The sequence below is a fragment of the Cetorhinus maximus genome, chromosome 5, assembly GCF_964194155.1.
Source record: "Cetorhinus maximus chromosome 5, sCetMax3.hap1.1, whole genome shotgun sequence".
Taxonomy (NCBI): Eukaryota; Metazoa; Chordata; class Chondrichthyes; order Lamniformes; family Cetorhinidae; genus Cetorhinus; species Cetorhinus maximus.
The window spans coordinates 128,003,081-128,073,048 of record NC_135883.1 but is presented as its reverse complement, the minus strand read 5'-3'; the positions used below and the strand labels follow the sequence as shown (position 1 = coordinate 128,073,048).

At 44.8% G+C, this 69,968-nt stretch overlaps 1 protein-coding gene across 2 annotated transcripts; it reads right to left on the bottom strand.

The window, feature by feature from the left end:
- Nucleotides 1-12,817: 12,817 nt before the first annotated feature.
- Nucleotides 12,818-45,290, bottom strand: LOC144680923 (uncharacterized). Of its 2 annotated transcripts, XM_078542475.1 has the most exons (8): nucleotides 44,832-45,290; nucleotides 40,544-40,673; nucleotides 39,254-39,444; nucleotides 24,208-24,297; nucleotides 19,660-19,742; nucleotides 18,061-18,224; nucleotides 16,806-16,916; nucleotides 12,818-13,159 (listed from the first exon to the last, which is right to left on the bottom strand). In XM_078542475.1, the coding sequence occupies exons 3-8, from the start codon at nucleotides 39,376-39,378 to the stop codon at nucleotides 13,064-13,066; spliced, it is 669 nt and encodes a 222-aa protein (XP_078398601.1). In that variant the 5' UTR covers nucleotides 39,379-39,444; nucleotides 40,544-40,673; nucleotides 44,832-45,290; the 3' UTR covers nucleotides 12,818-13,063. The 2 variants fall into 2 exon arrangements, with proteins under 2 accessions (XP_078398601.1, XP_078398600.1); XM_078542474.1 differs by lacking the exon at nucleotides 40,544-40,673.
- Nucleotides 45,291-69,968: the final 24,678 nt, after the last annotated feature.

The following is a 69,968-nucleotide window of genomic DNA, read 5'->3' as shown; positions in this document are numbered from 1 at the left end:
AAAATGAGAAAAATGTCAGAGCAATATACAAGTAGGAACAAGAATTAAAAGACAAATAGAAAAGTAAGAATTGATGATGAAGAAAGAACAAGGGATAGTTGCAGGATGAGTCAATATTGTTTTAATTTTTCATGTGAAATAGCACAGGAAATCAGCTGTATAGTATAACTATCAGCCATTCTGCCTATCGACTACGTTTTTTTATTCATTCAAGGTATGTGGACATCGCTGGCCAGGCCAGCATTTATTGCCCATCCCTGATTGCCCAAGATGATGGTGGTGAGCTGCCTTCTTGAACTGCTGCAGTCCATATGGTGTAGGTACACCCATAGTGCAGTTAGGGAGTGAGTTTGACCCAGCGATAGTAAAGAACCGGCGATATATTTCCAAGTCAGAATGGTGAGTGGTTTGGTGGGGAACTTGCAGGTGATGGTGTTCCCATGTATCTGCTGCCCTTGTCCTTCTAGGTGGTAGTGATGTGGGTTTGGAAGGTTCTGCCTAAGGGCATGGTATAGAACCTATCATTATGAAACATCATCACTCTGACTTGCTTCAAGTGGTGTTGTGAGAGATTTGCCGGTAATTTATTAAAGCTGCTGTGAGCTTAACTTCTTGAAGGAAGATTAAACTGCTTCATTCTTTCCCATTCTCCAATTTTACCCTGCTGATCTAAGACTGCAATTGGATGAACCCAGAAGGGGCCGTGCTCATAACATGTCCAGCTGTACCCCTGTCATTTCCTGATCCAGGCTCTCTGCAAGTGCCAACGTTTGCTTGGGGCACCTTGTTGCTGAACAAGTCATATTTTTCTGTCTTTCGAAGTTTTCCTTCTCTCTATGGCTGACTCTCCTAATTTTGACTTCTGCCCAATTGTGTATCAATTCTTTAAGCAATTCTAAGTTATAATATATTTTGATTTTGTTTCTAGATATGAAATAAGCAACTTTTCACTAAAACTGACGAATAAACCTTTATAAAACCTTATAAGCAATGTCATTCTCGAAGCTTAAAACTCAAATGGGCCTCAAGAAATACAAAAATCCATACCACACGCTGTTGTAACATATAACATGCTGCTACCCTGAACTAAAAGTCTCCTATTAAATCCTGCTGAAATGTTTTTATGTGGACATATATAGTGAATGCCATTCTATCATATAAACAGAGGACACACTAGGTTGGGCCTGTTTGGGTCCTGAAGTAATTCACTTGGTGAGCTGATGATTCATTTTAGGCAAAACATTGATCCTAATTACATCTGTGACTGCTTTTCACGGACATTATTCAAGATTACCAGGGGTTAGGTTCATGCAAAACAAGAAGGAACAAAAAACAAGTAGTAAACAAATTAAGGCCATAAAAAGCTAGTAATGACTTGATGGAAAGTATTGCGGTTGCAACAAATTTATAGCCAGTTCATTCCTCCTCACCTGGTCATAACACATGATGCAGATATATTTGTGATGGAACTGTGAACCACAGCACTGGTTTCCAGATAGCAATCAATCATCGAGCAGCAGCTACATAATAGATAATTGTTTAAGACCATAAGACATAGGAGCAGAAATTAGGCCATTCGGCCCATCGAGTCTGCTCCGCCATTCAATCATGGCTGATAAGTTTCTCAACCCCATTCTCCCGCCTTCTCCCCGTAACATTTGATCCCCTTACCAATCAAAAACCTATCTATCTTGGTCTTAAATACACTCAATGACCTGGCCTCCACAGCCTTCTGTGGCAATGAATTCCATAGATTCACCACTCTGGCTAAAGAAGTTTCTCCTCATCTCTGTTCTAAAAGGTCTTCCCTTTACTCTGAGGCTGTGCCCTCGGGTCCTAGTCTCTCCTACTAATGGAAACATCTTCCCCACGTCCACTCTATCCAGGCCTTTCATTATTCTGTAAGTTTCAATCAGATCCCCCATCATCCTTCTAAACTTCATCGGGTATAGACCCAGAGTCCTCAAACGTTCCTCAAAAACGTGACCATCTGCCAGCACAGATCTCCCAACCTACCTGACAGAATGACTCCAGAATTCCTACCAAGCTCCTCTCTATTCAATCTCCTCATTTGGCCACAACAAAGGTTTAAGTTTCTTTTTCATGAGGATATTCCTTTTCCAAATCCAAATGTATTTAACTATTTAAGCTGTGAGCACTAAAGATCCAATCAGCCAAGGTTTTCCTGAATCCAAGAAAGAGCAGATTTATTAACCACTAAACGCGAGAAAAAATAATAAAAACGCGACGTCAATCATTCAGCCCTCATGCAGACACACACACAGGTATCAGGGATAATGGAAAAAAATTAAACGAACATACAGTTACATGTCCTTTGACTGACCTTGGGGCGTTGATTTTTAAACATTGCAGCCAATCTGGATTTGTTAGTTTTGTGGATGCTGTCAGCTATAGAAGATATTGCAATTATTACGAGATCTCAGTACGCTGGTAGATTTCTAGTAAAGTTGGCTTCTGAACTGGGCAATACACTTATTCCGAGAGAGAGACAAAGCGACCAGCTTTCAGCCTGTTTCCTCTGCTGAAATTTTCCTTGCAATTGATCCACAGTGGCTGCAGCTTGGCCTGTTTTGTTTCACCCATTGTGTATTTCCAAGGGGTTTTGAATGGGTCTGTCAGTGGCAGCCATTGTTTCAATGTCCAGCACTTTGCGTTTTAATGTCTCTCCCTTCGCACTCCCCTGAGGGGGTTTGTTCATTTTTCACCTTCACCTTGGAAGCTGGTCTTGCATTTTTAAGTAGCTTACATAGAAACATAGAAAATAGGAGCAGGAATAGGCCATTCAGCCCTTCAAGCCTGCTCCACCATTCATTATGATCATGGCCGATCATCCAACTCAATAGCCTGCTCCCGCTTTCTCCCTTTATCCTCTGATACCTTTCGCCCCAAGAGCTATATCTAACTCCTTGGAAACATACAATGTTTTGGCCTCGACTACTTTCTGTGGTAATGAATTCCACAGGCTCACCACTCTCTGGGTAGAGAAATTTCTCCTCATCTCTGGCCTAAATGGTCTACCTGGCGTACCACAGGGATCTGTGCTGGGTCCCCTATTATTTGTCATTTATATGAACGACATAGATGACTATGTGGGGGGTAGGATTTGTAAGTTTGCGGATGACACAAAGATTGTCAGGGTGGTTAACAGTGAGGTTGAGTGTCTTGGGCTACAGGAAGATATAGATGGGATGGTCAAATGGGCAGATAAGTGGCAGATGGAATTTAACCCTGAAAAGTGTGAGGTGATACACTTTGGAAGGAGTAATTTGACAAGGAAGTATTCAATAAATGGCATGACTCTAGAAAGTTTCGAGGAACAAAGGGACCTTGGCGTGTGTGTCCATAGATCTCTGAAGGTGGAGGAGCATGTTAGTGGGGTGGTGAAAAAGGCATATGGGACACTTGCCTTTATCAATCGAGGCATAGATTACAAAAGTTGGGAGGTCATGTTGGAGTTGTATAGAACCTTGGTGAGGCCACAGCTGGAGTACTGTGTGCAGTTCTGGTCACCACATTATAGGACGGATGTGATTGCACTGGAGGAGATGCAGAGGAGATTCACCAGGATGTTGCCTGGGATGAAACATTTAAGTTATGAAGAGAGGTTGGATAGACTTGGGTTGTTTTTGTTGGAGCAGAGAAGACTGAGGGGCGACCTGATCGAGATGTACAAGATTATGAGGGGCATGGACAGGGTGGATAGGGAGCAGCTGTTCCCCTTAGTTGAAAGGTCAGTCACAAGGGGACATAAGTTCAAGGTGAGGGGCAGGAGGTTTAGGGGGGATGTGAGGAAAAACATTTTTACCCAGAGGGTGGTGACGGTCTGGAATGCACTGCCTGGGAGGGTGGTGGAGGTGGGTTGCCTCACATCCTTTAAAAAGTACCTGGATGAGCACTTGGCACGTCATAACATTCAAGGCTATGGGCCAAGTGCTGGTAAATGGGATTAGGTAGGTAGGTCAGGTGTTTCTCACGTGTCGGTGCAGACTCGACGGGCCGAAGGGCCTCTTCTGCACTGTGTGATTCTGTATCCTCAGACTGTGACGCCTGGTTCTGGACTCCCCCACCATCAAGAACATCCTTCCTGCATCTACCTTGTCTAATCCTGTAGAATTTTATAGGTTTCTATGAGATCCCCCCTCATTATTCTGAACTCCAGCGAATATAATCCTAACCGATTCAATCTCTCCTCATATGTCAGTCCCGCCATCCCAGGAATCAATCTGGTAAACCTTTGCTGCACTCCCTCCATAGCAAGAACATCCTTCCTCAGACGAGGAGACCAAAACTGCACACAATATTCCAGGTGTGGTCTCACCAAGGCCCTGTATAATTGCAACAAGACATCCCTGCTCCTGTACTCGAATCCTCTTGCTATGAAGGCCAACAAACATTTGCCTTCTTTACCCCCTGCTGCACCTGCATGCTTACCTTCAGCAACTGGTGTACGAGGACACCCAGGTCTCGTTGCACATTCCCCTCTCAATTTATAGCCATTCAGATAATAATCTGCCTTCCTGTTTTTGCTACCAAAGTGGATAACCTCAGTCGATTTGTCAAGCATGATTTCCCTTTCGTAAATCCATGCTGACTTTGTCCAATTCTGCCACTGTTTTCCACGTGCTCAGCTATTAAATCTTTTATAATGGACTCGAGAATTTTCCCCACTACCGACATCAGGCTGACTGGTCTATAATTCCCTGCTTTCTCTCTTCCTTTTTAAATAGTGGGGTTACATTAGCTACCCTCCAATCTGTACGAACTGTTCCAGAGTCTATAGAATCTCGGAAGATGACCACCAATGCATCCACTATTTCTGGGGCCACTTCCTTAAGTACTCTGGGATGTAGATTATCAGGCCCCGGGGATTTACCGGCCTTCAATCCCATCAATTTCCCCAACACCATTTCCCTTCTAATACTGATTTCTTTCAGTTCCTCCCTCTCACTAAACCCTGTGTTCCCAACATTTCTGGTATGTTATTTGTGTCCTCCTTTGTGAAGACAGAACCAAAGTATGTATTTCGTTGGTCAGCCATTTCTTTGTTCCCCATTATAAATTCCCTGTTTTTGACCTACATTTGTCTTTACCAATCTTTTTCTCTTCACATACCTATAGAAACTTGTACTGTCAGTTTTTATGTTCCCCGCAAGCTTACTCTCGTACTCTATTTTCCCCTTCTTAATCAATCCCTTGGTCCTGCTTTGCTGAATTGTAAAGTGCTCCCAATCCTCAGGTCTGTTGTTTTTTCTGGCCAATTTGTATGCCTCTACCTTGGATCTAATACTATCTCTAATTTCCCTTATAAGCCATGGTTTGGCCACCTTTCCTATTTTACTTTGCGCCAGACAGGAATAAACAATTGTTGGAGTTCGCCCATGCGCTCTTTGAACGTTTGCCATTGCCTATCCACCATCATCCCTTTAAATAACGTTTCCCAATCCATCATAGCCAACTCGCGCCTCATACCATTGTTGTTTCCTTTAATAAGATTCAGGACCCTGGTCTCAGAGTCAACTACGTCACTCTCCATCCAGCTTGTTCTGTGTCATATTAAATTGCAAAATTTCCAGTCGGTTGAAAGTTTGAAAATCATATTTTCAAAATTAAAAGGGCATAGCCTCCTGACACATACATAAGCACTTGTGTTTGGGAGGAAGAACGGGTGGAATTTTATGGAGTGACGCAGCCCAACAGTAACTTTTCCCCTTCTGAGGTCAGCAGGGAGAGGTGGACAGAAAAATCACCCCTTCCCCATTGGAATTTTTCATTAGACACAGTAAAGGATTGAGATCCAGTGAAACTATTTTCGATTTTAATTCCACCCAACCTGTGCACTCCCCAGCAGTGCTTCCATAAGCCCATGAATTTCAGGCCACAGGTATTTAATTTTATTTCTTGTTATCAAAAGAAACAAATTCAAGGATAAGGCTGGAATGCAACTTTATCAGATTGTTTAACTTAACCAATCCAATTTGTTCTTTAAAAACCTTAAATAAAGTCATCTAATTTTCATCATAAAGTCATTCTTTTGTGCTTTAATTGCTGTGACTGGAATTGTTTCTGTTCAGAGGGACCAATGTCCATTAGCCAAGGCCTGTTGTGTGGGTTGGATAGATTTTATTCAGTTACAAATGGTGGATGAGTGATGGCATCCTTTGACTCCAATCCAATGTTCAGCTCAGTTTCGAGTGCATCCTAGTTTGAATAATTTAGGATTATGGTCAGTGGATCCAATGTTGCAGAATTTATGCAAATTTCTTGGAAGAATATGGCATGGTAGTTTCTGATGGTTTGCATTAGTGAGCACAGGGTTGTTCTGACCCAAGAAAAAGCAGCTCAGAAAAACTCAAGATTGACGAAATGGAGTTAAGGATGAATGACATAATGAGAGCAAAGACTTCAGGTTTATAGCTCATTTCCAGCAAGAAAGACTACTTGATGAAACCCATCAGCATGAGACATGTAAAATATTCTACCACCAAAACTATTTAGCCATCTCATCCCTCACAAAATCGATTGAATATGGAAAATAGATCACACCTTAATAGCTAGCTTTGATGTTTCTTTTATTCACAGTAATTCATAAAGGGAACAAAACATTCTCAAACAATGCTTATTGTAACAAACCTACATGTTTGTCAAACTTTTTTAAATGAGGGCGATGTGCAGCAATTTATACCAAGTTTGTTTTAAATAAACTACAATACTGTTACGTGTTCTGTTCCAATGGACAAGTTAAGAGGAAAGAATGCATATTCCTCAACATTTGTATATGAAGCATCAAGGATGCATTTGATCAGCTCTCTGACAAAAAATGCAGAATTGCATGTTTTGAACATACAAGTTGGAACAGCTACAATTTGGATTTCCTATTTTGCCTGCATCTATTATACATGATACTTGAAAATGCAAACTAAACTAGAGTTCTGTCAAGCAATGTTGCTAACAACATATCACTTTAACTGTAGTGATAATGGATGAGTGCTTAATTACCCAAGTTTACTCACCTCCCACTCTTGGGTGTATAGTGTTGGGGGAGATACCAGATATCAATCACCATGGCCTGTAACTTCCAATGGGGTGGCAATTGAGTTGGATTGCCACTCCGCTTATAATTACTTACCTTGAAATCAAGTAATCAAGGGGGATTGGGTTGAGCCTTGGAGTTGTGACAGAGGGGTAGGTGGGAAATGGGGAACCGGGTCTGGCCTTGTGGGGGTTCAGGTCGGGTCAGCAGGGGGACATCGGTTGGGCCGGGGTGGGGGTGGTGTGGTTTGGGTGGGGTCGGATTGGGCCTGGGGTGATGGGGAATTGGGCCTGGGGGAGGTGGAGCTGAGGGGTGGTTAGTACAATGTTACCCAGAAGCTAGAAGTGGTTTTAAGTCTTCCAACTTTTTCTGGGTGGCTATTACTGTAAGACAGTCGGAACCATCCAAAGTTTGCAATTTAAATTGCATTTTCAGATGGCTCCCAGCGCAGGGCAATTGCCCAAAGGAAGTTTGAACTTCCCGGGCAATTGCCGTACAATCCTTACCTGGGAACTTATGGCAGGGTATCCCTGCACATCTTGGGGTACCCTCCAGATATACTGCCTTGGAGCTTGAAAGTTACGGTCCATGCATTACAGAGAAGGGGAAAAAAAATCAATACATCTGGAAGAGAACTCTCCTGCTTGCATTCTTGCACAGTCCCTGGCAGCCAGGTCACAATGATACTAACAGAAGGTCACCCATTTATACTCACGTGCAAAGGTGCTGCTGGGTATTGGGGAACTACAGGGAACATCCTCTCTTAAGGCTGAGCAGTTTACACAGACGAGGTGAGCTATGTAGACCAGGAAGATCCTAGGTTTGAACCACACTCAGTTGCTGAGTTTAGCTGATTGGGCCAAGATAGCAACAGCTTGCATTTACATTGCAACCTTAAGACCAAAAAAGGTTCCAGTGGTAAGGGGAAACAGAACCAAGCAAGAGTCAGAAAAAGTAATGGCAGGTGATCAAAGCTATCGTCAAAGAAGTACATTTTCAAGAGTCTTTTGAAGTTGAGAAAGATGTAGCAATCAAAAGAGGTTTAGGAAGAGAATTCTCAAGCACAAAGGCCCATAAGTAAAAACATTTATAGCACCAGTGGAGTGGAGAGACAGGAGTTCATATTTGAAAATCACTAATGGCAAAGAATCACTAATAGGGTATCACAGGAATTGCTGCTGGGGTAATTTTTTGTGTACAGTTTATGTAAATGATTTGGAACCAGTAACAGAAACAAAATTGCTTAAGTTTGCAGATGACAGCAAGTGGGAGGTAGGAGGATTATAAAAGGGAACAAACTAAATATAAAGCTAAAAGCAAAGTACTGCAGATGCTAGAAATCTGAAATAAAAACAGAAAATGCTGGAAAAACTCATCAGCAAGTCTGGCAACATTTGTGGAGAGAGAAACAGAGTTAACAGACTTGAAACGTTAACTCTATTTCTGTCTCCACAGATGCTGTCAGACCTGCTGAGTTTTTCCAGCATTTTCTGTTTTAAAATACAAAGCTATCTGGAAAGATTGAGCGAGAAAGTGGGCTGATGAGTAGCAAATGGCATCTTATGTTGATAAATACGCATTAGTGAGACAAGGTGAAGGGAAATAAAACAAGAAGAATATAAAGTAAATGGTCACATGGGTGAAGTATCTAATTTTTATTCTTTCTTGGGATGTGAGCATCACTGGAAAGGCCAGCATTTGTTGCCCATCCCTAATTGTCCTTGAGAAAATGGTGGTGAGCTGCCTTCTTGAATTGCTGCAGTCCATCTGGTGTAAGGACACCTATGGTGCTATTTGGAAAGGAGATCCAGGTTTTTGACCCACTGACAGTCACGGAACAGCGATACAATTTCTAGGCAGGGTGGTGTGTGTCTTGGAGGGGAGCTTGCAGATGGTGTTGTTCCCATTCGTCTGTTGCCCTTGTCTAGCTAGCTGGTAGAGGTCACAGGTTTGGAAGATGGTGTCGAAGAAACCTTGGTGCAGTGTATCTTGCAGATGGTACATACTGCTGTCAATTTGCACCAGTGGTGGAGGGATTGAATGTTTAATGTGGTGGATGAGGCGTTGATCAAGTGGACTGCCTTTTTCTGGATGGTATTGAGCTTCTTGGGCGGAACTCAGATGGGCAAGTGGAGAGTATTCCACCACACTCCTGACTTACGCCTTGAAGTTGGTGGACAGGTTTTGGGGAGTCAGGAAATGAGTTACTCGCCATGGAACGCCTAGCCTCTGACCTGTTCTTACTGCCACAGTATTTATATGGCTGGACCAGTTAAGTTTCAGTCATTGGCAACCCCCAGGATGTTAATGGTAGGGGAAAACAACAATGGTAATGCTGGTGAATATCAGAGGGAGATGGTTAGATTTTCTCTTGATCATTGCCTGGCACCTGTGTGGTGCGAATGTCATTTGCCACTTATCAGCCCAAGTCTTAATGTTGTCCAAGCCTTGCTGCATGCAGGCACAGTCTGTTTCAGTATCTGAGGAGTCACAATTGATACTGAACACTGCAATCATCAGTGTACATCCTCACTTCTAACCTTACGATGCAGGGAAGATCATTGATGAAGCAGCTGAAGATGGTTGGGCCTAGGACACTACCCTGAGGATCTCCTGCAGTGATGTCCTGGGGCTGAAATGATTGGCCTTCAACAACCACAACCATCTTCCATTCTGCTAGATATGACTCCCAGCCAGTAGAGAGTTTTTCCTCTGATTCTCATTGACTTCAATTTTGTTAGGGTTTCTTGATGCCACACTTGGTCAAATGCTGCTTTGATATCAAAGGCAGTCACTCTCACCCCACAGCTTGAGTTCAGCTCTTTCGTCCATGGTTGGATCAAAACTGTCTTGAGGCCTGGAGCTTAATTGCCTGGCGGAACCCAACCTGAGCATCAATAAGCAGATTATTGCTGAGCAAATGCTGCTTGACAGCACTGTCACTGACACCTTCCATCACCTTGCCAATAACTGAGTAGACTGATGGGATGGTAATTGGCTGGATTAAATTTGTCCTGTTTCTTGTGAACAGGACATACGTGTTTTTCTACATTGCCAGTGTTGTAGCTGTACTGAAATAGCTTGGCTAGGGATGCACTCGTTCTGGAGCACATCTTCAGTACTACAGCCAAGGTGTTGTCAGGGCCCATGCCTTTGGTGTATCCATGTTTTCGACTGTTTCTTGATATCACATGGAGTGAATCGAATTAGCACATGAGATCCCTGTGATGATGGGGACCTCCAGAGGAGACTGAGATGGATCATCCACTTGGCACTTCTGGCTGAACATGGTTGCAAGTGCTTCAGCTGTGTCTTTCAAACTGATGAGCTGGGCTCTGCCATCATTGGGGATGGGATGTTTGTGGAGAGCACTGAAGAATAGGTAATGTCAAAATGATGAAACTAACACCATAGTGCATAACAACAGTAAGTAAAGAGAGCTGTATCATTGGATGTATAGCTAGAACAAGAACACAAATACCAAGAGATGAAAATGAAATTATACAATTATTGGCACAGCCACACCTAGAATGCTGTGTACAGTTCCGGCCACAATATTTACTGAAGCAATATGTAGGAATTGAAAGCAGTGCAAAACAGGATACAAACTGGGACCCAGCCTAAGACATCTGATCTACAAAGAGTTGTTAATGAGACTGAGATTGCTTATACAGAAAAAAAGGATGCTCAGGGGGAACTAGTAGCAAGGTTCTTAAGGGAAGAGATCAATTAAACCCTGCTGATGTGTTTAAGGTTTCCAAGAATACTAGAACAAATGGACATAGGATCAAGCTTAAAAGTGAGAAGGTTTACATTTAGTTTGATTTTAACTGCTTTCACATAAAGGGTGATGCCAATGGGCTCACTAGGAAGGCAGCTAGTATGGAAAAAAATGAGGAAGACTTGATAAACATTTGTGCAATGTGTGACTGGGAATAATTCATTTTTGGTCCAGATGAATTTAGAGTCTTTTCTGTTCTTGGGTTTTTTTTATGTTCCTATGAAATTAATTCACTGGGATAGGGAGCCAGAGAAAGTTGGTGAGGATGGGATAATAGGTGATAGGATAGAACTCAAGGAGTAAAGTTTAAGTTGACTTGGAGATTCTGCAGTTGGAGCTCAGACCACCTTTGAGGAGTATATTGGCAAGGAAAGGCCTGGAAGTGAAAAAGGTGTCCAGAACTTTCAACAGTAGTAGTAGCCAAGTATGGTTAGAAGTGACAATATTACCAAAGTGGAAATACTTGTGATGGACTCGATGTGGGGTTTGCAGCCCTTCACAGGGTCAAAAATAGTATAAAATTAGGTTTAGCCTGAGGAAGTGGCCAGGTAGAAGATGGAATCAAGAGGAGGGGGGGGTCTCTAGACATTTGGCCAGAACTGCTTCAATGTTACGAACATCACCTGTCATTAATTTTAAATAGGCCTCACCATGGCAGCCAGTCTTCATTTACAAGCATCGTCAGTGAATGTCAGTCAGGCTGGAGAACTGAGCCTGACTTGTCCATGCCCAGTTTCCATTACTATGCACTTTCCAGCAGTCAAGAACAGGAACCTGGCTGACATTTCCCCTTCCCAGCCTGGAAAACCAATTGAAGCACTCCAACTGGTACTAATCTTTCCCAGACCTGTATCAAACGTGGATCTTTCCAGTACTCAGCCATGCACAATTGTCATCAAAAGTTTGTGAACTAGGCTTTTTTTAAGCAAAAGAAACTCCAGGGGCAGAATTTTTCTGTCAGCGAGCAGGGGGAAGGGCCTGCTCGCCAACGAGACGTCATTCCGCTCCATTTAAATTTTCAGGAAGGCGGGGGAACAGCAAAATCAGCTGTGTGCCCGCCCACCTGTCAATGGCCAATAGAGGCCATTGACAGGACCATTTAAACAATTAAAGGACCTGCCCGTCCAACCTTAAGGTTGGTGGACAGGCCAGGATCTCCAGCAGCAAATAGAAAAACATGAAACCTCATCCAGTGGTGGGATGAGATTTCATGCAGGGTTTTAAAAATTTTAATAAAGTTATTATGTAATTTATGAACATGTCCCATCTCATGTGACATTGTCACATGAGGGGGACATGTTAGGGATTTTTTTTTTTTCCTCTATTTTTAATGTTTTTCAACATGCAAGCGGTCTCCCTGAGGCAGCACTTAGCCTCAGGGAGATGTGCGATGTTTCGTACGCATGCGCGAAAGAGCGCACTCTCGCTTTTTGGGAATCCACCCGCCCCCCCCACCCGTCCGCACAGGAAGCACATAGCGGTTCCTGCTGGACGTCACACTGGGCAGGACTTAATTGGCCCGCCCATGTAAAATGGCGGCACGGCCCGCTCCTCCAGCGAGAATCAGCTCCCCGCCCACCAGAGATTGGGTCAGGCCCGCCCGCCCGCCCGCCCGACAGGCAGAAAATTCTGCTCCAGGGGTATAACTCATGTACTTAGAGGTGTCAATACAACCACTCATGGTTTTCAATGTGTTACAGCATAAAGTCAAAGACCTATTTATGTTCAGGCACAACAGAAGCTTCAACATTTTTTTTTCTTATTTTATGACACCATACTATTATTGGTATAGAAAGGACATGCTGCAAATTACTATGGATGAAATATTGCTTTGATTTTTCTCTCATTCTAAAATCTAACAGAATGTCAGTGAATGATTAACAAGGTTTGGTAACAGGAGTCTTGTGTATTGTACAGGCTAGAAACCTGTGATATGCTGTGCCACTGTTAAAGGAAGATATGAATTGAACAATTTTCTCAAATAATATGTAGAAAACATACATTTTATTTTGATATAGTGATCGAATCATCCTGCAATTATTTCATATTTCAAAAGGAAATATCAATAAATGCAAGTCTGTGCTAGTAATATTTTATAAACTTTCCTGAAAGAATTTTGACATGATATTTTAAATACATTATATATTCAAGGCCTTCGTGAATTTAAAGTCTTCATATTAATTCTCCTGGTGCAAAATATAATTTGTGCATCATTTGGCAATTAACATCATTCAGTCATGGGGGTAGACTTGCAACAGCCATGGCATCATTATGTACTGGTCTCCATCAAACATTCTGAAATAATATACTGACAGAGGGTGGTACACCTAAAAATGACAAAATGCAAAATTGGTCAGAACTCAGTGAACACATATAGTGTGGATAACAAATCTGAAACCTCAGCCTGGGAAGCGGTAAAGGTTCTATAAACAGCCTTAAAGTCCTGGAGTAGGAGGGCAAAAAAATCTGCCTTAGCTTCCATTCTCAATTACTATCCAATAGCCTCTATGTGTATGTGGATGTTGGGTGAAGGCAAGATTGGGTCCTGACTGTGACGCCGCATCCAGTTACATGGATGAATAACACATTCTATCAAAGCCCATATGTGACTGATTGTGTCCCAGGAAATTAGGTCAATGCTTCCAGGGAAGGAATGGAAGGAAGCTAGTGGAGAAGAGAAAAAAACCTGTCGTCCATAACCAGCAGTAAGTTGAAGGAGAAGAATGGTTAGAAGGTGTCCAATCCTTGAAGTTCACCATTTCAAGATCTCAACTGACACTGAGGCATCTCTAACGATGGTGATTACAAGACTTGCCCGTTTCACCTTGGTTTAGCTCCATTTCCTTGTACTTTAATAAAGTCAGATATCTGGACTAGTCCTGAATCACTCATTTCTATAAGTAATTTACATTGTTCAGTTGCGTTTTTATAACAAATGAGTATTACTATGCGCTCAAATTTTTGGACCTGGATTTTCCTTCTCCTTTACTGGGAGACTAAGATACAGCTCTTTTTGTGGTGGGTTAACAGCTTATTTTATTTCCATCCCAAATTCATACAAGAAATTTTTGTAAACTATCTTCAATATGGGAACACAGTTGTCTGAATAAACATTAAAGTAGTCTGTCAAGACCACGATCAAATTGACAATTAAATTTTGATGCATTTCCTGACATCACTTTGAAATAATTGGTGGGGGGGGTGGCTAAGTGGTATTTTGAACTATGGTCCGATTACATTGCAGAATAAAACATAATTTCACCTCAGCTTTTACACAGATCCTCATATTATCACAGCACCTCCCTTAGGGGAAGTTGTGGTGCAGTGGTATTGTCACTGGACTAATAATACAGAGACTCAGAGTAATGTTCTGGGAACCAGGTTTCGATAATTCATTAAAAACCTGGAATTAAAAGTCTAATTACGACCATGAAACCATTGTCAATTGTCGTGAAAACGCATCTGATTCATTAATGCCCTTTAGGGAAGGAAATCTGTCATCCTTAACTGGTCTAGCCTACAATGTGGTTGACACCAAAATGGCCTCAAGCCACTCAGTTGTGTCAAACCACTAGAAAGTCAATAAAAAGGAATGAAACCAGAAGGATCACTCAGCATCGACTTAGGCACAGGAAACGACAATAGCAAACAGCCCTGTTGACTCTGCAAAGTCCTCCTTACTAATATCTAGGAGCTTGTGCAAAAATTGGGAGAGCTCTCTCACAGACTAGTCAAGAACCAGCATCATCATCCATCAACAGAGGTGGCGGCAGTGGTGTACAGTATATACCATGAATCCTCAACATGTACCCCATGAAGTCACATGGCATCAGGTCAAACATGGGCAAGGAAACCGTGCTAAGTGGGATAGATTTTGAACAGGTCTAGCCACTCAAGACTGGGCATCCATGATGCTCTGTGGGTGATCAGCAGCAGCAGAATTGTACTTGAGCATAATCTGTAACCTCATGGCCCGGCATAGCCTCCACTCTACCATTACCACGAAGCCAGGGGATCAACCCAGGTTCAATGAAGAGTGCAGGAGGAAATGCCAGGAGCAGAACCAGGCAGACCTAAAAATGAGGTGTCAACCTGGTGAAGCTACAACACAGGACTACTTGCGTGCCAAACAGCATAAGCAGCAAGTGACAGACAGAGCTAAGTGATCCCACAACCAACGAATCAGATCTAAGCTCTGCAGTCCTGCCACAACCAATCATGAATAATGGTGGACAATTAAACAACTCACTAGAGGAGGAGGCTGAATGGGCTGGGCTCCCCCTCAATGATGAGAGAGCCCAGCACATCAGTGCAAAAGTAAAGCTGAAGCATTTGCAACTATCTTCAGCCAGAAGTGGATGATCCATCTTGGCCTCCTGTGGAGTTCCCCAGCTTCACAGTTGCCAGTCTTCAGCCAATTCGATTCATTCTGTGTGATATCAAGAAATGGCTGAATGCACTGGATTCTGCAAAGGTTATGGGCCATGACAATATTTCGGCAATAGTACTGAAGACTTGTGCTCCAGAACTTGCCAGTCGCTAGCCAAGCTGTTCCAGTACAGCTACAACACTGGTATCTAGCCGGCTATGTGGGAAATTGCCCAGGTTTGTCCAATTCACAAAATCAGGACAAATCCAACCCGGCCAATTACCGCCCCATCCGTCTGCTCTCCATCATCAGTAAAGTGATGGAAGGGGTCATCAACAGTGCTATCAGCGGCACTTTGGGTTCCAGCAGGATCACTCAGCTCCTGACCTCACTACAGCCTTGATTGAAACATGGACAAAAGGGCTGAACTCCAGAGGTGAGGTGTCAGTGGCTGCTCTTGACATCAAGGCAACATTTGATCGAATGTGGCATCAAGGAGCCCTTGCAAAACTGGAGTCAATGGGAATCAGGGGGAAAACTCTCCACTGGCACAAAGGAAGATGGTTATGCTTGTTGGAGGTCAATCATCTCAGTTCATCGCTGCAGGAGTTCCTCAGGGTTGTGTCCTAGGCCCAACCATCTTCAGCTGCTTCATCAATGACCTTCCTTCCATCATAAGGTCAGAAGTGGGGATGTTCGCTGATGATTGTACAATGTTCAGCACCATTCGCAACTCCTCAGATACTGAAACAGTCCATGTCAAAATGCATCAAGACCTGGCCAATATCCAGGCTTGGGCTGACAAGTGGCAAGTAACATTCGCATCACACAAGTGCCAGGCAATGACCACCCCCAACAAGAGAGAATCTAACCATCGCCCCTTAACACTTAATGGCATTACCATCATTGAATCCCCCACTATCAACATCCTGGAGGTTAGCATTGACTAGAAACTGAATTGGACTAGCCATATTAATACTGTGGCTACAAGAGCAAGTCAGAGACTACGAATCCTGTGATGAGTAACTCACCTCCTGACTCCCCAAAGTCTGTCCACAATCTACATGGCGCAAGTCAGGAGTGTGATGTAATACTCTCCACTTGCCTGGAGCTCCCACAACACTCTAGAAGCTTGACACCATCCAGGACAAAGCTTGATCAGCGCCCCATCCACAAACGTTCACTCCTCCACCACCGAAGCACAGTGGCAGCAGTGTGTACCATCTACAAGATGCACTGCAGGAACTCACCAAGGGTCCTTCGACAGCACCTTCCAAACCCAGGACCACTACCATCTAGAAGGACAAGGGCTGCAGATGCATGGGAACGCCACCACCTCCAAGCCACACATCATCCTGACTTGGAAATATGTCACTGTTCCCTCACTGTTGCTGGGTCAAAATCATGGAATTCCCTCCCTAACCACTGTGGACGTACCTACACCACATGGACTGCAACAGTTCAAGAAGGCAGCTCATCTCCACCTTCTCAAGGGCAATTAGAGATTGACATTAAATGGTGGCCTAGCCAGCGACTCCCACATCCCATGAATGAAGTTTTTAAAATCCCCAAATCCACCCTCAGCCCCACACTCAAACACATACCTGTATACCAGTTACTATGACCATATCACTCTCTGGAATATAGGCTGTTTCTGAATTTCTTCCATCAAATGTGTGAACCAGAACCTTATAATGGGGAGTATTTTTCAAATTCTAAAGATAAAAATATAGTGATGAGTGGTTATGTGTCTGTGCAAATAAAAATAAAGCACTGTCCACTTGCATAATTGAAAATGTTCTGGTAGAATTTTATCCCATGGTTCTTAACGGCCAGTTCCAAAGTGATACAGAGAAACAAAAAAAGTAAAGATTATACCTTAAACTATTACTTCCACCCGCCAAAATACTAAAGCAAAATGTACATCAGGGTTACTTTCCCTTGCTTTACAAAATATCCCTAATTTCTGGCATAATGTGATGTCAGAAACGTACTTTCCATCTGCCTTTAGCACCATGGACTAAATTTTATGCTGCCCCCGCAGAGACATATGAGTCGGTGAGAAGTCCACCTCTGCTTGGCCAGCTTGTCCCACAGCCAATTTATGGTTGTTTTTAGATCGAGGCAGGCTTCCGCCCCATTGGAGAGGCAGTCCCACCTCTGAGTGCTGCCAGCCAATCAGGGGGCTGACAGCTCCCTTGTCCCAGCAGCGCCATCGGGAGCAGTGGCCCACTGCTGGGACTGCAGTTGCTGATGAAGTCTGGACTTAAAGGTAAGCCCAGTTTCTCGCCGGAGCCAAGGGAGGGTGGGAGAACTACCGTGGAGAGTGATGCCTCTGTTGAGCATAGGGTGTCTGAAAAGGGACCCATCCCCTTGACCAGCCACCGATCCGTCAGGTTTCATGTGGTGGCCTGGACACTTGGTGCCAACCTCCTCTGCCACAGGTAAAATTCCATCGGCGGCAGGAAACTGGCCACTTATGGCCTCAATTGGTCCATGATACTTTCCCCGCCGCTGGTAAAATCGCAGTGGGGGCGGGCAGGGCAGTGGCACGATACCACTGTCATGGTGCTCAATTTTACACTTCCCCTCCCCTGCTCCCACCTGCCATCCCAACTTCAGGGGTCTATAAAATTCTGACCCCTGAGTGTAATGGACATCATTGGCAGGCTAGATCAAACTCAACTTTAGGGAGATAATTCATTGAGTTTGATATAGAACACAGATAAACCAGAAGAGTTATTTTTTTTATTTTCTTGCAAAGCTTTTCTGCTGTTAATTTGTATTGTCTTAGCAATGAGAAATAAATAGTATGCAAACAGATCTCTCAACAGTTTCCTTTGTGCATCACTCTCATACCTGCATGTTTGAAGGATATCTTTGGTCAAGCCATTCTTCAGGGGCTTTTGCTTTCTCATCCCAGCCTACAATCGCACCGTAGTATCCATCCTGCTTGTGTCTGAAGACCTGTCCTACTCTGTATTTGACAGTTGATGGCCTTGGAGAGCGAGGCTCCGGTGAGTCTGATAAAACAAGTAGAAAAAGGCATCTTTAACAAGTGCGCACTGAAATTAAATTTGGAGTGTTTGAGGAAAACTTGTGCAAATCATGCACAAGTTTACATTTCAAATTGTTGTTTCAAATTATTTTGAAGCGGTTGTATTAAAGCTTATAGTTTGTGCACATGGGGTAGCACATTAAAGTTGATAGGCAACCTTCCTCCTAACAATTTAGGACGGATTCAATTCCTAGACTTGGAAAGAACACTCGCTATCACTCAGTTCCCCAAATTCTAAATAGTCTTGTTAATGAAATCGATATTTTAATCCAAACATGATGCACATTTGTCCTTGTGCATTTAAGGGTGAAAACTATCGTATTCAGCTAAACAGAAAGTTTCCTGAAGCACTAAAAGCTGATCAGAGAGCAGCACTGAGATAGCACAGCCCAAGACCAACAAATTAAGATCTTAGAGTGTATAGATCTTAAGAGTGGTCACCATACTACACTTGAGTTTTGGAGAGAACTCAGAGAAGGGCAACACAACTGATATCAGAGATCAGATACCCAAGTTTGGGGTACAAGAAGAATCTAAGAAAACTTAGAAATTCGAGTTCAGTTTAGGCTAAGTTGTTTGTGTACCAGAAGTCATGGACTCATATTCACAACAGTATGAGTCACTTTGGCCTGAATTTTTGCAAAGGTGGAGAGCCGCTCCATTGTTACGAAAAGGACAGCGGAAGCCCAAATCTGCAAGTCCTGCCCCTGAACACGATAAATACTTTTTGCAGCATTTTTGCGGTGGGGCGAGGGGGGTGGGGTGGGGGGGGGGTGGGGGGTGAGGTGGTGTGGGGGCGGGGGCTGGAAATAGGGGCAGCTTTTAAGTTGCACATCTGTGATTCACAGAGACAACTGCACATGTTAAAGTGCAACTGCCTCAGGCTGATTAATTATTGTTAGTGGGATGTCCAAAGCACAACTTGTGCACTTTAGACATGGTAGGAGGAGGTCTAGAGCTGCCATAATTCTTTAGAGGGGTGGGGAACCCTTTGGGAGCAGTAAGGCACCCTTTTGGATATGGTCCCAGGATACCTTTAGGAGAGCATCTACACTCTTTCTGGAGTCACCCACCACGATTCCCATAAATCCCAGCAACCCCCAAGAATGAAAGTCCAAAATTCTGGGGCACTTTTTCCCCGGTTTGGGTTTGGGGAGCCAGGAATTGTCCTGACTTTGTGCTCCTGCCTCAGGAGCGAAAGTTCAGGCCAATTCAACCCTTACACACAAATAGTGATGGACAGATGGAGAAAATAGAGAAGAATTATTGAATTCACAAAGGAGCTGCATTTTAATTTTGGGAAAAAGAAGTGACTAAGTTGTGCAACAGATACGAGTAAAATATGTACATTTGGAACTCTTGAGACCAAACAGTGGTGGCCTTTTCTGTTCCCAAGGTACCTGCAAAGTATCCTTGATTCTCGTTCAATCGAAAGACTTCCACAGCTGGGGACTCTCCTGGAGGATCTTCTTGCTGGATAGATCTGCAGAAGGTCAGAGAATATGTAACATTTCCTGGAAAACCCTTGACCCATTCAATAAAACCGCATGCACAGAGTAGAGCTGAATAATTAATATTCCCTAACTCATAAGGAGGAAGCAACTTCCAAGCTTTGGGGAGAGGAAGCAAAAAGACACAAGAGCTTCAGGCCCCGCCAACTTGCTGGGAACGTTTGTTCTTTTCTTCTTGGGATGCATTTCATTCCATTTGAGGAGTAACTGCTCTTCAGTTGGAATTTGCAAGTGAATTAATTTATGAGTAAAATTAGAAGGTTAACCTGGCAAGCAGCAACTAATTCGTAAAACATTATGTAAATAGCTGGTCAGGTTTTGCGATAACATCACAGAATCACACAGTGCAGAAGAGGCCCTCGGCCCATCGAGTCTGCACTGACACGTGAGAAACACCTGACGACCTACCTAATCCCATTTACCAGCATTTGGCCCATAGCCTTGAATGTTATGATGTACCAAGTGCTCATCCAGGTACTTTTTAAAGGATGTGAGGCAACCCACCTCCACCACCCTCCCAGGCAGTGCATTCCAGACCGTCACCACCCTCTGGGTAAAAAAGTTTTTCCTCACATCCCCCCCTAAACCTCCTGCCCCTCACCTTGAACTTATGTCCCCTTGTGACTGGCCCTTCAACTAAGGGGAACAGCTGCTCCCTATCTACCCTGTCCATACCCCTCATAATCTTGTACATCTCGATCAGGTCGCCCCTCAGTCTTCTCCGCTCCAACGAAAACAACCCAAGTCTATTCAACCTCTCTTCATAACTTAAATGTTTCATCCCAGGCAACATCCTGGTGAATCTCCTCTGCACCCCCTCCAGTGCAATCACATCCTTCCTATAATGTGGTGACCAGAACTGCACACAGTACTCCAGCTGTGGCCTCACCAAGGTTCTATACAACTCCAACATGACCTCCCTATTTCTGTATTCTATCCCTCGATTGATAAAGGCAAGTGTCTCATATGCCTTTTTCACCATCCTACTAACATGCCTCTACACTTTCAGAGATCTATGGACACACACGCCAAGGTCCCTTTGTTCCTCAGAACTTCCTAGTGTCATGCCGTTCATTGAATACTTCCTTGTCAGATTACTCCTTCCAAAGTGTATCACCTCACACTTTTCAGGGTTAAATTCCATCTGCCACTTATCTGCCCATTTGACCATTCCATCTATATCTTCCTGTAGCCCAAGACACTCAGCCTCACTATTAACCACCCGGCCAATCTTTGTGTCATCCACAAACCTACTAATCCTACCCCCCCACATAGTCATCTATGTCGTTTATATAAATTACAAATAATAGGGGACCTCGCACAGATCCCTGTGGTACGCCACAGGACACTGGCTTCCAGTCACCAAAGCATCCTTCTGTCATCACCCTCTGTCTCTTACTAAGCCAGTTTTGAATCCACCTTATCAAATTATCCTGTATCCCATGTGCATTTGCCTTCTTTATAAGTCTCCCATGTGGGACCTTGTCAAAGGTTTTGCTGAAATCCATATAAACTACATCAACTGCACTACCCTCATCTACACACCTGGTCACCTCCTCAAAAAATTCAATCAAATTTGTTAGGCATGACCTCCCTCTGACAAAGCTATGCTGACTATCCCTGATCAAACCTTGCCTCTCCAAGTGGAGATAGATTCTCTCCTTCAGAATTTTCTCCAATAGTTTCCCTACCACTGACATGAGACTTACTGGCCTGTAGTTCCCTGGCTTATCTCTACAACCCTTCTTAAATAGCGGAACCACATTAGCTGTTCTCCAGTCCTCTGGCACCTCCCCCGTGGCCAGAGAGGAATTAAAAATTTGGGTCAGAGCCCCTGCGATCTCCTCCCTTGCCTCCCTCAGCAGTCTGGGACACAAATCATCTGGACCTGGAGATTTGTCTACTTTTAAGCCTGCCAACACCTCCAATACCTTATCACTCCCTATATCAATTTGCTTAAGAACCTCACAGTCTCACTCCCTGAGTTCGATACCTTCATCCTCATTCTCTTGGGTGAAGACGGATGTGAAGTATTTATTCAATACTCTAGCGATGTCCTCTGGCTCCACCCATAGGTTGCCCCTTTGGTTCCTTATGGGCCCTACTATTTCCTTGGTTATCCTCTTCCCATTGATATACTTATAGAATATCTTGGGATTTCCCTTTTACCAGCCAGAGCTTTCTCATATCCCCTCTTTGCTCTCCTTAAAGCTTTCTTAACCTCCACCCTGCACTTTCTGTACTCCACTAATGCCTCCGCTGATTTGCTTCCCTTGTACCTGCTAAAAACCTCTCTTTTCCTTCTCAACGTAACCTGAATATCTCCGGTCATCCATGGTTCTCTGGGTTTGTTACTCCTTCCTATCCCCCTAGAGGGAACCTGTTGAGCCTGTACCCTCCTGTTTCCTTTTTGAACGTCCCCCACTGCTCCTCTATAGATTTCCCCACAAGTAGCTGTTCCCAGTCTACCTTGACCAGATCCTGCCTTATTTTATGAAAATCCAAAACATTTTTTTGCAACTTGTCTATTTCTTTGTCCATAACAAACTTAAACTGTACCATATGGCGGTCGCTATCACTAAAATGCTCCCCCACCACCACCTCAGCCACCTGTCCGGCTTCATTCCCCAGAATTAGGTCCAGCACTGTGGCATCCCTTGTTGGACCCTCTACATATTGACCTAAAATGTTCTCCTGTACACATTTCAAGAAATCCATTCCATCCAAGCCCTTAACACTATGTCTATCCCAATTAATGTTGGGAAAGTTGAAATCACCTAATATAATTACCCTATTGTTATTGTTTTTACACAACTCCGCAAATTGTGCACATATTTGCTCCTCAATTTCCTGCTGACTATCTGGGGGCCTATAATAAACACCTAACAATGTGGCTGCCCCTTTTTTATTCCTAAGCTCTACCCATAAAGCTTCATCTGATGCCCCCTCCAAGATATCATCTCTTCTTACTGCAGTAACTGACTCCTTAACTAATAACGCAATGCCTCCTTCTCTTTTACCCCCTCCCCTGTCTCGCCTGAAGATTCTATATCCTGGAATGTTGAGCTGCCAATCCTGCCCCTCCCTCAACCACGTCTCAGTGATGGCCACTATATCACAATTCCACGTGTCAATCCTCACCCTGTGGTTGCAACATGTGGTTGAATATTTAGTAAAGCTAAGGACTATCTGACCACTGAAAACATGTTCCGTACTCTATAAGATGCGGATCAAAACTGTGGCACATCTATCTGATTCCGTAGCAAGTCATGTTTCACCCCTTCCTCACTGATCCACATTGGTTTTAAATTGCTATTGAACTTAATAATCCTTTTTCTTATCTTTACATCTGATACTCCCTCCAAGAAGCAACCTGGAAACATAAAATAGAGCAAGCTGAATGACCAAACAGATAACCAGTAAAGGTCACATTTATTTCCACTTGTAACATGAAGAATTTTCAATTCCCGCCTGAAATTAACAGACCTTTGGTTGATCTGTCAAATTTTCCATCCTGCCCACGATGATTCCTGCCACAGTCGGAAGCGGAAAATCCTCGTCTCCAAGATGCTTCAGATAAGGGCAAGGCAAATTGGCCTTGCTCCAGAAAGAGAAAGGTTAGGGGGTGTAGGATGGGTCAACAAGATAAGGCTTTCAAAGGAAGACGGGAAAATGGAGATGCAGAGAGATTTAGAGAGGGAATTGCAGAGTGGGACTCAAGCAGGTGGAGTGTGCGACAAATGAAGGAATTATCAAGGGTTGGGGAGGGGTTCACTAAAGTCCAGATTCAGATGCAAGGAGTGTTGGGTTGGGATGTGGGGCTGTCATCGGATGCAGAGAAAGGGTGAGGTGAGGTCATGAATGGATTTAAGAGAAGAGAATAAGGATTTTAAATTGAAAGTACTGGGGAATAAGGGGATAATTTAGATCAGGAGAAAAGGGTAACATCTGACTAAGCATGAGATTATGATGCATGTGCCAGAGTTTTAAACTTGGAGTTGAAGACAGGTCGTGAAAGGAGATCCGTGGAATAGTCGAGTTTGGAGGTGATAAAGATATTGTTTTAGTGGCAGAAGTAGGAAATATTGTAAAGATAGAAGTAAGCAGTTGAGAGGATTATGGGGTCCAAATCTTCGCTCAGGTGCCTAGAAATTTCACGGTTTTAGGGATAGAAATCTAGCATCCTGGGAATGGACGGGCAGGTAATTGGTGTGGAACCGGTTTCCACCCCTTTGAACATCAGAATTAAAATTGCAACAGGGGCACCTCTTTGACCTTTCGTGCTGATGTATAGCATGTAAATGAGGAGACACCATAGATAGGTGTAAGGATACATAATTGCATAACATCTTCCTTTATGATTTTAGGATTATTATGCAGATGTTGTCAATAATAGTATTTAAATGCTAATGTCAGTTGAATTGTACAAAATCCTACCTCTCTTTTAAACTCCATTCTTTTAGCCAGTCCTTCCATGCTTGTAAATTCAAGTAAGATCTTCTGAGTCGGTTCCAGCTATTGATTAACCTTTTGAAAAAGGAATTAGAAACATTCAATATATTAGGGTGCTGTGGACAGAGAGAGAGGGAGAAACATAAACAAGATCATAGGATCGTAATAGGAGCAGTTGGCCATTTGGCCCTTCGAGCCAGCTCCGCCATTCAGTAAGATCATGGCTGAGCTGAGCTGATTGTGTCCTTAACTCCGCTTTCCCACCAGCCCCCCAATGACTCCTTTGTAGATCAGACAAGCTGCATATTTGTGATCAGGCATTGATACATGAAACTCATATAATCTTGCAAAGGTGCGGGGTAGAGGGGGTGGGGGCGGGTATGCTCAGAAATGATCTTCCGTGTATTGTGTAAAAACTCAATTCTTCATTTCTAGAAATCATCAGGTTCCATAGTGACATGATGCTCTAAATCTCACCTATGCCTTGGAGGACCAGGGCTAAGAGAGGACTGTACTTCTCCACGCAGGAAGAAAATTATTGCAGCCCACTACCACAGCTGCAAGGTAGCATTACAGTCCTATCAACTAGGAAATTGTGTGCGATATGAAGAGAACAATAAGAATTTTATGCAGCAAGCCTGGTTAGCAAATGGCACAGATCTTTTGGACACTGTTGATGCAGTTACCTCGCTCACAAATCAGTAAAATAATGAATCTAGCAAAGGAATGGTTTAAGATGTTTGCTTCATAATCTTGTAGATTTTCAGCCAATTAGATTGCAACCTGGATATCATAAGTAGATATCTAAACTTATTAAATGTGAATCAATACAGAACCAGCAACCATATTCAAAATTACAAAATACACCATTTCCATAAACATTTGAATTTTTACATTTTTCAAGCTATCTAGTGTGCTCAAAGCTATCAAATGCACTCAGCAATCAGCATTAAAAAGTAAAAGGAAATTGCTTAAATAATATCTGAATTTATTCAGTTTTTCAGTTAGTCCAAAAAAATTGTTCCGCTATACAGTACATGCTTGAGAGCACCACTGGATCCCCAGCAGATCTTCACCCATTTTAATCTCAGAATCTATACTTTCCACCCACCCAATGCCCCCAGGTCTCAGGGTCTAAACTCTCCCCAATTTCAGAGTCTAAACTCTCTTCCTCACCGCCGCCCCAATCCCACGGCCTCCAGCATCCGGGTGTAAACTCTCCCCTCTCACTCCGTTCAGTCTCAACGCTCTCCCCACTCTCTTCATCCAGCCTCCAAAATCTTCCCTCTATCCCTCCAGTGACCAAACTCTCCCTCTCCCTCCAGCCTCCAAAATCTCCCCCCTCCCTCCAAACTCTCCCCTCTAACCTTCCCATGTCCAACCCCTCCCCCCACCCCTCCCTCTAGTCTCCAGGCCTTGGGCCTCATGATCTTCCGGGCCTCGGGCCGCCCAAACTCTCGACCCCCCACCACCCTGACCTCTCTCTACAACCCCCTCCTTGACCTCTCTCTCCCTCCCCACCCCCCTCCCCCTGTCAACATTTCTCGACTACTCCCACCCCTGGACTTCCCTAATACTTACCTCCTTGCCACGGTCCTCACTGCTCCCCAGTCAACTTCAAATCTGAAGCAGGGCCAGCTAGAAAACTTCACTTCTGGTTTCCAGCTGACCCTGTGAAGAGATCTCTGGTTGGTGGGAAGTGTAGAGGGGGGAGGGAAAAATGTGGGGGAGGGAAAAGAGGGGAAGGGGAGGGAAAAGGGGGAGGGGCAGGAAATAAGGGTGTGGAAGTGGTAGGGAATAAGGGGGTGTAGAGAGAGGGAGAGAGAGAGAGAGCAGGGGAGAGTGTGGGAGGAAGAGAACTGCTGCGATCTGGGGGGGTAGGGAATGGGGCGTTTTATCTGGAAGAAACCTCTGAAGAGGAATCTGGAGGCACCCTCCTTGAAGTCCTGTCACAGCGCTCACCCACACCCTCCACCAGTGCACAGACACACACCTCAGTGAGACCTAGCTTTAGAATAGCCTCAGGATCGCAATCTGGTGAGCACATCGCGCTGTCTGATCCACAGCAGGCAGCGGCAGGGACTTCCCAGGTGTCTGGCACTCGGAGGACTGTTGGAGGCCAGAAATTTACTGAGTCCGAGTCAGATGATGATTCTCTGGACTCGGTCATGTCACAGTTGCTGGAGCTGCAAAGGAAGGCTTGGGAACTTCAGGAAGGGATGTCCGCTTTACTCCTGAGATTGCAAGGCATGTTGGAAGAGTCAGTCTGCCTTCAGGCTGAGGTAATAGCGCCTGTAGGCCAAATGCACTGAGGTCAACACTGGTAGGATGGCAGCTGCCATGGAGACCTTGGTCCAGGACGTCGCTCCTGCACTGCTGTGTGGGCTCTACTCCATTGCTGGCGCCACAGTTGGCCTCCAACAGTGTGTAGGGAGTGCAGGGCAGCTCGGTCTCACTCTTGCTACCCCTTCTCCTCACGGAGTCAGCCTAGGGCCCTTGGGTACCCAGAAGGAGGAGGATGAGCAGGTTCATCCATCTGGATGGCCATCCATCCAGGTCACTCCAACCCATCCGAATCCTCCCTGCCTGTGACTTCAGCAGCTCCAGAGGCCAAGGAGGGTGCCACTGCCACACAGCAGTGCCCTGAAAGCAGGCCGGGTCCCTTCAGGTCTCAGCCCTCTAGAGGACACCCGCCAAGGTCATCACACACAGGGCGCCACTGTCAGCAGGCTGCCTCCACTTCCGTTGTGGATGTCCGGGGAGCACCAAGACGTAGCGGCAGGGTTAGGAAAGTTAAGAATTAGTTGCACAGCCTGGGCACGGGTGCTAATCACTTGTACAAAATGTTCATTATTGTAAATAAACTCCCAAGAATGTCTCCCTGCCAGTGGCTCCTTGTTCTGATGAGCAGTGTTCGTGTCACTCAGATTTGAAACCTTTCTGTCCAAGATAAAAGCAGGTGTGTCAGTCCAGAGCCTCTTCCCTGTGCATAATGCAGCCTTCAGACCAAAGGGATGTTCCAGCCTCACGCTCCCTGGACACATTACTGATGCCTGCACCTCGATGGTGCTTGTCATTGCTGCCAGAATGTCGTGGGCAGGCATCACAGAGTTCCGTCATTCTCTCTGTGTGCTCTCAGCACCTTTAAGGGAGGGCTGGCCCCCATCTCTTCAGCATCTCTGACCAGTGACGCTATGCTCCTGAAGGGGTCAGGTACTGAAGGCAGGCAAAGGAGCAGATGCATTTACATCTCTATATGACCCTGATCATAGAGCGCAAGCGAGTTACCCTCGGCCAGACAGGAGTCAGACATTCCCAGAGTCTATGTGAAGATCTAATGAGTGTCCTCATTGTATGTCGTCATCATCCTCCAGCAATCGAGCAACTATTAGGGTCTCCACTGCATCTTCATGACAGGAGCATTATCATAGAGGGTATGTGCATTGCCATAAGCCAGACTTGGAGTTAAACATTCACAGGTGCAATGCGAGGATCTATGGTGTCTCCTCACTATGTTGTCATCATCCTCCACAAATCTAGCAGCTATGAGGGCCTCCTGAGCGCCTGCCTCGTCTAGCCAATGTGAGGGGTTCATCGTCATCATCATCCCCGAGGACCTCCACACCCTCATCCCCGTCAGCATCCTCCTCATTGGAGGAGACTTCCAGCTCCTGAATCTCCTCCTCAGCCAGCTCCTCTCCCCGTTGCAGCGCCAGGTTGTAAAGGGCGCAGCAGACGACAGCGATGCGTGCCACCCTCTGTGGACTATATTGCTGGGCTTCACCAGACCGGTCCAGGCACCAGAACCTCATTTTCAGCATCCCGATAGTTTGCTCCACCACGTGGTGAGTTGCAGCTTGAGCCTTGTTATACCCTCGCTCTGCTGCACTCTGAGGCCACCCACGGGTGTCATCAGCCACATTCTCTGTGGGTAGCCCTTGTCCCCGAGGAGCCATACTGGCAGCTTCTGTGGATCCTAGGATATGTCAGGGATCTGTGACTAACAGAGAATGTAGGAGTCGTGCACACTCCCTGGAAACTGCACAGACCGTTTGTGGTGGTCGCACACTAGCTGCACATTCAGCAAATGGAATCCCTTGTAGTTGACATAGTTGACCATGTGTTACAACAGAGATCTGAGTGCAGTCGATGGCACCCTGCACCTGTGGAGAAACCCGAGATATGGATAAATCCAATCGCTCTTGCATCTTGGGTGTCCTGGTCCCTGGTGAAATGCACAAAGATGTGTGCCCTCATGAAGATGGCATCCATGACCTCATGGTCGCATTTGTGGGTGGAGGCTTGTGATATCTGTCATGAAACTATAATAAGTTTCATAATATTATTGTAGTTTATTGTAAAGTAGGTTTATGGGTGTGAGTGTAGATGGTTCTGTCTGTGAGATTTAAATAAATTATCAGATAGGCTACAAGCTTGAAATTATCAAAGGAAGTTAGGGGTAAAAGGCATTTGACATGCAAATGAGTAAACATGGATGAGGTTTTAGCATGTAGGGTGTGAAGGAAATTTGCATTTTTAGATAAGTGAAGGAATTGTTTGGGTTTCAAAGGGATGGTAGGATGTTTACAACTAACAAATAAATAGGGCACGGTTATTATGTTTAATTTTCCCAAAACGTACTGACTATATTGGCAACATGAAAGATTTTTATATTATGGAAAAAGTACATTTCAAAAGACATATAGAACAATGGAATTTATAGATTAAAGAGACAGAAACATATAAAGAATGAAGGAAGTTGTGGGACCATGTAAGATCTAACAGGAGTGTGTGAAACAGCTTTGGGGAAGCTTCAAGCCACTTTTGCAAAAATCTGCTGTGTCCAGTAACTAAAGTTGGAGAAAAGCCTTTGGAATTCTACTGTCAAGTGAGTGCTGTGATAGATTTTCTGGCTTGCTCTTTAAATTGAAAACCTATTTTGGACTGTTGCCTTAAATGGGGTGTGTGTTGGGGTCAGTTTAATTAGGAATTTTGGAATTTGTTATAATATTAAGTACCTGTAATCTTGTGTATGTGCCTGAAATCTTTTCTTCTGTTCATAAATATTTTAATTTAGTTTTTCAAATCTCTAAAGATATTAATATACTCATTACTTCTGAATTCAGTGCCGTAATCTTCTCATAATAAATACAAATTGCAAAACTGTTGTGATGGTCTGGCCAAGTTTCCCTTATGGATTTGGTTTATCTGGCACACATCACCTGCCACGTCATAATATATCCCACAGAGGTCAATGTGGAGCCCTGAAAGGAGCCACTGGTGTAGAAATTGAATGCCGCGGTCACTTTCACAGCTAGTGGCAGTGGATGCCCTGCATGTCCCTGTGGCACTAAATCCAGCAGTAGCTGGCAGGTGTGACTGACCAGTTCCCTAGGCATGCATAGTCTTCAGCAACACTGGTTCTCAGTCCTCTGCAGGAATGAAAGGCGGCATCTATAGATTCTGAGTCTAGCTAGTGCCAACCAGCAACGGCTCGCTGAGGCTCTTCAGTGGGGTGTGTGGCAGCCCCAGCAACCCCTTCTTCCAGGGTGCTGCTCCTCCGTCTGCGCAGCCAGGTGCCTCAGTCGCTCTCTTCTCAGTCACCTTCGCTCTTTGTACGCCACATGGCATACAGCTAGTTCACCAGGCTCCATGATCCTGATGTAGTCCTCCTGCAGGATGAGAGAGATGCATGAGTTAGCATGGGTGTACTAAGAACCTGTCTTGGTTAAGTCTGAATGACCCTTAACGCATCCTAGAGAGTGTTGACCACCACTTGGATGGCCAGAGATTAGTGTGCTTCATGGCTGCCCAAAACCGTACCCACCTCCATCCCACTCCACCTGACCGATTGGCAGCAGCTTTGCCATTGGACTGTGTGCTGTGCTCTCAGCTCAGGCACAGGCATTCTCCTACCCGCATTGCAAGGCTGCACTGTTAGTTTGAACCATGGAGGAGACTGGTCAAACCGGGATGGTGACATTGCAAGGGGCTGTGAGCACCTCCAGCAGTGACTGCTCCATGGCCAGCTTTAGCAAGGAGATTGTACAACGTGCCCGGTTGTCCAACTGTTCTGCAGTCCACTAAAATGCTCATTGCTTTGAAGTCTGTGCCCAGGAGGGTGAAAAGCTCTGGAGCACTTGGTGGTATTTTGATGCCTCTGTGTTGCTAGAGGCCCGACTCCAAAAATATCAATGTGGCTGCACCTGAACTGTCTCAGCTACAGAGGAATTATCACTTTATAAGATTTCCCTAATGTATGGCCGCTTCCCTCACCCCGGATCCCCCCCCCCCCCCCCCACCCACCATCCCGCACGTGTTTGTGTGCTACCTTCAACCACAGGGCATCCTTTCACCTCCCTCCCCCACAATGTGCCTCAACCTTGAAGTCCAACGGGCGACCCGGATGAGCGCTCCGCAACATTACTGCATACTCACCTCCAAGTCTCCCTCAAAGTGCAGCCCACCAACTGCACGCCTTTACATCTGTTGTGAAACACGTTGGCGTGACGTGGGTGGATGATCCAGCGGGGTGGGGATGATTCCGGTGGACTGGGTTTATAATGATGTGCAGATGTATTACAATGAGGTGCCCGATGTCCGATGGCGGGAAACACGGCCCACCGTCGGCGGGCAGTACAGACGATTGCAAACTAGTTTCCCAACGTTGTGTAACTAATTTTTGGCCTCATCACCATATTGTCTGCTGACGCCACCAAACACACCTGACACCAGTGGGCACAGACGATTCCGCCCATGGTTTTATAAAAAGGAAATCATGTTTAACCAATTTATTGGAGTTCCTTGAAGGACTGACATGTGCTGTGGATAAAGGGTAACTGGTGGATGTACTGTACTTAGATTTCCAGAAGGTTTTTGTAAAAGTGCCACATCAAAGTTTATTGCAGAACATGAAAGTTCATGGTAAGATATTGACATGGATAAAAGATTGGCTAGCTAACAGGCAGCAGAGAGTTGGCAGAAATGGGTCTTTTTCTGGTTGGCAGGATGTGATGAGTGGTGTGCCACAGGGATCAGTGCTGCGGCCTCAGCTTTTTCCAATTTATATAAATGACTTAGATGAAAGGACTGAAGGAATGGTTGCTAAATTTGCTGACAACACAAAGATAGGTAGGAAGTGGACGTAAGGAGGCTACAAAGTGACATAGATAGATTAAGTGAGCTAGCAAAGATCTGGCAAATGTGAAATTATTCATTTTAGGAGGAAGAATAAAAAAAGCTTATTATCTAAATGGTGAGAGATTGTAGAGCTCAGAGATTCAGAGGGATCTGGGTGTCCTGGTGCATGAATCACAAAAGGTTAGTTTGCAGATACAGCAGGTAATTAGGAAAGCTAATAGAATGTTATCATTTATTGTGAGGGGAATTGATTACAAAAGTAGAGAGGTTATGCTTCAGTTGTACAGGGCATTGGTGAGACCACATCTGGAGTATTGTGTACAGTACTGGCCTCCTTATTTAAAGAAAGATGTAAATGTGTTAGATGCAGTTCAGAGAAGGTTTACTAGACTAATACCAGGAATGGGCGGGTTGTCATATTAGGAAAGGCTGGACAGGTTAGGCTTGTATCCACTGGAATTTAGAAGACTAAGAGGTGACTTAATTGAAACCTTTAAGATCCTGAGGGGTCTTGACAGGGTGGATGTGGAGAGGATGTTTTCTCTTGTGGGAGAATCTAGAACTAGAGGTCACTGTTTAAAAATAAGGGGTTGCTCATTTAAGACAGAGATGAGGAGAATTTTTTTCTCTCAGAGAGCTGAGTCTTTGAAACTCTCTTCCTCAAAAAGTGGTGGAAGCAGAATCTTTGAATATTTTTAAGGCAGAGCTAGATAGATTCTTGATTAGCAAGGGGGTGAAAGGTTATCCGGGGTAGGCAGGAATGTGGGGTTGAGGTTACATTCAGATCGGCCATGATCTTACTGAATGGCAGAGCGGTCTCAAGGAGACCAGTGGCCTACTCCTGCTCCTAATTTATATGTCTGTATGTAATATATACTTAAGTGTAAAGGACAGAGGGGGAGAAGAGTTTCTGGTGTATGTGCAGGAGAATTTTCTACATCAGTACGCTTCTGACTCAACAAGGAAGGAGGTATTGCTGGATCTGGTCCAGGGTAATGAGGAGGGCCATGTGGACCAAGTGTCAATAGGGAAACATCTAGGGGACAGTGATCATTAGAACATGACTTTTAGGTTGGCTACGGGATAGAACAATGAACAATCCAGAGTAAAAATAATTAACTGGGAGAGGGTCAATCTCATTGGTGTGAAAAAAAATCTGACCCAGGTGAATTGGGATCAAAGATTGGCAGATAAAACTGTAATGGAACATTGGATTGCCTTTAAAGAGGAGATGGTTCAGGTACAGTCAAGGTACATTCTCATGAGGGGAAAATGCAGAACAGCAAAGCCAGAGCTCCCTGGATGATGCAAGAGATCGAGAGTAAAATGAAACCTAAGAAGGATTACGGGTCATAATTTTCCAATCCCCCTTTGATACAGAGGTGACCCCCCCAGAGAACTGGAGAATTGCAAGTGTTATATCCGTCTTCAAAAAAGGGTAAAAATGGAGGTTAGAGTACAAAAGCAAGGGTGTTATGATAAAACTGTGATAAATGCTGGTTCGCCCTCAAGTGGAGTATTTTATCCAGTTCCGGGCATCAACACTTTAGGAAGGATGTGAAGGTATTGAAGGAGGTACAGAAAAAATTCATGAGCACGGTTCCAGGGATAACGGACTTCTGTTACGTGGATGGATTGAAGAAGTGGGGCTGTTCTCCTTGCAGAAGAAATTATTAAGAGCAGATTGAATAAAGGTGTTCAAACTCATGAAGGGCGTAGACAGAGAGGTGGGGAGAAACTGTTCCCATTTCCAGAGAGGTCCAGAATCAGAGGATACCGATTTAAGGTGATTGGCAAAAGAAGCAACAGTGACATGAGGGATAACTTTATGCAGCAAGTGGTTAGGATCTGGAATGCACTGTCTGAGTGTGTGGTAGAGGTAGATTCAATTGAGCCTTTCAAAAGAGATATTTAGGTTGGCTACAGGAAAGAACAATGAACAATCCAGGGAACAATGCATCATCCAGGAAGCTCTGGCTTTGCTGTCCTACCTTTTCCCCTCATGAGAATGTACCTTGACAGTACCTGAACCATCTCCTCTTTAAAGGCAATCCAATGTTCCATCACAGTTTTATCTGCAAATCTTTGATCCCAATATCAAATGGATATTTATTTGAAGAGAAAAAAATGTAATAATACAGGGCAAAAGCGGGGGCCTCCTTCTGTCCTGTCCCAACCATTCTATGATGCTATGAATAACAGGTGCCGTGTTGATAATACAAGTTAGAACCAGGCGGAGTATAGAAAGTTCAAAGGGGAAGTGAAAGAGGAAATAAGGCAGGCAAAGAGAGGATATGAGAAGAGACTTGCAGCTAACTAAAGAGAAAACTCTTTTATAGCCATATAAAAGCGTAATAAGAGGTGGGGTGAGGCTAGTTTGGGACCAAAAGAGAATATACTTATGGAGACTCATTTAACTAACTTGATTCAGTTTTTTGATGAGCTAACAGAGAGGGTTGATGAGTGTAATGCGGCTGATGAGGAGTACATGGACTTCTAAAGGATGTTTGAAAAGTACCATATAATAGGTTTGCCAGCAAAGCTGAAGACCATTAAATAAAAGGGAAAATAGCAGTATGGATACAAAGTTGGGTGAGTGACAGGAAACAGAGAGTAGTGGTGGACAGTTATTTTTCAGGCTGGAAGAAAATATACAGTGGGGTTTCCCACGGATCGGTACTAGGACGACTGCTTTTCTTGATATATATTATTGACCTGGACTTGGGTATACAAGGATCAGCTAATTTGCTCTTGCAGAGAGCAGTATGGACAGGACAGGTCAAATTACCTCCTTCTGCACTGCAACCATTTGATGCTACTATTATTATTGCTCGCTACCAGATATTTAGGAAAGATAGGGAAAGGGAAAAAAGATGAGGATGGGTAGCAGTATTGATCAGAAACTGTTATAGTGCTGGAAGGAGATGGTATAGTTGAGGCGTCAAAGACAGATTTTAACTGAGTATATGCTATAGAGCCTAAAGTATAGGTCACCATACAATGGGAAGGATTTGGCATAGCGTGTTTACAGGAAAATTACAAAAAGATGTAAGAACTACAGAAGTGATAATAGGGGATTTCAATTATCCTAATATAGACTAGGGAGTCTATGCAAAAGGGAGAGGAATTCCAGGAATTGCTCTCCCTTTCTCTATCAGTGTTTCCGGCCCAATGAGAAAGGAAAGAGGGCAGAATTTTGCCGTCGGTGAGCAGGGGGCGGGGCCCTCTCACCGACGCATAAAATGACGCAGGATGACGTCGGGAGGAACCCCCGACGTCACCCCACCCCATTTAAATTTTCAGGAAGGCCTAAGGTTGGCGGGCAGGCCAGGAGCCCCGGCGGCAAATAGAGAAAACATGAAACCTCATCTAGTGGCGGGATGAGGTTTCATGCAGGGTTTTAAAAATTATAATAAAGTTATTCTGTAAATTATGAACATGTCCCAACTCATGTGACATTGTCACAAGAGGGGACATGTAAGGGATTTTTCTATTCTCAATCTTTAATAGTTTTAAAAGTCGAAGTGATCTCCCTGAGGCTGCACTTAGCCCCAGGTAGATGTGCGCTCTTTCGTGCGCATGCGCGAAAGAGCACACTCTCACTTTTAGGGATTCCCCTCCCACCCGCACAGGAAACGCATAGTGATTCCCGGTGGACGTCACGCTGGGCGGGCCTTAATTGGCCCGCCCACGTAAAATGGCAGTGTGGCCTGCTTCGCTGGTGGCGATCGGCTCCGCGCCAGCTGGAGATTGGGTCGGGCCCGCCCGCCCGACAGGCAGAAAATTCTGCCCAGAAATCCAAAAGCAAAAACTGCGATGCTGGAAATCTGAAATAAAAACAGAAAATGCTGGAAATACTCAGCAGGCCTGGCAGCATCTGCGGAGAGAGAAACAGAGTTAAAATTTCAGGTCGTGAGAAAGGAAACAGTGCTGGGTCTATTTCTGGGGAATGAAGTAGGGGAAATTGAGCAGGTTGCAATGGAAGAGCATTTAGAGAACCATGATCATAATATCAGGTTTAGAATAACTATGGAAAATATACAATGAAGTGTTTGTCTGGAGGAAAGCTAACTTCCGTGAGTTGAAAAGGGATCTGGCCTACGTGGACAGGAGCCAAACTTTGGTAGTCAAAGCAATAACTGAACAATGAGAGGTCAGAGCACAAAAATCTAGGCTGACATTCCAGTGCAGTACTGAGGGAGTGCTGTATTGTCAGAGGTGCTGTCTTTCAGATGATGCATTACACCAAAGCTGTCTGTTCTCTGAGGTGGACATAAAAGATCCCATGACTCTAATTTGAAAAAGAGCAGGGGAGTTAGTCCTGGGGCTGATTGAACTGGTGGGGGGTGGGGGGGGCGGGGGGGGGGGCGCGGAACCATTGGAGAGCATGCCCCACCCCACCCCTCAAAGCCACATGGGCGTGGAGATGACACACTCCGTGCCAAAGTGCCCCACAGCCACAAAGTGCTGTGGGATGATGAATGAGGGCTAAGTGGGACTTCCGCACGTGTGGGGCTGCCAGCCAATCCGATTGGCCAGCAGCTCCATCAGTCCCGGCAATGCCAGGAAGATGTCAATGGCAGCTGAAGCTAAAGGAGAAGAGGAAGATCAAGGCCCATGGATCCCAGAAGCAGGTAAGCCTGGGGTCTTGGGCCGGCAGGGTTTGGGTAAGTTAGGGAGAGGGGCAGGCTTAAGGGAGGAAGCAAACAGGAAGGAAGGCGGGTGGGGCGGGGTTCAACCTAAGGTCGGGTCCACCCCGCATTTAGCAAAGAACAGCCCTGGAGGAGTGACCCCCACCTTCCTTCCTTCCAGCCCTTTAACAACTTGATGTGAAGAATCGGCTTTCCACTCCCACCCTGCTGCCCACTCCAAACATTTTATGGCCTGGGCAGTGTATTATCAGGGTCAGTTGGCTTGATAACAAACCTAATTGACCCTCAATTGTTCATTTAAACATGGTGGGTGGGCTGCTGATTTCAGCACCCCCCCCCAATCCCCCACACCATATTATGGGGGTGAGCTCAGGGGTGGGCAGGAAGGGGGTGGGATGGGTGCCCACCCCATTTTATGGACCCCCCTCCTGTGGCAGACACGGCTGCCAGGGGCACATAAAATTTAGCCCATGGTGTTCCAGCACATGTTTATTCCTCAATCAACATCATTAAAAAAAATCTGGATGTTACCACTTTGCTGGTTGTGGAAGCCCATTGTGTACATTTTGACTGCTGTCGTTCCTACAGTCTAACAGTGACTATACTTCAAAAGTATTTCATTGGCTGTAAAGTCATCTTAATGTCAGTGGTCGGTTAACTTTTAGAGACAGTAATCTGGGGAAAGGATTTGGAAAGTGAGGGCTTACAAAGAAAAGTCAGCATGGATTTGTTAAAAGCAAATCGTATTTTACTTCAACAAAGAACTCAAACAAATTAGTAAGAGAGGTTTGATGATCTAGTAAAATTGATGCTATGTAACTGGACTTTCAGAAGGCATTTGATAAACCACCACATAATAAAATTGTTAGCAAAATTAAAGTCCATGGAATTAAAGGGACAGTGGCAGAATGAATACAAAATTGGTTAATGGACAGAAAGCATACAGTAATGGTGAAATGCTTTTGAGGTTGGAGGGAGGTTTTACAGTGATGGTCACAGGGGTCAGTATTAAGAACACTGAACTTTTTGATATAATTAATGACCTGATATTTGGGACATAATTTCAAAGTTTACAGGTGATATGAAACTCAGAAATGCAGTAAACAATGTGGGGGATAGTAACAGACTTCAGGGGGACATAGACAGACTGGTGAAATGGATTGAGACGTGGCAGATGACATAAATGCAGAGAATTGTGAGGTGGTGCATGTTGGTAGGAAGAATGAGGAGGGACAAGTAAGTACTAAATAGGACAATTTTAAAGGGGGTGCAAGAACAGAGACCTGGGGGTCTCTATATACACAAATCTCTAAAAGTTGCAGGACTCATTGGGAAGGCTTTTAAAAAGCATATAGGATCCTTCCTAATGGAGGAATGGGGTACAAAAGAAAGGAATTCATGCTAAATGCTTATAAAACACTTGTCAGGCCTCAGCTGGAGTGTTGGCGTGGATTTTGCTCTCAAAGGTGAAGGAACTGCTTTCACCATTCACCTCGCATATAACTGCCCACAGCCATTTTGCCCCCTCGTCAGTGGAAATTCCCACTGATCCAGCAGCCTCTACAGGGGATCTGTGAACAGGGCAAGCAACAGCGAGTTTCTTCAGCCATTCTTCACTGAGACACACACAAAGCTCACACGAGGAGTTATAAAGCAGAAATATAAATTAAATTTAAATGTTATAGAGAAAGTAAAATAAAAACAGAGATCAAGGAAGTGGGATGAAGGACAGAATCAAAAGAAATATTATTTTTAAAATCTGAAATATTAATTTTCTTCTGCGGGATTGAGATTACTTTTATGAATTAATTTTTCAAGGCCAGATAGGTTGTTCCACAGTAATGCTCACTTATTATGTTATTAAAAACTCATTTACTCTGAAATGTACCAGCCCTAACATTTCCAGCTGTTGCTAATGCAGAACTAATGGGTAAGTAACCCAAATTCACGGCATTTCAGTGATTTTAGTGCTGAGTCTACCGGTGAAGACTGCGACACCACGCCCTGTGGAAGAGCAGATTATTTCTGATAGCAGCTTCTAGATTTAACTGCACGTGTGCAGAAGCCCGAAGTTGCTGCCATAGATTTACCCTGTAGGACTGGTATGTGAAGATAACCTTGCTGTTATTAATATAGCCAAATCTGGATCACTGGGTTCAATTCTGGGCACCACACTGCAGGAAGGATGGAAAATCCTTTGAGAGAGATGGAAAAGTAATTTACTAGAATGTAGCCAGGGATTGAGGGATTTCATTTATGTGGTGACACTGAATTAGCTGGGGTTGTTCTGTTTAGAGCAGAGAAGGTTAAGACATTTGATACGAATGTTCAAAATCATGAATGGTGTCAATAGAGTAAATAAGGAGAAATGGTTTCCAGTAGCAGTAGGTAACCAGGGGGCACAAATTTAACGTGTTTGGTGAAAGACATGAAGAAGCAAATTTTTTTTAAAAAACAGCAAGTTCTTGTGATCTGGAATGCAATGCCTGAAAGGGTGGCAATAGTCGATTGAATTGTTGCATTTTTTAAAAATTGGATAAATACTTGAAAGGGAAATAAAATTACAGGGATATGGGGAAAGAACAAGGTAGTGAGAGTAATTGGCATCTCTACCAAAGAGCTGGCCAGGCATGATGGGTCAAATGGCCTCATTACATCTGCTGCCTCATTCTATGTGAATGGGTTAAGAAATGTAGACAGTGTTGAACATTTTCAGTCCATTGTGTCGCTGTGGTGAATGCTGTTTTTGATCACTTATTTTGTTGTTAACCCATTGACCCATAGTCTGAAAACAAAAGCTGTGCAACATGTGATAAAATTATAGGATTATTGGGTTGGCGGTAAATTGCTGCATCCCACTATAGCCAGGATTCTCCAAATAAAGTCCAACAGTACAATACACTACATTTTGCTTTTCTCCTGTATGTTGGGCAGACCAAGTTATTTAAGCACCATTAAATCCTGAGTACTGAGCATTGCATCAGTGAATAGCAGTGACAAGGCGAAAGCCTACCAGCATAAATTTTGATTGAAAGCACATTTTGGAAGCTATAAAATTCAACTGGAGTTTATCCCAAGGACCAACATGGGCACACTGCTTTCTCATCATACTATGCTTAATTTGGGAGTGCTTGATGCTGACGCTGGCTATACAAAGTCTGTGAGGATTTCTCTTTCCCAGCAGTGACACAGTGTTACAAACGCCAACAGATGTTCAGAAAAAGAGCATGTTACAGTACCTTCTTGATGCCTGAATGCGTTGGGTCGAATCACTGCCAGACCACCGAGATAAAATATACTGTAGAGGAAGTGCAGATATTAATAAACCAATCTGCAAAACAGCAGCTGCAGTTAGCTGAGGCATCCCAGTTGTCACCACCTTCTGCTTTCACTAACAATACGAGGACTTGAAGATAACCAACTTGCACTGCTGTTGATTGAAAGTACAAGAATATTAAATACATGGCAATTTTTTTTTGAAAGTCACATAATATAGAGGTTTCAAGTTTGACACTATTTTAAGCAATTGAGTGGACTCAACTACAAAATACATGGTATTGCGTTCCCAGGTATCTTGTATTCAGTCTGATATTCATTTTGTTTAAACATCATTTTGCATGGGAATTTACTAAGTGTTCTAATTATGCAAAAGGATCATAAACAAGTGTTGTGAAAATGAACAAAATAAATACATGTTAAAAGAAATGTAACAAAATGAAGAGTCTTATATTAAAATGCAACATAGCATATTGACAAAGTGTGTTATGATTGCTTTTTTCCCCCTAAGTATTTGAATGTGACTTGCAACCGATGAGTTTTAATATTCCCAATGTTAAGGCACTGATACTTGATCACAACACAGAGATCAATACAATTGTGTGGAGCAGTCATTAAAAACAGTTTAGTAATATGTTGGCAACAATGCAACGAATATTCCACCACACTCCACCCCAATGTCAATTTTCTTTTTCTTAACTGCAGCAGGATACATTTCCAGGAGTGTTGGTAGCCCTGCACAATCTAGCCATACTACGTAAGTAAACCTAGACAATGAATACCATTCAACTATATATGGCATTGAGAACAAATTCAATATAACAATGGCTTGCATTTACATTGTATCCTTAATGTGGAAAAGGTGCTTCCTAGAGCTCAATATATGTCCAAAACTACAAGCTTTCTAGCACTTTGGAGTAAGAACTATGCATGAAACTTTGCAACCCACCCCCACCCCAGCTCAGGGACACTAAGGCTAACCACACTGTTCCCGCCATAACCCCAACTAAAAAAAAACTTGCCTAACCCAGTACTACTAGGTATTTGTGTCTTCTTGATCTTGACATCTCAGAGCTACACTAACAGTATGCATCTACCCACTGATGCAGCAGGAGAGCAGAAATAAAAACTCAGAAATTTAATAAAACAAGAAATAAGAAAGGACTCGCCTTTACATATTTTCTTTCATGTTCTCAGGACATCGAAAAACACTTCACTGTAAATTAAGTAATTTTGAAGTCTATTACACCTACCATTATTTAAATGAGACCCGAATGTTGAAATTTCCTGGGTCTCTCACTGCCCTTCATTAATATCACGTCTTGGGTGTTAAGGGCAGTTTCTCAGACTGGTTAGAAGTTGGTAGCGGAGCGCCATCAGGTTCTGTTTTAGGAACGCTTCTGTTTACTGTGAGAAATGATTTGCATTTGGGTCTGGCAGAAATGCTACCCAAATTTGCATACTATATAAATATATTTATTATACATTTACAGAAAACAAGAAAGTGTAAATAATTTGCAGAAAGAAAGCAAGTGGCGATAGTGATAAGATGGTGGAAATGGTAAATAAAAGTACACAATTTCAAAGTTAATAAATGGGAGGTGGTAAAAGAAATAAAAATGCTAATTATATTTGAATGAAGGAAAGCTGGGTGAGGGGGAAGAGGAGGAGTTTGAAATTCTGGTTCACACCAGTTGCACCAAATAGCTATAAAAATAATTAATGGATACCAGATTTTAAATAATCAATTCAGATACTGTACTTAATGAGAACTTTTAAAAATAAGAATGGGGAAATGTTTGTTCCATGCTGGACTCTAAAATATTAATGCGATTGTGGCTTGCGCCAATTCTATGATCTCGCTTTGTAGTTTGCAACAATTCAGTAATTTTCAAACTTAAAATGTAAACACTCTCTATTCCCCATTTTTTTTCTCCTAAGTATCTCAGGTGACATAATAAGTATAGCCCAGACAACCTACTGGTAGGGAGCCTGCTGGTAAGGCTCCAATAGTACTGATATGAAGTAACAGACAAGTGTAGAAAAGTAATCCAAGAAATAAACCATAATAACTTACCCATTTGGAGGAATACATAGCTACAGCTTTCTGAGCACCTCCCCAGAACTTAGGAACTCAAGTGCGTGGGAAGAAACTGAATCTGTGCCCACCCAGACAGGGGTACATTTGAGCTTCATAGTGCATCACTGCACTTTCTCAATTCAACAGAGTTAGCTGGAGCCATACTTAGCACAAATGATGATAGTTGTAGTTGTTGGAAGTCGATCATGTCTGCCCCAGAACATCGCTGCTGGAGTTTCTTCGGGTAGTGACCCAAGTTCATCAGCTGCTTCATCAATGATCTTCCCTCATCATAAGGTCAGAAATGGGGATGCACAAAGTTCAACACTCTTTGTGATTCCTCAGATACTGAGTTCCTTGTCTATATGCAGCAAAACCTGGATAACATTCAGGCTTGGGCTGAAAAGTGGCAAGTATTGTTCGTGTCACACAAGTGCCAAGCCAGTGCCACAAGTACCACCTCCAACAACAGAGAATCTAACCACCTCTCTTTGACATTCAATAGCATTACCATCACTGAATGCCCCATCATCAACATACCATTGACCAGGAACTGAATTGGACCAGCCTTATAAATACTGTGGCTACAAGTATAGATCAGAGGCTAGGAATTCTCCTGACTCCCCAAAGCTTGTCCACCATCTACAAAGCACAAGTCAGGAACATGATGGCATATTCTCCAATTGCCTGGATGGCTGCAGCTCCAACAACACTTGGCACCATCCAAGACAAAGCAGCCTGGCTGACTAGCACCCCACTCATCATTCTAAACATTCACTCCCCCCATCACTGATGCATAAAGCAGCAGAGTGTGCCATATACAAGGTGCAGTGCAGCAAACCTCCAAGCCTCCTTCACCAGCACCTTCTAAAGCCACAACTTCTACCACCTAGAAGGACAAGGGCAACAGGTGTATGGGAACACGACACCTACAAATTCCCCTCCAAGCCACACAACATCCTGACTTGGAACTATATCATTCCGTTCCTTCATTGTTTCTGGGTCAAAATCCTGGAACTCCCTCCCTAACAGCACTGTGGATGTACCTACGCCAAATGGACTGCAGCAATTAGGGATGGGCAACAAATACTCGTATCCAATGGAAGAATTAAAAAAATTGGTAACAAAACAGTGATGTAAAATTTTTATTCACATCATCTCCCTTCTTAATAACATTTCTACTGAGTTCATCCTTCTTCGCAACATATATTTAGGGCTGGATTTTCCCTCCAGGTAACTGTTTCTGGGTCCCAAACCAACCCCTGGGAGCGAACAGTCAGTCTTTGGGATTTTCACGAATGTGTCCCCGCACCCCCCCAGCCCCCGCATCCCCTCACACCAGCATGGTTACAATTTCCCTATCCAATTAAGTGCAGTGGGTGGGCTCTCAAAGCTGGAGGGCCAATCAGAGTCCTTCCAGCTGGAAAGGAGCAGCAATGGGTGGTAAGTAGCTGAGAGGGTGCTACAACACCTTGCATCACATTTTTTTAAAAATGCAGCCAAGTTCTGCAGGGCAGCCTTTGGTTGCAACCCCACCCAGGCAGATGAGGAGGGGCTTTAGGCCTGCCTGGAACACTGGTGTTCAGCCTACCACTGGATGCCCATTCCCTGTCAGTTAAACTGCAACCTCCTCCCCCCACCACCATCTGGTCAGGAAATTGAAAAATCCCAGCGGGCCTCTTTTCAGTGTGTTTGGCTGCCCGTATTGTTTGGGGGGTGGGGTGGGGTGGTGGGTAGCCCTGCTGGCTCTGAACCCACCCTCGATTTTCGGGCCTCATCCTCCTCCATTCCCTCCCTCGTCAGGGCCTGTGAATTCAACCCTTTATATTTAGATGGAGATTAATTTGATTACACTTTTATTTATTACTTTCCACAGTGATAGTTGTGACAAACCATTCACATTCAAACGCAAACTAAGACAGAGCTTAGGCATAAGGGGAAAAAGTCAGACTTGGGATGTTTTCTGGATTTTTTTTTAAAAAGCCACTGAACATGTCAGGCTGGTCACAACCCAGGAAAGGTGTGTGCGCCACTCTTGTTAGAAGACTATGTATCACCTGAAGAACTTTTTGTTTGCTTGTTCAACATTGAGCTAAAAGACAGGTCTGAACATTCCAGTCATCCAGGGGAATGCCAAATTAGGCACACAATCTATCCCTTACTTTGGCCCATGTTTTCACTGTAACTAGGAACATAAACCTTCCATTTTAATTGCAGAGGGGAAGATGAATCTCTAGATATGACGAATAGCACAACACCCTTAAATCTTGAACTGAAGGTTACATGATGTGCCTTAAACAGTCTCCCTCATCCAAGTAACAGAAGGGATTTGGTCCCTTCTGATAAAGTTGTATCAAGAAATGAAGCATCCCACAACAAAAGAGGGGCTGGATGAGCGAAGTCTTACAATGTTACCTGGTATAACTTTGGTTGTGGTCATGCAGTGGTTTCCTAACTGAGACTATTTCCTCGCTGTCCTCCTGGCTGTAGTGAGCAATGAACAGCCTGCCAGGGAAACAAAAACAAAAATACCTGGAAAAACTCAGCAGGTCTGGCAGCATCTGTGGAGAGGAGCACAGTTAACGTTTCGAGTCCGAATGACCCTTCAACAGCCTGCCAGGGAATATATGGGGAAGCTCTTTTTGGGGGCGGGGGGTAGTCCGTGAGCAGTGAAAACTTCTTGTGATTTTTAATTACAAAGTTCACAAAAGAGGTCAAGCTTCCTACAGGCATTCTCCTGTTGCTAAAAAAAACAATGACCTCATGTAGCCCTATTTAAAAGTTTTGATGATTGTGAGCTGGTACGAATAAGGAAGCAAAATTGCTTCTAAGCGTAAATCGCGATGCGTCAGCAATAGGCATGAAGGTGGATCTTTTCCTAGTTTGAGAAAGCCTTTCAATATCAAATGTTGACCAAAGAATCGGCACAACAGCCCGCTCTCCTAAATCGCTGAAAGCTTCTTTACAGTCAAGAAGCTGCTTAAAGGTGGTGAACGGTGCGAACAGCGTGATCAGGTTGTCAACACACAGGATTGGATTTGTGTGTGTGATGCGGAGTCACAACTACGAGGAACTAGGCTAGAAGGACCGATGTTTGGGGCTTTGTTTGAAATGTAATTCATCTAATATTGTATGTACAAAATAAACTGGGATTTGGATCTCTGGTCTCAGAAGGCAAGTCCCATCCATCGGAACGCCCGCAAATACAAACTTAATTACAGATCACAGAGACCACGAAAGCAAATAGAAGATATGTGATGTGAAGCTTTTCTTTAAAACAAAAACCTTTGATTTTTTTTAAAATTTTAAAATTTCAGCTATAAAACATGTGAACTCCCACCAAATCAGCCAGTCACTGACTTCCCAACTTTTAAAACCGGTTACTGCAAACACTCACTGAGAGTTGGCCCTAGAGAGCAAAGGGTAAATTAAACAGTGAGCATGAAATGGGCCCAACTTACCAAACACTGGATATTTTTTTATTATGTGAATTTTGTAAAATGTCAGCCCAGCCTTTGTAGCGCTTTCTATAAAACTCTCTCTAAATCCACGGAAGCTTTGATCGCTTTCACCATCCACTGTCAAAGGCACTGGGGAAACAACTCGACAAGGGCAGACCCGCGATTGGCACCTCACAGCATCATTGCCGTATCTTCGGCCGCAACAGAGTCTAAACAGGAACTGAACATTGCAGCTGCAGCGTGCAAACAAGTGGTGTGGTTTGTGCGCGTGTGTCGCTCGGATTCGGTGCTGCGTCTCGCGGCCACAATTCAGCGGCCCTCAGACCGCAGGTGGGGCGACCTTGACACCCCCGTTTCTCGTCCAATAATTTCGCCCCACGACTTGTTCAGGGGCCGTTTCGCGCGGCGCCACGTCCCCACTCCCTCATATTGAGAAAGCGACGCAGCCCTGCTTAGAAGCGACTATTAGTAATCAGATACAAGCAAAATACTGCAGATACTGGAAATCTGAAATGAAAACAAAAATAGCTGGAAAAGCTCAGCAGGTCTGACAGCATCTATGATGGAAGGCAGAGTTAATGTTTGGAGACATCGGAACTAAAGAGAAATAGAAATGTGGTGAAATATGAGCTGTTTCAGGGTGGGGGGGTGGGACAGGTGGAGCTGGATGGAGGGCCAGTGATAGGTGGAGGCAAAGGAGAGATTGCCAAAGATATCATAAGCAAAAGGACAAATGGGTGTTGACGGTGGTGATATTAGCTAAAGGATGTGCTGATGACATTAAGGGTAGAAAGCAGGATGAACAAGTGACAGATGGCCCTAGTAGGGGTGGGGTGGGGGGGGAAGGGATCGAAATAGGCTAAAAGGTGGAGATAAAACAATGGATGGAAATAAATTTTAAAAATAATAATAGAAATAGGTGGGAAAATAAAAATATACATATAAAAAATATATAATAATAATTAGAAAAAAGGTGATAAAAAAGAGGGTGAGGATGGAGGAGAGAGTTCATGATGTGAAGTTGTTGAACTCAATGTTAAGTCCAGAAGGCTGTAAAATGCCAAATTGAAAGATGAGGTGCTGTTCCTCCAGTTTGCGTTAAGCTTCACTGGAACATTGCAGCAGGCCAAGGATGGACATGTGGGCATGAGAGCAGGGTGGTGTGTTGAAATGGCAAGCGACAGGAAGGTCTGGGTCATGCTTGCGGACAGACCAAAGGTGTTCCACAAAGCGGTCACCCAGTCTGCGTTTGGTCCCTCCAATGTAGAGGAGACCGCATTGGGAGCAGCGAATGCAGTAGACTAAATTGAGGGATGTGCATGAAGCGCTGCTTCACTTGAAAGGAGTGTTTGGGCCTATGGACGGTGAGGATGGGAGAAGGGGCAAGTGTTGCACCTTCTGTGGTGCATGGGAAAGTGCAGTGGGACACGTGGGAGGGGGTTGAGGTGTAGGGGGTGATAGAGGAGTGGACCAGGGTGTCCCGGAGGGAACAGTCTCTACGGAATGCCGACAGGGGGGTGAAGGAAAGATGTGTTTGGTGGTGGTATCATGCTGGAGTTGGCGTAAATGGCGGAGGATGATCCTTTGAATGCGGTAGCCAGTGGGGTGATAAGTGAGGACAAGGGGGACCCTATCATGGTTCTGGGAGGGAGAGGAAGGTGTGAGGGCGGATGCACGGAAGATGGGCCAGACACGGTTGAGGGCCCTGTCAACCACTGGGTGGGTGGAAAACCTCGGTTAAGGAAGAAGGAAGACATGTCAGAGAAACTGTTTTTGAAAGTGGCATCATCAGAACAGATGCGACGGAGGCGAAAGAACTGAGAGAATGGGATGGAGTCCTTACAGGAAGCGGGGTGTGAGGAGCTGTAGTCGAGGTAGCTGTGGGAGTCGGTGGGTTTGTAATGGATATTGGTGGACAGTCTGCCACCAGAAATTGAGACAGAGAGCTCAAGGAAGGGAAGGGAAGTGTCAGTGATGGACCATGTGAAAATGATGGAGGGGTGGAAATTGGAAGCAAAATTAATAAATTTTTCCAGGTCCAAATGAGAGCATGAAGTGGCACCGAAGCAGTCATCGATCTACCGGAGAAAGAGTTGTGGGAGGGGACCGGAGTAGGACTGGAACAAGGAATGTTCCACATACCCCATAAAGAGACAGGCATAACTGGGGCCCATGCGGGTACCCATAGCCACATCTTTTATTTGGAGGAAGTGAGACCGGTTTAAGGAGAAATTGTTCAGTGAGAGAACATGTTCAGCCAGATGGAGGAGAGTGGTGGTGGATGGGGATTGTTTGGGCCTCTGTTCAAGGAAGAAGCGGAGAGCCCTCAGACCATCCCGGCGGGGGATGGAGGTGTAGAGGGATTGGGATGTCCATGGTTAAGAGGAGGCGGTTGGTGCCAGTGAACTGGAAATTGTTGATATGATGTAGGGTGTCAGAGGAATCGCAGATGTAGGTGGGAAGGGACTGGACAAGGGGAGAGAGAATGGAGTCAAGATAGCAAGAAATGAGTTCTGTGGGGCAGGAATAGGCTGACACGCCCAGTCTGCCTGTTTGTGGATTTTGGGTAGGAGGCAAAAGCGGGCTGTCCGAGGTTGGGAGCCTATAAGGTTGGAAGCTGTGGAGGGAAGATCTCCAGAGGAGATGTGGTCAGTGACAGTCCTGGAAACAATGGCTTGATGTTCAGTGGTGGGGTCATGGTCCAGGAGGACGTGGGAGGAAGTGTCTGTGAGTTAGCGCTCAGCCTCTGTGAGGTAGAGGTCAGTGTGCCAGACAACAACAGCACCACCCTTGTCAGCAGGTTTGATGACAAAGTCAGAGTTGGACTTGAGAGAACGGAGTGCAGCAAGTTCAGAAAGAGACAGGTTAGAGTGGGTGAGAGGAGCAGAGATATTGAGACGACTGATGTCACGCCAACAGTTCTCAATGAAAAGATCAAGAGCAGGCAAGAGGCCAGAGGGAGGGGTCCAAGTAGAGGGAGAATATTGGAGGCAGGTGAAAGGATCCATTGAACGGGGGGAGGACTCCTGCCCAAAGAAGCGAGCACGGAAACGAAGGCGGCGGAAAAAGAGTTCAGCATCGTGCTGAGCCCGAAATTAATTGAGGTGAGGGTGTAAGGGTATGAAACTGAGTCCTTCACTGAGTACAGAACATTCAGCATCAGAGAGGGGAAGGTCAGGGGGTATGGTGAATACACGGCTGGGGCTGGGATTAGAAGATGGGATGGGGTCAGAGGGATGGGCAGGGGTGGAGGGTCCTGGATGGGCATTGGTGTTGATAAGTTGTTGCAGCTTGTGTCCCTTTGCACCTGAAAGAAAGAGACAAAGCTTCTTGTTAAGGCGTCAGATGAGACAAAGAATAAAATGAAACTGGTGGCAAGGACAACTTAGAGATAGGGTGAGTCGGTGCTGCTGGAGGGAGAGGTCAGGTGTGTTCATATAGCAGCGCATGGCACCGAGTGCAGATCTCAGGATGCGACGAGAACAGCAGTCTAAGGAGCGTTGTATGTCCTGGAGATACCTGTAATCCTGGGTGGGTTCGAAACATGAGGGATGGAACTTCAGTTGGAATCTACGTGGGGTAAGTCGGAGACAGAGACAGTCACTGAGGAAGGAAATATGTCGACAAAGTTCGGATTTACGGCTGGCAGAAGCGGTGCCTTTATTTTTTTGTCCTCCTCTTGATGATTCTGCTGCTGGCGAATCTCGCTCTGTCAATATGGATCCTGAAGGTCATGAATTTTACAAAAGTACGTAGCCCTTAAGAAAGCTGACAGGACAAGAGTTTTTATGTATGCAAAAAATGTAAAGTGATTCCTCTGAAGAATGACTTATTACATGGACCATCACAGTTGTGAAAGTGAGTTTTCATAAACACCTTGTCAGACACCAGGAGAGAAATGGAAAGCAATGAAGGTGAACAGGGCAAAAGAGACAAGCGGAAATCCTGTCGGAGAGAAGAGCAATACTTCTTCAAGGTAGGCATTCCTGGAAGAGAAGTGGCAGTGAATTAAACACTAAGATAAAAGCAAAATACTGCGGATGCTGGAAATCTGAAACAAAAAACAAAAATTGCTGGAAAAACTCAACAGGTCTGACAGCATCTGTGGAGAGGAAGACAGAGTTCACATTTTGAGTCCGTATGACTCTTCATCAGAACTAAAGAGAAATAGAAATGTGGTGAAATATAAGCTATTTAAGGGGGGTGGGACAGGTGGAGCTGGATAGAGGGCCAGTGATAGGTGGAGGCAAAGGAGAGATTGCCAAAGATGTCATAAACAAAAGGAAAAGGGGAGTTGACGGTGGTGATATTAGCTAAAGGATGTGCTAATGGTGACATTAAGGGTAGAAATACTAAAATGTGCACTCTTAGCCTTGTATTTATTTTTTTTACAAATTATTTTCTTGTACACTCCTTGTCATAAATTTTAAACAGGAATGTTTGGTTGCTGCGTATTGGACTATCTATTAGTTGCAGGATCCTGAGAAGAATGGTTCAAAAATTTTGGAAGAAATAGGGAAATGTTATTTCCGATGGCTACCGAGCATGAAAACCAAGACACAAGGGGGAGATGGTGGTGCAGTGGTAATGTCACTGGGCTAGTAATCCAGAGGTCCAGGTTTGTGTTCTGGGGGAAACAAGGGTTCAAATGCTGCAATAGCAGCTGGTGGAATTTCAATTCAATTAATAATCTGGAATTGAAAAGCTAGTCTCAGTAATGGTGACCATGAAATCATTGCTGATGTTGTAACCCACCTGGTTCACTAATGTCCTTTAGAGAAGGAAATCAGCCACCCTTACATGGTCTGGCCAACATGTGACTCTAGATGCACAGCAATGTGGTTGACTCATAACTGCCCTCTGAAATGGTCATAGAGTTTTACAGCACAGAAAGAGGGCCTTTGGCCAGTTGGAGCTGCAGCAGGAGCAGAGCAAACCTGGGGGTGAACATAAGAAATAGGAGTAGGCCATTCGGCCCCTCAAGACTGCCCCGCCATTCAATAAGATCATGGCTGATCTGCCTCAGACCTCAACTCCCCTTTCGTGCCAGCTCCTCATAACTGTCAAATCCCCGATATTTCAAAAAACTATCTACCTCCTCTTTAAATGCTTTCAGTGATCCAACCTCCACAACTCTCTGGGAGAGAGTTCCAGACATTCACCACTCGCTGAGAGAAGAGATTCCTTTGCATTTGAGTTTTAAGTAAGTACCTCCTTGTTCTGTAACTATGTCCCCCTAGTTCGAGATTCCTCCACTAGTGGAAACATCTTCTCAACATCTACCCTGTCAAGCCCCCTCATTCTTCTAACTCTAATGAATAAAGGCCTAATCTGTTTAGCTGTTCCTGTTAAGTCAACTCCTTCATCCCAGGAATCAGCTTAGTGAATCTCTTTTGAACTGCCTCCAATGCCAGTCTATCCTTTCTTAAATACGGGCACCAAAACTGTGCATAGTATTCCAGATGCGGCCTCACCAACATCCTGTACAGTTGTAACAAGATTTGCCTATTTTTAAACTCCAACCCCCTAGCAATACAGCCCAAAATTCCATTTGCCTTCTTAATTACTTGCTGCACCTGCATGCTAACTTTTTGTGTTTCATGCGCACGAACACCCAGATCCCGCTGTGCTGCACTTTTTTGTAATCTCTCTCCATTTAAATAATAGTCACACTTTCTTACATTAAACTCCATCTGCCAAGTTTTTTCCCACTCAACCTATCTCTATCGCCTTGCAGATTCCTTATGTCCTCATCAAAACATGCCTATTTTTGTATCCTCAGCAAATTTGGATACATTACACTCTGCCCCCTCCTCCAAATCATTAATATAGACATTAAATAATTGAGGCCCAAGGACTGATCCTTGTGGTACTCCGCTAATTACGTCTTTCCAACCTGAAAAAATCCCATTAATCCTGACTTCTGTGTGTTAGCCAATCCTCAATCCATGCTAATACAGTACCCTCAATACCGTGAGCTCCTATCTTGTGCAATAACCTTTTGTGTGGCACCATAATGAATGCCTTCTGGAAATCCATATACATTACATCTACCGGTTCCCCTTTATCAAATCTGCTTGTCATATCCTCAAAGAACTCTAGCAAATTTGTCAAACATGATTTCCCTTTCACAAAACCATGTTGACTCGTGTTTGATTGCGTTAAGCTTTTCTAAATGTCCTGCTATTTCTTCCCTAATAATGGACTCTAGCATTTTCCCAACGATAGGCTGACTGGCCTATAGTTTCCTGCTTTTTGTCCCCCCTCCCTTCTTGAACAGGGGCGTCACATTAGTGGTTTTCTAATCCACTGGGACCCTCCCGGAATCCAGTGAATTCCGGAATATTTCGACCAATGCCTCCACTATCTCTGCAGCCACTTCCTTTAAAACCCTTGGATACAGACCATCAGGTCCTGGCGACTTGTCTGCCTTTAGTCCCATTAGTTTGTCAAATACTTTGTCCCTCCCATTAGCTCCTTGCTTATCTGATATCAATGGAATGTTTATAGTGTCCTCTACTGTGAAGACCGATGCAAAATATTGGTTTAAATTATGTGCCATTTCCCTGTTCCCCATTAGCAATTTTCCAGTTGCATCCTCCAAGGGACCCACGCCCACTTTAGCTACTCTCTTTCTTTTTATATCCCTGTAGATGCTCTTACTGTTTATTTTTATATTTCTTGCCAATTTACTTTCATAATCAATTTTCTCCCTCTTTATTAGCTTTTTGGTCATCTGTTGCTGGTTCCTAAAAATTCCCAATCCCCTGGCCTACCACTAGTTTTCGCTGCTTTGTATGCCTTAGTTTTTGATTGGTTCATCCTTCTCATCGAGTCCTTCTTTTTGACCAGGATAAATCTTTGCTGAACTTTATGAAATATCTGCTTAAAGGTCTGCCACTGCTCATCCACTGACCTTCCCCTTGGTCTATTTTCTCAGCCCACTTTAGACAACGCTTTCTTCATATCTCTGTAATTGCCTTATTTAAGTTGGGGACACTGGTTTGAGACCCGAATTGCTCGCCCTCAAACTGAATTTGAAATTCTACCATGTTGTGATCGCTATCCCCGAGAGGATTCTTAACTAAGAGGTCTCTTATTAATCCTGCCTCATTACACATTACTAGATCTAAAATAGTCTGTTCCCGGGTAGGTTCTGCAACACATTGCTCTAAGAAACAATCCCTGATGCACTCTACAAATTCATCTTCCATGTTACCCCTGCCAATCTGATGTGAATGGTGCCAGTGGAGCTTCTCAATAAAAGGCTGATGGTCGACGCCCAGGTCGAGCCAGTCAGAGCAGCAGCAGGAGCAGAGTGGAGCGAACCCGGGGGTGGTGAACGGTGCCATTGGAGCTTCTCAATAAGAGCCTGAGGGTCGAGGCCCAGATCGAAATGGTGTGGCAAGCCACTCAGTTCAAGGGCAATTAGGGATAAGCAACAAATGCTGGCCTTGTCAGTGACGCCTATAATGGGAAAGGATAGCTATTAAGTATAGGAAGGATTATTCGCATAAGTAATACATTACAAGTTTGACTCAAGTCACCTAATAATAGCATTAACAGAGAATTAGAGTTATGGGGAAATGCATTCAATAATTTTGGAAAGGAGCATGGTACTGGAATTATATAGATAATTATAATGGGCAGCCAATATTAGCAAAGATAGGATAAGTGGAATGGCCCTATGAATATTGAAATTTCTATAGTTTTATGGTCATGGCTGTCAGGATGTTGCTGACAACAGCAGCGTTTATTATCCATTCCTAATTGCTCTTGAGAAGATGGTGGTAAGCTACCTTCCCGATTTTTTTTTGGAAAAATATACTTTATTCATAAAATATCCCAAAGAACATTTCTAAATGGCCATCACAAAAAGTGCAATCATTAAACTTTTACACATGGATCACGAGGTGCTTCAATACAATCAATGAATATTACAGTCACTTCAATATGGTAATTGCAGACAGTCAGAAAGTGCAATGGTATTCAAGTTATCGACATACATCATGTTGCACTCTGAGGTGCTTCAATACAATTATAATACACTTAGTATTCGCTACTTTACATTCATTGTGAGTCGTACAGCCTGAGAGGTCTATACAATTCTCAGCCCCTTGGTGCACTATGGCAGAAAGGTCTTAGACAGCAGCCCTTCCCCATTGTGCCTTTGGGGTGCTTGCCCCAAGCTTTAGTGCGACACTCAGCACATCATCCACGACCTTGGAATGTGCCAGTCTGCAACACTCAGTCGGGGAGAACTCTTTGCTTGTTGGAAGACCAACAAGTTTTGGGCAGACCAAAGAGCATCTTTCACCGAGTTGATGATCCTCCGGCTGCAGTTGATGTTTGTCTCGGTGTGTGTCCCTGGGAACAGCCCGTAGATCACAGAGTCCTGTGTCACAGCTTTGCTCGGCATGAACCTCGACAAAAACCACTGCATCTCTCTCCAGACCTTCTTTGCAAAGGCACATTCCACAAGGAGGTGAACAATGATCTCTTCCACACCACAGCCACCTCGAGGGCAACGTGCAGAGGGGTTGAGACTCCTGGCATGTAGGAAGGATCTGACGGGGAGGGCCTTTCTCACCACCAGCCAAGCTACATCTTGGCGCTTGTTGGTAAGTTCCGGCGATGAGGCATTCTGCCAAATGACTATGACAGTCTGCTCGGGGAACCATCCGACAGGATCCACCATCTCCTTTTCCCTCAAGGCCTCTAGGACGTTACATGCCAACCACTGCCTGATGGACTTGTGATCAAAAGTGTTTCTCTGCATGAACTTTTCCATGAGGGACAGGTGGTATGGCACAGTCCAACTACTTGGAGCGTTCCGCAGCAGCGTGGCTAGACCAATCCTTCACAACACCAGGGACAGGTAGAACCTCAGCGCGTAGTGACACTTGGTGTTTGCATACCGAGGGTCTACGCACAGCTGGAAGCAGCCGCACACAAAGGTGGCCATCAGGATGAGGGTGATGTTGGGGTTTTTTTCCCCCTTTAGAGGCTTGTCCCTGCAAACACGATCCATTTTCGACCTCCAGACAAAGCGAAAGATGGCTCGGGTGATCACCATCGTGCAGGAGTGAGGAATGGGCCAGACCTGCGCCACGTACAGCAACAGCGAGAGTGCCTCACACCTGATGAGCAGGTTCTTACCCATAATGGAAAGGGTGCATCGCTCCCACATGCCCAGTTTTCTTTCCACCATAGCCACTTGCTCCTTTCAGCTTCTAACACATGCCTCGGTCCCTCCGAACCATATCCCCAGTACCTTCAGACCGTCTGACCTGATGGTGAAGAGGACAAAGGATCGATCAGCCCAGTTCCCAAAGAACATGGCCTTGCTCTTGCCACAATTTACTTGGCTCCTGAGGCCAGTTCAAACTAGTTGCAGATGTCAGTCTGCGCACAGACAGCGGATCCGAGCAGAAGACAGCGACATCGTCCATGTACAAGGAGGTTTTGACCTGAGTGCCTCCACTGCCTGGGATCATCACTCCTCTTATGCCTGGATCCTTCCTGATGGACTCAGCAAAGGGTTCTATGCAACACACAAACAGGACAGGGGAGAGAGGGCAGCCCTGCCTGACTCCAGATTTAATTGGAAAGCTTTCTGATTCCCACCCATTGATTGAAACTGCGTTACTGATGTTCGTGTAGAGCAGTTGGACCCAGTTGCGGCTTCCCTCCCTAAACCCTATTTTGGAGAGCACATCCACCATGTAGGTGTGCGATATTCTGCCAAAGGCCTTCTCCTGATCCAGGCTGATGAGGCAGGTGTCCACACCCCTGTCCTGTACATAGGCAATCGTATCCCTAAGTAGCGCAAGGTTGTCAGAGATCTTCCTGCCGGGTACAGCGCAGGTCTGGTCAGGGTGGATCACCAACTCCAGAGCAGACTTGACCCGATTGACGATGACCTTGGACAGAATCTTATAGTCCACATTCAACAGTGAAATGGGGCGCCAATTTCTAATTTCCTCCCTTTCCCCCTTGTGCTTGTAGATGAGGGTGATGATGCCTCTCCTTATGGATTCTGACATGCAGCTGGCCAGAAGCATACTCTCGTACACTTCTAGCAGGTCTGGGCCGATCCAGTCCCACAGAACCGAATACAACTCAGCTGGTAAGCCTTTGCTTCCAGGAGCCTTACTCTTCTCGAAGGACTCAAGGGCCTTAGTCAGTTCGTCAGGAGTTAGCGGTTTGTCCAGACTCTCCCATGTACTGTCATCTAAGACCTCCGTGATAGAGGACAGGAAGAACTGGGAGGCTGTGCTGTCTGTGGGCTTCACGTCATACAATCTGTTATAAAAGGATTTGCTGATCCTCATAATGTCAGACTGTGATGACTTTACTGAGCCGTCTTCTTCCTTCAGGCTGCTGATCACAGAGCTCTCTGTGCACCTTTTGGAAGAATAAACGTGAGCATGTCTCATCCTGCTCCACGGAGCGGACTCTGGACCGGAAGATGATCTTAGAGGCCTCTGAGGCAAAGACCGAGGCTTGCTGGCTCCTCACCTCTTGAAAATCCCCCTTGACATCGACCCCCATTGACTGCAGCCGGAGCAGGTTCTGCATGTTTTTCTGGAGTTGGGACATTTCCCTCTGTTCCTTTCTAGCTTTCTGGAAGCCTTTGAGGATGAAAAACCTCTTGATGTTTTCCTTGATCGCTTCCCACCAGTGTGTCAGGGACTCAAATAACGGTTTCACGGTTCTCCAACCTCTGTAATCCCTCTTGAGTTCCTCAATGTTCTCTGGGGTCAGCAGTTGCACGTTCAGCTTCCATGTCCCCTTGCCAACCCTCTGGTCTTCTTGTAAATGACAGTCAGCCAGTAGGAGGCAGTGATCAGAGAAGAACACTGGCTTGACGCCGGTGGATCTGACTGCGAGCGCACGGGACACAAACAGGAAGTCTAGCCTTGAACGGATGGACCTGTCTGGCCATGACCAGGTGCATCTATGCTGCGCTCTGTCTGCAGGGTTGCTGAAGACGTCAGGCAGCTTGGCATCCTTTAATGTTTCCATCAGGAATCTGGACATGGCATCCAATCTGCGGTCGGCCCTGTCAGATCGTCCAGCCTTCTTGGATGAATACAACCGAGTGGCTTGTTGGGCCGTATCGAAGGACATTTCAGAGTAAATCACATTCGGCCGGAAGTCACATTCAGGCCAGACCAGGTATTAGTGGCCGATTTCCTTTCCTAAAGGACATTAGTGAACCAGACGGGTTTTTGCGATAATGTGGTAGTTTCATAATCACCATTACTGACACTAGCTTTGCATTCCAGATTTGTTTTAACTTAATTTAAATTTCTGAGCTGTTTTAAATCTTATATTCTATAGGTTGGATTATACAGGGCAGTGGACCCTTCCCTCCCCTGGCCTAAGTGGGGAGTGTACAGATGCATATACCTTAAAAGTAAGGATACTGAGATTGCATCTTAAAGATAGCACCTATTACTCAGTTTTAACTTATCAATCAGAAATGCTATTAGCCACATCTGGATTTCTAATTAGCCCATGTAGCTAATGGCTAATGTATTGGGCAACACTGCTGGTAAATTTTTTTTAAATTTATTCATGGGATGCGGGTGTCACTGACTGGGCCAGCATTTATTGCCCATCCCTAATTGCCCATGTTCAGGGGGCATTTTAAGAATCAACCACATTGCTGTGGGTCTGGAATCACATGTAGGCTAGGCCAGACCAGGTAAGGATGGCAGGTTTCCTTCCCTAAAGGGCATTAATGAACCAGATGGGTTTTTATGACAATCAACAATGGTTTCATGGTCATCATTAAACTTTTAATTCCAGATTTTTATTGAATTCAAATTTCACCATCTGCCATGGTGGGATTTGAACCCGGGTGCCCAGAGCATTACCCTGGGTCTCTGGAATACCAGTCCAGTGACGATACCACCTGCTCTCTTTGAAATCTCTTCTATTTTCTCCAAAGCCTCAATATCCTTCTGATGTGTGGATTGCAATGCTGCACACAGTACTCCACCTGAGGCCATCTTAAGATTTTATGCAGGCTCATCATTACCTCTTGCATTTTATTTTCAATACCTCTTGAGGTAAAACCGAAAATTCTATTTTTATCCACCACCTTATCAACTTGAGGTGCTACCTTTAATGTTCTATAAACCTACACCAGACACTGACAGTGAATTCCAATTGCCTCTTTTAGCTCATTCTCCCATTGTATCACGGTCCCATTTGTTATGATCCTTGGCCAGACCCCCAAATTGTTGGTAGGATCCGGTTATGGACTGATAACGTTTTTTTAAAGTAGACGAAGTTTGCGATTCAAGACGCTTGCTAACAAAGCCACACGATTCCATGGGTTTTGAACAAACAAAAGTAAACTATACAAGGTAAGAAAGATAAAACAATTTAACAATATCTATCTTGTACTCATTCATTATTAAGTATGATGTACATATGAACTAACAGGCAAACTGTGGTCGAACGCACCACACTGCACAAATGACAAATGCGACTAAGACAGAGTCCATGGATTTCTCAACAACTCACCCAGACATCAGTAACACTGTGAGTCAACCAATCTCACTAAAACTCTGTTTCTCTGACGGGGGATTCTAGTCTTCACCTTCAAAGATCTCACCTTGGAATTCTCTCTGAAAGTCACTCCCATTCGGACGACTTCAACAACGACTCACCTCGCAGGGTTTCAATCTCATCTACCGAGATTCTGTTCCCCTGGAATCCTGGATACACTCAAGCACCAACTCACAAGCATAATTTCAGCTCTTTGGCCGTACCAAGCAGGACACTACTGGTCCAAAGGGGTACCTTTGCCATAATGGCCCGCAGCACGCAGTCACCAACCTTCAGCTGCCTTCTTGGACCTTCAGGGCTTCTCTTGAGCCCACTTCACTTAAAGGCCGGGATTTTCCGTGTCCACTGGCATCGAGTGTGTTTGAAGGCGTGAGCAGACAATATGCCACGATGAGGGTGTGTAACCAGCTTACAATCGTATGCTCAGCCCGCCAATAGCGGGCCGCATTACCCACCATCAGACATTGGGGACCTCATTTTAATACATCTGCATATCATTATTAGGCCAGACCGCCAGAATCGTTCCACCCCCACCCTCTGCTGGATCATCTGTCCATGTTGGCGGGAAAGCACACCGACGTGTGTTTTCGGCAGCATATAAAAGGCATGCACTTGGCGGGTTGCAGTTTGCAGGGAACTCGGAGGTGAGCATACAGCAACGGTGTGAAGTGCTTGGCAGGGTCGCCTGTTGAATTCAAGTTTGAGGTGCATTTGGGGGTGGGTGGGTCAAGGGCAGTCTTGCAGTTGAGGTGACTTCAGCTGAGGTGGTGGCATAGTGCTATTGTCACTGGACTAGTATTCTAGAGACCCAGGGTAATGCTCTAGGGACCCAGGTTCGAATACCACCATGACAGATGGTGAAATTTGAATCTAATAAATATCTGGGATTAAAAGTCTGATGATGATCACGAAACGATTGTCGTCATAAAAACCCATCTGGTTCACTAACGCCCTTTAGGGAAGGAAATCTGCTGTCCTTACCTGGTCTGGTCTACATGTGACTCCAGACCAAAGCAATATGGTTGACAGTATGCCTGCCATGTGTGGGTGGTGAGTGGTCCCATGGTCAGGATGAGGATAATGAAGATGTGTGTGAGAGAGTGAATGATGATGTCCCTTGAACTGGCAGGGAGTGAGATCCCTGTGAATGTGTATTGGGTTTGTGTGTGAGTTTAGTGTGTGAGAAGAGTAACTTACCCTGGTGGACCAGAGATCATCATTCATCCTCTTGTGGCACTAGTTGGCTGTCCTCCTTTGAAGGACATTGGTGCTGACCACAGCTGCTGCCTCCCGGGCCTGGCCTGGTTGGTCACGCCGCTGCCCACCCTACACGGCATCCAGAAGGTGTTCCGGTGATGTGTCGATAAACCTGGGGTTAGCAGTCTTCTTGCCTTTTGAGGACATCTTCCCTGGAGTATCGTAGCCTGGAAGCATTGAGATGTGTGTGTGCGGCTGCACTTTAAATATAGCACCCGGCATGATGAAGCGACGAAGTGATGGTGTGGCGTGAGAATGAGAGCCCGCCTGCTGTGGAAGCAGTGTGTTTCCTGAGAATGCATAAATAATATGATGGGTTTGGGATGATACGGCGTGAAAACCTGCCATTGTGGCCACCGCACTTAGGGCAAATCTGGGACGATTCCACCCAAAGTCTGCTCCCTGCAGCCCTTTCTCTAATTGGAGCCTGTTTCTCTGCTCCTCTCTTTTTCTTAACTGGGAGCTGTTCCTATCACCTGTCTCTGTCCCTTACCTAAGACTTCCTTTTTGGACCTCTCCCTGCTGCTCTCCCCTGTTTGGGACCTCTCCCTGTGCCCTTCCCTTGACCCCTAAATAGGACATTTGTTGGCTATGATACTCCACACCCAATCAGCTGACCTGTGTTTTCGCAACCTTTTATTTTTAATGCACAGGTGCATGGGGCCTGACCTGGGCTTGAGGACCGTAAAGAACTCCTGCTCCTAATTCATATGTTTGTATGTATGTTCGCATATATGTAGAACTACGTACGTGTAGCTCTCTACTGGCTCGTACACGTACAGAAAGTCCGAAGACTGTTGGGAGACAAAGTTCCTGACCTTCGAGCTCAACTCCAAAGTAAGTATGAGTTTGATAACACATCACAGTTGCCTTTGCTTTTCTAAAAAATTAATTATATTTCCTATTTTAGTATAATCTTCAAATATAAACACCACACCCACTACACCTATATCTAAATTATTGACATTTACAGTAAAAAGTGTTCCAAGAACAGAATTCATGGGGCACTATTACCCACTCTGAAACTGCCCTCAACTCTGACACTATTTTCTCTATTCTAGCTAATTCTTGATTTGTTTTCTATCCTCTCCCTAACCTGCAATCTCTCATAATCTCCCACATTGTATTTTGTCAATAGCATTCCTAACTCTACATTTAATGCATTTCTGCATTTGAAAAAAAATCATTCTTGAGATATGAGCATCACTAGCAAGGGAAGTATTTATTGCTCATACCTAGCTGCCCTTGATGAGGTGGCGGCAAATCTTCTTGAACCACGTTAGTCTGAATGGTGAAGGTATGTCCACAGTGCTATTAGGTAGGGTGTCAGCATTTTTCCCAGAGACAATGAAGGAGTGGTGATATGCGTTGAGGTCAGGATGGTGTGTGCCTTGGAGATGTTGCTGTTCCCATGCACCTGCTGTCCTTGTCCTTCTACATGATAGAGGACACAACTTTGGGAAGTACTGTTGAAGAAGTCTTAATGAGTTGCTGTAGTGCATTTATAGAGGGTAAACACTGTAGCCACAGTGCCCTGGTGGTGAATGGTAATACCAGTTACACCCTCAAAGAATTCTATGAAGCTTGTCCCTTTTGAAATCTACGCTGATTATTTCTAGGTGTTTTCTCTTTATTTAGATACATGGCAATTTCATCCTTAATTAAAGACTCAAAAGTTTCCTTATCATAGGTGGTGGCGTAGTGGTATTGTCACTGAACTAGTAATCCAGAGACCCAGGGTAATGATCTGGGGACCTGGGTTCGAATCCCGCCACGGTAGATGGAAAATCTGGAATTAAAAGTCTAATGATAACCATGAAACCATTGTTGCTTCTCGTAAAAACCGATCTGATTCACTAATGTCCATTAGGGAAGGAAATCTGCTATCCTTACCCGGTCTGGCCTACATGTGACTCTAGAAATGACACCGACAAGGGCAAACTCAGCCCTATCAACCCTGCAAAGTCCTCCTTACTAACAAACGGGCGCTTGTGCTAAAACTGGGAGAGCTGTCCCACAGACTAGTCAAGCAACAGCCTGACACAGCCATACTGATGAAATCGTACTTTACAGATAATGTCCCAGACATCACCATCACCACCCCTGGGTATGTCCTGCCCCTTCAACCCAGGAATCAACTTTGTGAACCTTCTCTGAACTGCCTTCAATACAAGTATAACCCTCCTTACGTAAGAACAACAAAACTACATGCCGTCTTCCAGCTGTGGTTTCACCAACACACTGTGAAGTTGGATCAAGACTTGCCTACTTTATACTCCATTGCTCTTGCAATAAAGGCCAACATTCCAGTTGCCTTCCTAATCGATTGTATCTGCATGCTAACAAGAATTCTCCCCAAGTCGGGCGGGCTGAGCGGGAGAGGGCGCGAACCCGATTACCGCCCGCAATCGGGTCCGCGCTGCCATTTTAAGCAGGCGGGCCAATTAAGGCCCGTCCAGCGTACTTCTCGACTCCCGAAGATAGTGGGAGTGGGCAGGCAGTGGCGGGCATGCACAGACTGCTGGGTCCAATGGCGACCCGGCAGCCTGTTTAAATGAAGGCCTGGCAGCCTTTGCAAGGCTGCTTACAATGGCCAGCAGAGGAGCTCAGCAGAGGGCTACTGTGTAGCACGCAAGTCCAGAGGGTAGGCCAGCAGGGCAGGCCAGGCCGGAGGGTAGGGCAACGGGGCAGTGTGTCCCTCGTTTCGCGGATGAGTGCCCAGCTGCCCTCCTGGAGGAAGGAGGTGGCAGCACGGCGGGAGGTCCTGCTTCCGAGGGACGGGAGGCAGAGGCCTCCCCACCTGACCAAACATGCATGGGAGGTGGTGGCCGAGAGTGTGAGCTCCCAGGATGTGGTGCAATGCACATGGGTCCAGTGCCGTAAAAGATTCAATGGCCTCCTGCGCTCAGGAAGGGTGAGTACCATGTTGCCTAAGGTCACTTAATGCAGCCTTTCCTCCCAACGACCCCCCCCACCCCCACCCACGTCACACCATCTCTGCCAGGCAGGCATCAGCACAGATACTAGCATCTCGGTGGGAATTCGATCATCGGCTAGTGTCCCAGGGCACGGCGGTGAGGGCACTTCACACTCGCTTGAGTGCGGGCAGAGAGTGCCCATGGCGCCAGCAGTCCTCCGACTGCTGGCGACCAGGCACATGCTCAGTCGGTGGCTGATGATGTGCCTCTGGAGTCGGCCGTGAGGCAGCAAATGCTGGAAGTGCAGCAGGGTATGCGGGATGATATGGCAGAGATACATGAGGCTATGTGTGGTATGGTGCCCATGCTGGAGGAGTCCACGCGGAGCATCATCAATGCAATGAGCCTCATGGCCAAGTGCCATGCTTCCTTCAAGGAGAGAGTGGAGACGCTCCTCCAGGAGAACAATCGGGCCTCTTGGGGTTGCGTTCGGACCTGCAAGCCCTCACAGCGGCATTGACCTCAGCTGGTCATTGCCCGTGTGGGAGATGGTTTGGGCACCAAGTATTCCAGCTTGGTCCCCATCCATCTACGGTGAGCAGGGAGGTCCGACACGACCTCCTGTCAGTGTGGCAACTGCCTGGTGTCTCTGCAGGCTCCTCTCAGGGCGCTCTGGATGAGGGCAGCAGCTCCTCCGCCCCTCTGCCAGTGACCGTGGCATCCGATGAAGCTGCGGCAACTAGGGAGATGCCAGCTGTGGAACTGGCCTCTCCCTCCCAGGCAGGGCCATCAAAGGCTCCACGGGCCAGAGGACGGCTGCCAAAGTCATCGAGGCCAACAGGACAGACCAGTGAGCAGGCTGTCTCAGATGCCAGTGAGGGGACAGCACCTAGACGTAGCACCCGTAAGCGTAAATTTAAGGCACCTTAGGCATACCGTGGGTTTCTCACTGGTGCTTTTATGTTGCCCCGTATTAGTTCATTAAGACTTGGTGTAATGTGCAGCACCTTTTATTTTGGCTTCTGAAGTTACTTTTGTAATCTCATTAAATTTTGATATGTTGTCATGCCTCAGGGTGATTCCTTACTTCTGCAGGTGGACGGGAACCCATGGTATTATGCGTGAGTTGTTTGACATTGAGCTTTATTGACAAGGGCCTTAGTTAACGTTACTATCCAGGCAGATTAAGCACTCGGGTTTCAAATATGGAGCCTGCAGCTCGGGCGTGTGTTGAAGGTCCATCTGTGGTGTGCTAGCTGAAGGTTCTTTGGATTAAAGCCTACCGGGTGTCCCTGCCTCCCTGAAGTATGCCCGGGTCAGCGTCTACTCCCTCAGCGTTCTCCTGTACATGTTTATCCTTGGACTCACTGCAGGACTCATCGTGTGCATCTGGAGCAACTGCATCTACGCCTTCCTCGTCCACTGTGTCACCTCTTTCCAGCGCAAGATTGTGGAGAGCATAGCATGCAACCATTATCAGCGACACACAATCTGGGGGGTATTGGAGTGCACCCCCTGACCGGTCCAGGCATCGGAAGCGCATCTTGAGAAGACCGATGGTTCTCTCCACCACAGCCCTTGTGGAGGCGTGGCTCCTATTGTACCACTGCTCAGCCTCTTTTCTTGGATGGCGGAGAGGTGTCTACCTCTACCCATGCTAATATATTACCCCTAACCCATGAGCTCTTATCTTGTGCAGTAAGCTTTCATGTGGTACTTTATCAAATGCTTTTGGATTTCCAAATACACAATATCCACCCTGCTTATTACATCCTCAAAGAACTCTAATAAATTTGTCAAACGCGATTTCCCTTTCACAAAACCATGTTGGCTCTGTTTGATTGCATTCTGTTTAAATGATATGCATTTAAGGGGAAACTATGGAAATATGAGGGAGAAAGGAATAGAAGGATATCTTTATGAAGTTAGATGAAAAAGAGTGGGAGGAGAATTGTGTGGACCACAAATACCGGTTATGTACCTGTTGGATCAACTGGCCAAGTAGTATGTGGTACTAAGAAATGTAATGATATGTAACATTGCAACTACAAGAAAGTAAGTTAAAGGTGAATCAACTAAATCTAAAGAAATGGTAGCCTTTTCATTATATTACTTTTCCCAAATTTTCTCTTGTATCTATGTCTTATTTCCACAATCAGATTGTTTTAAATCTTTTATTTCCATGACATCACTTGGTAAATAACTCAGGACTGATCATTTCTAAAGTGCACATTACCCCTACGACATCCTAATTCAGGTGATGTGTAGAGTTGGCAGAAGTGGTGAACAGAAAGGTTTGAAAAGTCAAATAAAAACTTTAAAAATTCACTTTTCTTATTGTTTATTTAAAAATATGATTTTTTTTTTCACTACAGTTTGTGGCAGTACTCATTACACATTCAATAATCTAGTTGGACATTTACTTAAAAAAGGATGCTCCACATAAAAAGCTCAACAGAAAGTGTTTTTCACATCACATCATTTAGAACTTTGTACCAAAACCACAGTACGCCTTAAAGTTTGTTATAATTGCTGTAAAAAAAACACTCCATGAGGAGAAAGAAGTCGATGTGAACGTAATACCAATACATAATTCAAAGTGTTGAAAGATTTTTTAAAAATACATAAATTCTCTTCAGCATGTGCATTCTTACCTCCATTCAATACATATAGCAACTCCTCAGAATATTCACTATACAAATCCAGTATTTATTTTGGACCTTTTTCACGTTATTATTTTCCTATCTTCTAACTTTGCATGCTCCACAATGGATATTGTCAGTTCTACAGAATGAAGTGGTGATTTGGTGCGTGAGGTACTTAGATAGATAGAAAAGATTAAGGAATGGTGGAATATTCAGGCTATATTGTAAGTGAAAAATATCTCATAATTGGATTATGTAAAGGTATCAGAAGTAGAATAAATGATTCTCCTTAGGGGGATAGAGTTTTTAATAGAATAAAGGGAAATCATGAATACATTTTAAAAAAATACAGGGCAGAATTTTCCAGCTCCGCCCACTGCCGGCATCATCCAGTCCCGCTGAAAGTCAATGGACTTCTGGCTGGGCCGTTGAATGTCCCACGGCGGGTCCCACCACGATGGGACCAGAAAATCCCAGCCACAAGCACTAACTCTGGAAAACTGATGAACTGCCAGTGAATCATATTGCCCACTCTCCCCTCCCAAACGTTGTTAAGAGTGACATTTCAATCACACAAAAAAAATCAATTTTAATCCAAATTCACTTTTTGTTAGTTGATTTAGATCCTCAGAGATCCGAAGATTTGAATTTGACCGTTCAAATCTCAACAGGTCCACACAACGCAAATGTACTCAAATGTGCACAACATGACGGACGCTTTGAACTAACATTGAGCTGATGATCGATATGATATGCGAATGGTTTTAAACATAAGGTGGCCCGGATTTTGCAATCAGCAGTGAAGGAACTGCACTCGCCATTCACCTCACTGACAACAACTTGCATTTATATAGCACCTTTAATGTCATAACATCTCCCAAAGCACTTCACAGGAGTGTCATTAAACTAAATTTGGCACCAACCCACGTAAGGAGATATTAGCAATGATGGTTAAAGACACAGGTTTTAAGGAGCATCTCTGAAGAGGGAAAAAGAGTTCAGAAGCATAAAGAGCTTAGGCTTCCAGAGCTAAAGATACAGCTGGCAACGACGGAATGATTAAAATCAGAAATCTGCAAGAGGCCAGAATTGGAAGAACATAAGTATTTTGGACGACTGTTGGGCTGGAGGAGATTACAAAAATAGTGAGAGGAAAGGCCACAAATGCGAGAATTGCAAAATAGAGGTGTTACTTAACTGGCAGCCTATGTAGGTCAGCGAGCACAGTGGTGACAGGTGAATGAGACTCATGGTGAGATGGGATACAGGTAGCAGAGTTTTGAATGAGCTTAACTTCACACAGGGTGGAAGATTGGAGGCCGGTTGGGACATCATTGGAATGGTCAGGTCTAGAGGTAACTAAGGGATGGGTGAGGGTTTCAGCAAGAGATGAGCTAACGTGGGGTGGAGTCAGGCGACATTACGGTGTGGAAATAAGCAGTCTTAGAGATGGTGCAAAAATGTGGGATCATCTTGGGTTCAAATATGATACGCAGGTACCAAGTCTGGTTCAGCCTCAGATAGTTGCCAGGGAGATGGGTGCATTTGGTGGCTAAGGAATGGAGTTTGTGATGGAAATCAAAGGCAATGGGCAGAATTTTTCCAAGCGTTGGAGGTGGATTCAGGGGCAAGAGGGGTGGGAAAGCCCTGGAAACTGACGTTGGATCAGGGTCCTGATGTGATCCCAGCCTTTGCTAGCTTTCCGCAGCATGGAATTGAAGAGTGGGAAACCACCTTGGATTTGTAGGGTAAGTAATTAAGCAGTTAGAGAGATTGTTAAGAAACCAATTATGAGGTTCTTTAGCCCTCAATCCTGAATTTCCTAGCTATGGAACATATTTTCCAGCCTGTCAGCAACTTTCCCAGGTCACCCAGTTGAGTGCAAAGTGGGGAGAGCTTCTTCAGCGGAATTGACAAACTGGGAAGAGTTTGATCAGCAAAACTGAAGAGCTCCAGCCATGGCCATTGAGAAACTGCTGCTCAAAGCACTCCTCTTTTCACTGTTTGACAGGTGATTGCCAACTTCTTGGAAGACACTTCACCTGTCTTGTATTTCACTCACCTTCAGCTGCACATCTCTGCTGCCTGCATTCACCATGGCATGGGAGCAACCTATGTAGCTCTACCTTCCACCTCTGCTGAGGCTACACCACCGCCAGCAGGCGTAACACCAGCAGCAGCACCAGCTTCCTTCTCCTCAGCTGGAGGAAAAGGGTAGATGGGATGAACACCAAGATCCAGTGGGAGGGACGTGAGACCCACTCAACATGGGTTTACAGACAGAGGATCTCGACATATCTAAGCACTAGTTCCTCAGGCTCTCATGGCAGGTCACAGCTGACATCTGCAGCCTTTTGGAAGATGACATTCATCCCAGTGGACAAGATGGGCACCTATTGGCAATGGCCAACAAAGTGCATGGCACTGGAGGGCCTCCCACCACACCTCCCGTGCCCCACAAGGTCCCAGCCTCTTGCCAACTTGTCTCTTTTCTTTAATAATAGAAAGCAGACAGTTTTTAGGGCTCATAATGAATGTGTGCAGAGGAGGAACAAACACAATTTGCAGAAGGAAATTGTAAGGCATGGGTGCAGAAGACATTAGACTGAGGGTGGGTGTCAGTTGTGGCTACTCAGATGGTGATGTGAGGAGGACAGAGAGGAATGGGTGGAGCAGCAAGTTGTATTACCCTGAGGAGTGCTGTGCAGGAGAGTTTGGGCAAGTCAGTGTTTGGGGCTTGGCACCTGAAAGTGTTATGCTGCTCACCTGTCATGCCCTCCTGAGGTCCTTGATTCTCTTGGTGCACTACCTCCAGGTTGGAGAGAGCACACTCCTGCTGCTGACTCCTCGGCCACTTCCATCAAGCCTACTTGGTTGGAGAGGTTCTCTTCTTCCTGTTCTTGGGCAAGCTCACCTCATTGCAGTCTCTCAGATCCCACAACAGGACATCCAGGTAAGAGTGAGACACCTGGGGAGCAACCTTCCTAGGTCTCCTCTCCATTCCAATGCTTATGCAGCCTAAAAAGTCCAAGTTCTGGTGAGCTTTTCTGACACAAGCTGTAGTCCCTTTAATTAGAAATCCTTCCTTTAACAGAATGGACGTGTCAACCCACTCTCCCTCCCTCTCTCCTTAATTGGTTTGGGAGTCTGAAGGCAGGGTGATAATTGGTTTGTTCTGATGGAGAGCAACTGCTGGGTATGCTATTCATGGAGTCAGATTCCACCATTTCAACATGGTCTAAGTTGGTAATATTTGCCCAATGACTTTGGTCTTCCCAATATTTCACTGGAAAAAAAAATTACACTCATCCAATACTTGATGTCAAAAATGCAGTCTGATAATTTAGTGGCATTGGGAGGTTCAAGAAAGGTAGTAGTGAGATAGAGCCAGATGTCATCAGTACACATGTGGAAACTAATGCGTCTTTGGATAATGTCATTGAGGGACAATATGCAGATGAAAAATAGTGGAGAGCTAAGGATAGATCTATCGATGACACCAAAGGTAATGAGGCAGGAGCAGGGAGTAGAAACTATGGAAGTGATTCTCTGGCTATGAGTGGATAGGTAAGAATGGAACCAAGCAAGTGCAGTCCTACCCAGCTGGCCATCAGCAGAGAGGTGTTGGAAGAGGATGGTGAGGTCAACATTGTCAAAGGCTGCAGATAGGTCGAGAAGAGCGAGGCAAGCTAGTTTACCGTGGTCACAGTCACATAGGATGTTACTTATAACTTGGCTAAGAGCTTTTTTGACATTATGACATGGGCAGAAACAGACTGGAAGGATTCAAACATGGAGTTCTAGGAAAGGTGGACATGGATTTAGGAAGTGGCAGCACGTTCAAAGATTCTGGAGAGAAAAGGGAGATTGGTGATGGAGCAGAACAAGTCCTGAGCGATCAAGGGTTGTTTTTATTTGAGAGGTGTGTATTGACGGGAAATCTGAAGGGGAAAGAACCATTAACAATGTCAATTAACATGGGGGCCAAAAAGGGAAGGTGGGTAGTCAGCAAGGAGTCAAGGGAGTAGGAGGTGGGCTTCTTGGTAAGATGAGTGGTATCACATAAGATCACTGGTTGGGGTCACATCAATCACAATGGAAGATGGCTGTGTTTGTTGGAGGCCAATCATCTTAGCCCCAGGACATCACTGCAGGGGTTCTTCAGGGTAGTGTCCATGGCTCAATCAGCTGCTTCATCAATAACCTTCTCTCCATCATAAGATCAGAAGAGGGGATGTTCTCTGGTGAGTGTTCAGTTCCGTTCATAACTCGTCAGATAACAACAGTCTGTGCCTGCTTAAAGCAAGACCTGAAACACATTCAGGCTTGGACTTATAAGGGGCAAGTAGAATTCACAACACACAAGTGCCAGGCAATGACCATCTCCAACAAGAGATAATGTAGCCATCTACCCTGGGCATTCAATAGCATTACCATTGCTGAATTCCCCACCTCAACATTATGGGAGTTACCATTGATCGGAAACTTAATTGATCCAGACAAATAAATACTATGGCTACAAGAACATATGAAATAGGAGAAGTAGGCCATTCACCTGCTCAAGCCTACACCACCATTCAATAAGGTCATGGCTTTTCTAGAACTAACCCCTTTGATGAACAGTTTGTATAACAAATTTCCATCCACAAGTGATGACCACGTTCTACTTGAGTCACTGAACCGTAAATTTCAACTTCCCTTCATTAGAATGAAGAGAAGTGGTAAGTAAGAGCAAAGTGTTGTCAGTGAAAGAATTGTTGTGTGTTCCAAACGATCGGAGGAATATCTACCCAATACTGATGTTTTCACAAAGTGAAAAGGAATATTTCTTTTGTAAGCTTATAAAAGTACATGGTTCTTTCTTGCAATAAATATTGGTCCAATATACATGTTCATAAGTATTGCAATATAAAAGTGTATAGTGATATGCTAAACGTATTTCAGAATGCTCCTCTTTAAAGTAATTAAGTTATGTTATCAGTTTCTATCATAATGGCAATATTTACTTTTTATTCTAGCTGGCTTCATTTAGAAGTGAGCTCCCTTGAAAAAAAAGTAGCCTACTGTGGGGGGGTTGAAATGTGTTGAGAATAATGGCTGAGATTTTCTGGCCGCTCTCCAAATTTTCCCGCCTCGCCCACAATGATGCCCGCCACGGACGGGACCAGAGAATTCCGCCCAATGTGAGATCTTTCAAAACCAGGCTGACAAAAAAGATGTTGCATCTTTAAGTATTGAAATGGACAACCATTATTTGTTCAATTAATCATATGAATATCTGCAGCAGTTATTATCCTAGTTTTCCTAGCATATTTGTTATTGTGCAATACCATTGTAAGGTCCTTTCACTCAAGAAGGTCCCTTAAGCAAAAAAAGATTTTTTACCTCAGTTCTTTTCTCCATTGTACTTTTTAGGGCTGTACATTGTATTTGCATTTTTGAGGCTTCGTTTTAAATCTAGCCCAGAATAATAGAAAAACATTTTCCTGTCAGCCAGCTAAAACATCTCAATTGACAAAGCAGTCTTAATCCAGTTTCATAGACCTATGAGTCTAAAATTTGACAATAAATCAAGCATCTCACTGAGCTAGGCTATGGCTTAAGGCCATCATGGGGTAGTTAGAGGTATTCGTTCTGAAGTTGACAAAACACATTTTGGAGGTGTTATGAAGATGTGTCATATAGAATATAAATATATAATGTCATCAGCTGGATATAGGGACAGAGAGACA

Coding starts and splice junctions, on each gene's coding strand:
- LOC144680923 (XM_078542475.1), bottom strand. CDS start 39,378: ATGCCTCAGCTAACTGCAGCTGCTGTTTTGCAGATTGGTTTATTAATA. Junction 24,298..39,253: donor CGCATTCAGGCATCAAGAAG/GTACTGTAACAT, acceptor CTTTTTCAAAAG/GTTAATCAATAGCTGGAACC. Junction 16,917..18,060: donor GATATCCTTCAAACATGCAG/GTATGAGAGTGA, acceptor TTTTATCTTTAG/AATTTGAAAAATACTCCCCA.